The sequence below is a fragment of the Cyprinodon tularosa genome, unplaced genomic scaffold, assembly GCF_016077235.1.
Source record: "Cyprinodon tularosa strain WSP-4 unplaced genomic scaffold, ASM1607723v1 ctg296, whole genome shotgun sequence".
Lineage (NCBI taxonomy): Eukaryota > Metazoa > Chordata > Actinopteri > Cyprinodontiformes > Cyprinodontidae > Cyprinodon > Cyprinodon tularosa.
Window position 1 is genome coordinate 453,415 of NW_024039003.1, and position 72,089 is coordinate 525,503.

The window sequence follows — 72,089 nt, forward strand, 5'->3', positions numbered from 1 at the left end:
ATTCATATCATATGATGCACTTAAAATGTTAGTATATATGATGAACTGTACAAATCTACTTTAGGAAGTCTGTACTAATCATTCTAACATATTATTTTCTATTCATGTGTATTGTACAGCATGGCTATGATCCTATGCAATTATTATCCATATCAGTATATTGAAAGTCAAAGTCATTGCAGCTTCTGATTCTTCTGTGACAAAGCTTTAAACTAGTAGGATCACCGTAGAGCGTCGACAGCGTACTCACACAGCTGCATGAGTTCTCATCCGCTGGCATGGGAGGGGGTGTGAAAGAGCCCCATGTCAGAGCCCACACGTCAAATTCTAGGACTCATTTTTAACAATAAATATATTAAGACAAAAAAAAAAATCCTCTCCTGTATTGTTTTGTCCTTTTTTTTTTTTTTTTTTTTTGTTGAGAATAGCTCATTCATGCAGCTTTTTTCCTAAAAACATGTGGAGAAGAGCGCCATCTAGTGACATTATAATGGATTTAATCGATCAGATTGGTCTTTACCATAAGAACCAATGTATTGTAGAAAGATATGTGTGCAAATAAAACAAAGTCCCCTCCACAGAGTTATCTAAAAAGTTTTGACTCTTCCACTTTATTGCTAAGTTTAAGTAATGAATTATAGAGAGAAAAAAATGGGTTTATATCAGATGTCAGATAAAATGTTTCTTCTGGTCAGGATTGCTGATAGGGATGGGTATCCTTTCAAATATTAAGAATCCTTTCAATTCTGGAAATTTAGGATAGATTTGATCTTTTTTGGTATGATCCCAAATTTGATTTTTTATTTTTTTTTTATTACATTTTTCAAATGGATATACAAAAGCTAAAATAAAAGATCAAATCCCCACCCTTCCCTTACCCACACAAAACACCACATCATAGAGCACTTACACAGTCAAGACAACATGATGAAAACACCATAAATTGATCCAAAGCATTCCACAAGCATGAAAAGAAAAAAAAAGGAGAGTTATACAGGGTATTACGGTAAGTTAGTCATAATCACTTTTTCATTGATGGAATTTTAGTACAGTCCCAGATTTTCTCAAACACATCGACCTTATCTTCGTTATAGTGGCTCAGTCTTTCCAGATGCAGAGTGTTTGCTAGTTCTCCTAAACACAAATCAAATGTGGGCACCGAGTCCTTTTTACAAAATTTAAAAATCATTCTTTTAGCAATCACCGTAACAAACAAGACGCCATTTTCTCACTTTTATTGCCTGGTCGCAAAGCACTGGAGATCCAAATGATGGCAATAAGAGGATCTGGATCCCATTTTTCCCCAAAATTTTCTTCCAGAATGAGTGAAGCTGAACACATGACCAGAAGGAGTGCGTCAAGTTACCAATAGCAACCCGACAAATTGGAGAAACACTAGGAAAGAACGTGCTCAGTTTCTCCCTTGAATAATGGAGCCTATGTACCAAATTCCATTTTTTGTGTGTGTGTATTTTTTTGCTGTTACCTGAATTTTAAGACATGTGGAAGGAAGAGGATTAGGGCCACTGGAAAAAAAAAAAAAGTTAACTGATTTTTACATTTTATTTCAGTTTAGTATGGGGAAAAAAGTCAGAATTCTGACTTTAATCTCAGAATTCTGACTTTAATCTGAGAATTCTGACTTTAATCTGAGAATTCTGACTTCAATCTCAGAATTCTTACTTTAATCTGAGAATTCTGACTTTAATCTCAGAATTCTGACTTTTTTTCTCAGAATTCTGACTTTAATCTGAGAATTCTGACTTTTTTTCTCAGAATTCTGACTTTAATCTGAGAATTCTGACTTTTTTTCTCAGAATTCTGACTTTAATCTGAGAATTCTGACTTTTTTTCTCAGAATTCTGACTTTAATCTCAGAATTCTGACTTTTTTCTCAGAATTCTGACTTTAATCTGAGAATTCTGACTTTAATCTCAGAATTCTGACTTTTTTCTCAGAATTCTGACAGATAACAAACATGTTAGCATCAAGCCATAGCCATGTCTGTTTTAGAGACTAGCTCTCTTGTTTTAATGACCTTCTGCTCCTCCATTAATGAGGGGACCCCTCGGGAACGTAAAAAGTTGCCTAATTTTTCCACCAATGTGTCACTGGCCACCTCAAACAACTCACTTCTTTGTCAGTGAAGCTGAGCGCTCCACATCTCTGCCTTCATGGTGCCCATCTACATTAAGATCCAAAATTCTGAAATTAAAGTCAGAATTCTGACTTTTTTTCCCATGTTAAACTGAAATAAAATGTAAAAATCAGTTAACTTTTTTTTTTTCCAGTGGCCCTAATCCTCTTCCGTACACGTGCAAAATACAGTGGAAGCCATTAAAAATGGCCCTTCCCAGTCAAACTTCAGCCGAATGGCCACCCACTTCCCTGCAACTCCCGGCAAAATCCCCTCCAACTTCCAGCCCAGTGTTGTATAGTAAGAAAGTAAAAATACTTCACTACTGTACTTAAGTATAATTTAGAGTACTTTATACTTTCCAAGAGTATAAATTTTTTTGAGAACTTTCACTTTTACTTCACTACATTTACGAACTTAATTGTATACTTTCACTTCGACACATTTAAAATCTTTGGTTTAGTTACTAAGTAAAAAAAAAAAAAAACGAGCGAGAGAAACGCAAGTGTTTTGACCCCCCCCCCCCCTACTGACTACGAAGTCGGGTCTTGCCTGAGCTTGTTCATCAACACCAATAGATACGCCTGTTTGGCAAAGCCAGTCTAAATTTATCCTACTCTTGGTTGTTTTTATTATTTTAAGTGAATTTAACCTTCAAAGTTTACCAAAATGTAAAAAAAAAAAAAGTCATTCAAACTGCACTACTTTTTACTTATACTTTTCACTACATTACTTGAGTACATCTATTTTTACAGTAATTCTTATACTTAAGTACAAGCCATTTCAGATACTTTAAGACTTTTACTCCAGTAACATTTCATTCAGTGACTTGGACTTTTACCAAAGTCATATTTTGGAGAGGTACTTATACTTTTACTGGACTCCGAGATTTCAGTACTTTATACAACACTGGTCCAGCCACTGGCCTTCTCCTGGGCATGCATTTTTTTTTACTCTGACTCCACCCTTTCACTAAATTACAGGGTCTGACCAAGAGATGACGCTTCTCTTTACCTGTGTGAAGTTGGCCCCCCCACCTTCTTCAAATCAGACAAAATTGATGTCAAACATTTGTGCTACGTTTGTGCAGCAAAAATTTTCGTTTGTGCCGCTTTCATTTTAAAGATATAAAGAGATGTTTCTAGAGGTCATCAAAGGTCAACCAGCCCCCCCTCTTTCTTCAAATCTTCAAATCCAAAGCAGCACAAACGAAACTTTTTGCTGCACAAACGGAGCTGAGTTAATTGACACCTATTTCGCCTGATTTGAAGAAGGTGTGTGGGGGGGGGGGGGGGGGGAGGAGGGGGGGGGGGGTGCTGGTTGACCTCTAGAAATATTTCTTTATATCTTTAAAACGATAGCGGCACAAACAAACATTTTTGTTGCACAAACTAGCACAAACATTTGACACAAATTTTGTCTGATTTGAAGAAGGTGGGGGGGGCCAATTTCACTCAGATCTTCTCTTTAGATCTTAATTTCCACAAATCATGACAGAATTTAGTACAAAGATTGATGTTTAAAAAGGAATTGTAGGACCAGTCAAGAAAAGAAGTTTGAATTTTGAATGGCTACTAATGTATTGGTGCTGGTCTGAAATTAACATTCAGCAGTATTGTAGTTAATGGCAGCCATAAGGACAGTAGCGTCTCTCCTTATGGCTGCCTGTATTTTGGAAAATACAAACCCTATTGAAAGCATTTTTTATGTGGAATAACTGTAGGTCCCAACAGCCCCCATCCTTCGAGTGTCCCCACCAACTTTCATCACAAAGTTACACCGATGAGTCCAATGCTGTTCGCTTGCATCAAAGACGGATGAACCTGTGATTGGAGGAGGTAAGCAATACAGTTTTTTCTGTTGAATTCCCTCCTAGGTTTTATTAAAATATTTTTGTAACATATGAATATGCTTTTAACTAATGCATCAGCTACTAAATCATTACAACATGATTATATATAATATAATTTGATTGATTGATTGACGTTATGGATCTCACAGTGGAGAAATTTACTCGTTACATCAACTCAAAAAGTTAAAAGGGAAGAAAAATTTGCAAAAGAAAGAAAAAGGTGCATGGGATATATACAGTATATATAGTGCGTCCACATATGACAGCTTTTAATCTTTTTTTTATAGCAAGGTTATTGCACAGGGTGTTTAAATGGGTATTTAAATATATGGATATTTATAAAGTTACTGCACTGGATGTCAAATATAGAGAAACAGGTTATTGCACTGTGTAATCAGAATACTTGATATTTAAACAAAGATCCATAGAGCCAAACGCTCCATGACTCTTTCATGTAAATCTGTTTGAACTTAGACTTAGATGGACTTAGAGTGTATACAAAAAGAAATTTGTTCAATACAGCTCTCCAGACATTTTAATTTTTAAAGTGCAAATGTAAACATAATTATCTGTATTAATTGGCTTCTCTAAATTGTCCCTAGGTGTGAGTGATTGGTTGTTTGTCTCTGTGTTTCCCTGCGATGGACTGGAGACCTGTCCAGAAGGACCCCGCCTCTCACCCATAGACAGCTGGAGATAGCCACCAGCACCCCTCGTGACCCCACTTGGGATTAAGCGTGTAAAGAAAATGGATGTTTGGCATCCTCGTAAAGCAAATAATTGTGGTAACAAAGTACTTTAAAAAAGTACTTTATCTTTGTTCACTAAATATAGTGAGGGAGTGTTGGTCTGGTGGTAAGTGTAGTGCGCTTGTACTCTGAGAAGGTACCAGGTTGGATCCCCAAAGGCTGCATTCTGGGCTCCTGAGAAAAACCCTTAACCTCTTACACCCTAAGGGGGTATAAATAAATTTCTGCCTGACAAAAACACACAAAAGTAAATAACTTATAGCCTCACAGCTATTAGATTTAAGAAGAAACTTTTGGTACGTCTGTAAAGGTAAGATGTCATAGAATGGTTTTCTGGTGTCAGCACCATTGTAGCTTTGACCCTGCCTGAAATATTAGGGACAAAATACAAAATATTTTGCATTTTTTGAACCTCGCTAAAATTTTATTTGAAATAAACATTGCAAAACACTACCAAAATATTATTTATAGCACAAAAAAGTAGTACAGACTTTTAAATCTAAATGTTGTGTAAAAATATACCAAATTTGGACTCAATCAGATGAATCATATTTATTTTAGAATGGTATTAGTGAGAAATTTCTTAGGCGGAGAGGCCATTTTGGCACATTTATCCAAAAATGTCACCAAACTGTGCCAAATGTGTTTTTTACATCAATACTGGGGGTTTGGTAAAATTACGAGGTCACGTAGTAGCTGGACCCACCGGTGGGTCCGTAGGGTTCTAGGGGTTAACCCCAGGCTGCTCCCCGGGCGCCGCACAATGGCAGCCCAATGCTCCCCAAGGCGATGGGTTAAATCCAGAGAGTTAATAAAGGGATTAACTTTTTTTTTACATAAATAAACATTGTTCTCACAAACTATTTTAAGGAATTCTGCATTTTTATGTCTCATTCCCAGCAGTAGTGGGCAGCACAATCCACAGATGACTGCAGCACCATTTAGGGATCAGGTTAGGATGGGGGGTGATTTATATGTTGATAGGTTTTCTGCAGAATCTCTGTAAATCCCACAGGACAATCGGAAATGCTGTCATTTACAAGCTTTTGTTTTTCCTTTTTTCTGTTATTCTGCCTCTAATTCCCAGTACAGTTGAACAGTTTGTGGATTCCTTCATTTTTCAGGCCAAAGAAACGTCTGCGACTTTGTGAACTCTAAAATGAATAAACAGCTGGAGAAAGGGAACAACAAAATAACATGTTCTCTCTGTGAATCAGTCTCCCAGATGTCAGGTAGAGTTCAAACCAGGTCAGGGCGGCTTACACAAAATCGGACTGTTTAAAAATAATGTCAGCAGTTCTTGAGAAATTGATTAAAATCTCCAAACCTGTTGACTTGGATCGGCAGAACAAAGGCCATAAGAAAGTTATATAATTAAAGTTGTATCTTTTATTACAATAAAATATTTTATTGGACACTTAGACTTATCCTCATGTAACCATTTGAAATCCCACATAAAAAAGAAAGGTTTTAGTTTCAATCAGAATTGTGCAGAAATGTGGAATAACAGCGGACCTCTCATGTAGTTTAAAAGTTCTTTATTTTCCTGTTACTTTATGTCATAAGATGGTTTTCCATAAAGTAAGAAGGCCCAGTTTGGAAACTTCTTTTAAAAATGAAACTAGTTTTCTTGTATTTAGCAATAAAAAGAAGGTTTAAGATTGTAAAAAAAAAAAAAAACAAGATCTGAATATAAGTTTTAAGTGTTTTAATGCTGTTAAGGATTAGTTTCAAGAAAAGCAGACAAAAGAGATTTTTTTTATTTCAAAGCCGTAATTCAATTATTCTTGTTAGGAATCAGAAAATTTTTCAAATCTGTCTTCAGCCTGAGTGCAACTCCTTGAAAAAAACAAAGCAGACTAGATGGTGAAAAAAAACCCAAATATGTGAAGTATTTAAACTCTAATATTCTAAAATGTAACACTATTCCTAAAAGACAAATAAAAAAAGCAATTTGAATGAAACTCTAGAGTCTAAAGATTAAAAATGTTTTAAAAAGGTGAAGGCTGTTTACAGACCATTTGGAAACTGTCAGAGTCCTGGTCTGTTTGTTCCTCTTTTTCTTGGTTTTCCATTTGTTGTCCTCTGCTGCCCTCTTGTGTCCTCCCTTGCTCTGTTTCTCTGTTCTGCCTGCACCTGTTGTCAATTTCCTCGTCAGCTCTCTCTTTGTCTCTGTCCCCTTTAAAAGCCCTCCCTCTTCAGTTCCTGTTTGCTGGATCCTCGTCTTACTTCCTGTCTATCACCCGCCTGCCTTGTCTCGTCTCTCCCTGGCTTCTGGATTTGGTTAATCCCTGATGTCTCCTTGGTTCTGGTACGTTTGTAATTTTCAGTTGGACTCTGATTCCTGCTTCTGGACCTGTGAACCAAAATAAACAGACTTTAATTCACCTCTGCCTGCTGGTCTCTGCGTTTGGGTCCTCCATACAAACACCGCTTCATGACAGAAATATTAGTTTTGGGAATAGGAAAAGATAAATTACCAATCTAAAATAAGCAGCGACTGCTGCATTTTTCTATTCTAATTTAAATCCGTCCTCAAGATTAGGATGAGCTGCAACACTGAATCCAAGCTCAATCATTAGTTGAACCGTGTTATAAAATGCTGAGTTCAGTCGTTTTAAGAGAGAATAAAAAGCATGCCTATGAATAATAATTCAGCTGTCAAATGCAGGATGGAAGGACTGCCCAGGTTTTTTTAGCTGCAAAGGGAAAACCCTTTTTCCACAAAAAAAAAAAAATCCTTTTTTTTTTTTTTTTTGGGCTCTCTCGGCTCCCAAAGTCTAGCTACATTTCTAAGAAATTGTTCATTCAATTAAATTCAATTTATTTATTGCACCATTTCACAACAAATTTAATTTCAGGTCACTTTACAGTTCACATACATCACGCACAACCAGTCTACCTGGCTGTCTGTTTCCTGGACGGAGCTGCGTTTTATAGCTGCCTTTTGTATCTATGCTTCTTTTTCTATGTCTGCTTCTGTCTCCTTGAACCCCAGTGGGCCTCAGCAGATGGCCGCTCACACTGAGCCTGGTTCTACTGGAGGTTTCCTCCTGTTGAAAGGGAGTTTTTCCTCTCCACTGTCGCTACAAGCATGCTTAGTGTTGTAAATTGGAGCTTTACAGATAAACTGAATTGAATTGAAATTTTTACCTGAGATGAAGACGGTTAATAATAATAATAATAATAATCATCATATTAAAATAATGCAACTTAAACTAAATCAGATCATAGTGTACCAGTTGGTAAACCAATTTTCACTTTTTAAGTGAACCGTGAACTCCCAGGCACACCCTCTTCTCTGAATTATTTCCTCCAGTTGCTGACAGGGCGGGGTGGGAGCATCCCGTCTCCAATGGCAACCCGATAGATTACTTCCATCAATATTCACGCTGTCGGTGAGCATAGGCGGATCTACTGGGGTGGCATAGGGTGGCAAATGCCACCCTAAATGACAGCCTTGCCACCCCTGCTGCCACCCCAGTTGGCGGTAGGGGTAGCGAGGCTTATAAATTATGGATCATTTGAGAATTACGACCGCTAATTTCTAATGTCGGACTGCAGTGAATGCAGCACGAGATGACGCGAGAGCGACTGAGACTGATTGTTTTGAAAACCGAATGAGGCAAAGCGAGGGAGCCAGGGGTGATGGGGAGAGGAGACACAGGATGAAACTGGTAAAAACAGATCAACTATCTATCGGGAAATTAAACGATAATGAAAGCACAATGTTGCTAGCATAGCTGCAGTGCTGATTTTGAGATGATAAAAATCAGGTTGCAGAACGTTATTTCTCTATCTATGATGTTAGTTAGGCCTGACGTCTCAGGCTCATAAAGACATATTTGCAGTCAACTATGACAGAAAAGAGACGATCAAGTTTGGTTGAACTCAAATCAAAAAGCAAAAAGGGATTGGATCTAAATAAAGTTGTGAAGCGTTTTGCTGAGCAACATGGAAATCGCTGCATTCAGCTGTTATAGTCATGTTAACTTTATGTTATGATCTCCGGTGAGCCTTTACAGAGCTGTTACATTTTGTTTTGGCACCTGAGAAAATCTGATTTTTCCTTTAATAAAACCAAAAGTGTTAAAAGTTAAAAATGTGATACTGGTGTAAATCCTGCTTAATATGAAGCAGTGTTGTTGTTTCTTTTTTGTATATATAATATGAAACTATCCAGAAATGACCCGTATGAACCTACTCACAAGCAAAATGTATTTTTTATGTTGCTTCTTTTCAGATTTGTGGAGATTTTGATGTAACATACAGAACCCGCCTTTTTGTTGATTTGTTGATACAGCAGTATGGAGGACCAACTCTACCATATTTAAAAATAAATAAACAGTCATAAAGGTATATAACTGTTTTTATTTCTTTGCCTCTTTAATATTTACCTTATTTATTTTTTTGTCATTTATTATCTTCAACTTCATTTTTTTATTACTTATATTTAAGTATTTATTTATGTGCATGTTATCATATTTTTGTCTGTTTTATTCTTCCTTTGTATTTTTTTACCCTAGTTATTTCTTCGCTGCTATTTCTTTCTGCCTGCCATTATAATATAATTTCTAATTACATTTATTTGTTGATTGTATTTTTGGTGGCAATTATTTGTATGCTTATTTATTTATTGAGCATTTATTTATTTCTGTATTTATTTTTAAATATGGCAGAGTTGGTCCTCCATATACAGCTCTATCTACAGCATATCTACATGCATAAAATGTCCCTTTCATGTTGCCTTAACTGCTGTATGTCAAGTTACTGAGGAACAAATGGGGTAAATGTGTGTTCAGAGTAAACATTACATGGATGTCTGGTACCTTGTTCGGGTGCCTTGACCCATTTATTTCTACTGTGTAGTTCTGCTCACTTTATTCCAGCTCAGTCCATAGATCTCTGATGGGAAACTTTTTCCTTCTATAGTTTCTTCTTGTGCAAATGCTGCAAAGCTGCCTCTCTGACAGTCAATCTCACACATCTGCGACTCAGCACCTGTGTCTTACCTTAATACCTTTCCTGTCATAAGGCCCCTCTAGAAGTAGTGTTATCATTCTTCTATCTCCTATTAAGTGAGATCACATTATACGATGTATTATTAATATGAACTGTTTCACATGAAACACTAGTACTGTACATACTATTCTCACCAAACTGTGATAACTGTGATTAAATTCAGTGTAAACAAATGCCATATGTTGCCACCCCTAAAAAAATCCTGCCCCCCTCTTGCCACCCCATAAATATTTTTCTAGATCCGCCCCTGTCGGTGAGCAAGACGATCAGCGGTGTGAGCGCACTGTGGATGTATGCACCAGTTAAGTGCGTGTGCGTGTTCACCTTGCGCGGGTGTTTCGGGGAGGTGGAGATGCTGCTTTGTCATTGAGGAGCTCAGCAGCAGCAGCATTCTCCCACTCCGGCACGTCCGACTCCCAGCATGCTGCATCCTGATGCGCTCCCCAGCGCGCCCTGTCAGCTCACATGGATTTACGTGTTTCTCGTATTTTTCCACTTCGGTCTGTGCGTGTTGACTAAAGCGGCTGCAGACCATTGACTCATGTCAATGTTTAAAGCGGAGCAAAGCGGCGCGTCCCAAGAGTCAGAGAAGATAGGAGCCATCCTGAGGATGCGCCGTCGCTGCTTTGCCTCCAGCGGGAGCCCAACTCTGTCACATCCATGATTTATCCCTCTGTTTTCACGCTCCCTCCTTAGAGAGCATCCTGTCATCTGTTTGATCAACATGGAAAGGTTCCAGTCTTCCATGCGCAAACGGCTCTACAGCTTGCCGCAAAACATTGCGCAAAGAGCAACTGTGACTGAAGGCGAAGGCGACAGCGGCGACAAGGACACTAAAAGGAAAAGTATTCGGCTAAAACATTTGTCCTCTCTGTCTCCGGCAAGCAGCTGCAGGAGCATCGAGGAGGCCAGGAGCGAGGAATTGGAGAGGGACGCGTCCGCGCTGAAATCCAACTTGAACGGGGACTGCCGCTTCTCCCGGAGCAGCATCTCGTCCATCACCGGGAGGCATCCTCCGGACTCGGATCCCGCGGAGCAGCGGCGCCTCCTGCCCGAAACGGAAGCCGGGGCGAGTGAGAGTTCACCTGGGGAGCCTGGCCCCGGGGCCCCGGAGCGGGCACCGAGTCAGCCGCCCGTCTTCGACCCGTCAGCTTTCATCAAGTTGGAGGGATCGGATCAGATAATACCCGAAGATGAGCGACTGTATCAGGCCGGCTTCATGCACCGACAGTTCGGGGCAATGCTCCAGCCCGGAGTCAACAAGTTCTCCCTGCGGATGCTGGGCAGTGAGAGGGCCGTGGAGCACGAGAGGGAGCGCGTGAAGTCTGCAGGTTTCTGGATAATCCACCCATACAGTGATTTTAGGTAAATCATTACTGCAAAAACTGGATTAATAAGCTGCATTAAATCTATCAAACAGTTCTAAAACATTTGGCCTTAATTGATCCTTAGAAAATAAAAATATAGAAACACTGTTGCTGTTTTAATTATAGAACCTGATCAGAAGCATGGAGAATAAAACCCAAACGTGTTTTGCATTTGAACTGAATTTTGGGAACATGACTTTTTTTTCCAAGCTTCAAACACATGCAAAATAAACCCTTACAAGTAAACATTTGATGTTAGAAAAGGACTTCAATTGCAAACAAAATCCTCTTACATCCTGGTGGTCATTGTGCTGCTCTTAGAGCACATAAGCAGGGTGTTTAAGCTCTTCTTGCTGTCCGGCCTGGAGATGTGTGGGCGTGAATGTCCATGTTTTTATTCACACATGAACAGTAGGACCTACCCAACCCCACTATGTCCTTATCAGTTTTTAATGCATCTATCTATCCCATATTTAACCGCCTCATAATTTCCCCAGCCTTGCTGCACACTCCCCCTGCTCTCTGCATGCACGGACCGGATGTGTATCACCACCATCCAGGGATTTTCATGACATATAACCTTGAGGCTCACTGTCATCATATTGTATGCTGATGTGTGTCACTGCAGGGTTTTTTTTTTTTCTTCCCCACTCATCTGAATTGCATTTTTTCCATGTTTTCAAGCTAAAGTAGAGGATTACAGAGAGAGGAGCAGCGGCTTGGAAATGGGGTAATCAAAATAGGGTAACATGACCATTCAAGATATTAGAAGCAAACATCAGTGGAGATTATTACAGCACAATTAGTCTAATGGAGCAGAATCGGTGTGGACAGGGAGGGGATACGCCACACAGCATGGACAGACAGAGAGGGAGTGTAGAATAAAAAGAGAGAGAGATTGAAATGAAAATGATGTGAGGAATCAGGGCGTCCAGCTGTTAACTGTGAACTTGTTTTATGCTGTGTTGGTACCTCGTGGTCTGCTGGGTCATGTTTAGTGTTAGGATGAGGTATGGCCTCTTAAGGATCTAAGATGTTTGCAGCTCTAAAGATTAATGCAGGATTTTGTTTTTGTCTTTCATCAGTAAGGCTATGCTGCAGACACTCATCCTCATTTGCAGAAATATCCTCCAGAAGGTGAACACGCAGTCAGTGGTGGTTCTAGACCAAATGAACCAGGGGGCCAGCGTGTTTTTCGTTGGGGCACAGAAAAGCATGAAACAGGGCGAGATTCAAATATATTAAGAGAGCTGCAGAAGGGAAATTTCTATTAAATTAGGTTTAATTAAAATTCTATGTCTTATTAAGTCAATATGCATTAAGAATTTGCAAAATTTTGCATATTTTTGACTTAAAATAAAGTTGTAAGTAAATAATTTTTAAATGTCAAATCATTCTGGCTTAAACATGTATATAAATGTGCTCTTTATCAGACCATATTTTCCCATTTTTAAAAAAATCCTGTCTTAAAATCTGTGCTTTTTTCTACGTTATCTTCTGCAGGCCAGTTAGTTCTACGTCAGCCTGAACACCCAAATTCAGCCAATCATAAATCAACGGTCATCTGTCAATCAAATTTTTTCAGTCATAGCATCTTGATTCATGTGTCTCAGCTAATATACGCAACGGTTGAAATCAGAATCCTTTCCTTTCCCATTGAGTTGCGTCCCAGTGTTCACGGGGATGGACGTCTGTGTCTTCGGCAGGCGTAGAGCTAACAGAACTGGCAGCGTTGCGAGGCAAGGGCTCAAACATGGACGGCTGGAAGCCTTCTACACCAAACCAAGCTTCTGCCGCCTTGGCTCGTTACTTTAGTTTTGAATCTTTTCAATGGAGTTACCGTTATTATTTTTCACGTCATCAATACCAAATTCAATCTAATTGGATGGGAATCTACGTTGCATATGACGCACCACTACAAGATGAATCGACAGATTCGGCGGTATTCATTGGCGGCAAATCATTGCAGCTTGGTGGCGGTGGCGTTAGCATAGTAGCATGGACGACGAGATGATTGAAAATGAACACAACGGAGATCCAGTCCTATTGGCAGACATCCATTTAAAATGTAGGCAACGGCATGAAAAAAGTGGTTTCTACTTTTACTTTTATACTTTAAGTAAATTTACAAGCCTGTACTTTGTTACTTTTACTTGAGTAAAGAAGTTTAATCAGTACTTCCACTTTTACCAGAGTATTTTTTAACACAAGTATCTGTACTTTTACTCAAGTACGGAAAGTGAGTACTTTTGCCATCTCTGCCGCTTCCCTACGACTTTAAGTTAAAATAACCGTTTTGTATAAAATCTGAATTAGAACTCAAGAAAAACTAAAACATTCAGCTGTAAAAAAATTGATTATTTGTTTAATTTGTTTTGAAAACAACATTTAGCAGATGGAAACTGGGCTCCTATCTCAATACCACTGAAGCTATTACCCTATTTTTTTTTTTTAATAATTAGTAAAACAGAATTTCTTTAAAGAAAAAATAATGAATTAGATCCAAAAGACCTATCAGTAACCATGTCTCTTCCAGTGCAGATCATCATTAGAATTTCTTTGAGTAATACACTATATTGCCAAAAGTATTTGCTCACCCATCCAAATTATTGGAATCAGGTGTTCCAATCACTTCCATGGCCACAGGTGTATAAATTCAAGCACCTAGGCATGCAGACTGTTTTTACAAACATTTGTGAAAGAATGGGTCGCTCTCAGGAGCTCAGTGAATTCCAGCGTGGAACTGTGATAGGATGCCACCTGTGCAACAAATCCAGTCGTGAAATTTCCTCGCTCCTAAATATTCCACAGTCAACTGTCAGCTGTATTATAAGAAAATGGAAGTGTTTGGGAACGACAGCAACTCAGCCACGAAGTGGTAGGCCACGTAAACTGACGGAGCAGGGTCAGCGGATGCTGACGCGCATAGTGCGAAGAGGTCGCCAACTTTCTGCAGAGTCAATCACTACAGACCTCCAAACTTCATGTGGCCTTCAGATTAGCTCAAGAACAGTGCGCAGAGAGCTTCATGGAATGGGTTTCCATGGTCGAGCAGCTGCATCCAAGCCATACATCACCAAGTGCAATGCAAAGCGTCGGATGCGGTGGTGTAAAGCACGCCGCCACTGGACTCTAGAGCAGTGGAGACGCGTTCTCTGGAGTGACGAATCGCGCTTCTCCATCTGGCAATCTGATGGACGGGTCTGGGTTTGGCGGTTGCCAGGAGAACGGTACTTGTCTGACTGCATTGTGCCAAGTGTAAAGTTTGGTGGAGGGGGGATTATGGTGTGGGGTTGTTTTTCAGGAGCTGGGCTTGGCCCCTTAGTTCCAGTGAAAGGAACTCTGAATGCTTCAGCATACCAAGACATTTTGGACAATTCCATGCTCCCAACTTTGTGGGAACAGTTTGGAGCTGGCCCCTTCCTCTTCCAACATGACTGTGCACCAGTGCACAAAGCAAGGTCCATAAAGACATGGATGACAGAGTCTGGTGTGGATGAACTTGACTGGCCTGCACAGAGTCCTGACCTCAACCCGATAGAACACCTTTGGGATGAATTAGAGCGGAGACTGAGAGCCAGGCCTTCTCGTCCAACATCAGTGTGCGACCTCACAAATGCGCTTCTGGAAGAATGGTCAAAAATTCCCATAAACACACTCCTAAACCTTGTGGACAGCCTTCCCAGAAGAGTTGAAGCTGTTCTAGCTGCAAAGGGTGGACCGACGTCATATTGAACCCTATGGATTAGGAACGGGATGTCACTTAAGCTCATATGTGAGTCAAGGCAGGTGAGCAAATACTTTTGGCAATATAGTGTATGTCTTCAGTTCAGGGGCCAGGACATGATCTACAGGGGCACCAGCCCCTGTTGGCCCCTGTCTGGAACCGCCCATGCACACAGTGAGTCAGCTAAATACAGTGGAACAAATACAGTGACAAGAAAACATATATTCTCCCTTTACAGGCCTATTCCTTTTTTCCCCCCATTTTTGTTATACTCAATAATTAAAAAATCACATATTGATGATAATGAAAATTCAAAAAGTGCTTTTTGGATTATAATTGAGAAAGAAAATATTCACAGCTGCCAAGTTAAAAAGCAACTCCTCTCTAAACCCATGTAGCTCATTGTTTCAGTCGTTGCAGCAACAATTTCCCCCAAAATAACTTGCAATGATTATTTGCGATCAGTGTGGAAGAATTGTTGGTCTACTCTTCTTTACAGAAGTGCTGTGGCTCAGCATCTTTTTTTTTTATTTCAGAGCCTCTTTAGGGTCTTATTCCAATTTTTTTTGTTTGTTTGTTTCAGTGAGCTGCTCAGAGGACTTTCTGTTATGCTTTCAGTTATCATCTGCTGCAAAGCTCCGCCATGTTCAGGTAAACTGATGACTGGACATTATCTTTCGGGATTTTCTGTGGCAAAGCAGAATTAATCATCCAGATGTTTCAGCTTTCCATCCAGGCAGCAAAGCAGCTTCAGACATGGGCGGATCTAGACAGGGGTCAACGGGGGCCTGTGCTTCTGTATTTCTTTACAAATTCTGTTTTACTAATTATTTAAAAACAATAAGGTGATATTGAGATAGGATCCCAGTTTTCATCTGCTAAAAGTTTTTTTCAAAACAAATTTTAAAAATTACTTAAAAAAAAAAATTACTTAAAAAAAATTACTTTTAAAGATTAATTTTTAAAGCTGAATTTTTTCTTGAACTCCAATTCAGATTTTTTTTAGAAAAAGGTTATTTTAACTTAAATTAAATAAAATATGCAAAATTCCTAAATTCTGAATATATATTGAACTAATAAGACTGCATTTAAATTTAACCTAATTTAATAGAAATTTCACTTCATGCAGCTCTCATTACTGTATATTTGAATCCCTTGCCCTGTTTTTTTTATTTCATGCTTTTCTTTGCCCCCATTAAAAGACGCTGGCCCCCTCCTGGCCCTCTGGTACATTTGGTCTAGAACCGCCACTGGCTTCAGATCATTACACTTCCACCACTGTGTTTGGTTGTTGATATATTTCTTTTTATATACATATTGGTACTCTGCCAGTCAACACACTGAAAAAGGACTTGCGTTACGTTTTGTCTATTTTCAAAAGTCGACGGAATATTTTCCCCAATGTTTCAAAATAATCGTCAAAACACAAGACATTTTTTTTATAATGTAATGAGAGCCTTTATATATATTTTTTTCCAATATTTTAGAGCTCTCCACTCATTGTCATTTTGTTCAGGCTCTTTTTTTTTTATTTGCTGAATCATGAAGATCAACCTCATCAGAGGGATGTCAGACCTGCAGTGCTTAAGATGCTTTCCTCGGTTCTTTGTGAGCGCCGTGGTGAGTTGCTGATGCAGCCTAGAAGTAATTGTCCTCGGAAGGTTCAGCATCGTTTCTTCTTTATTTAAATTCAGGCTGATGGCTGTCATTCTCGCCCAAAGCCTTAGAAACTGGTTTGTAATCATTTTTAGGCTAAAACATTCCCTATTTCATAGTTTCTTTGGATTGGGTCGTCCGGTAGTGATTTCTGGGATTCATTTAGTCCACATAAAGTTGAGCTTTAAGCTGGTTGAGATTAATTTTATATTCACTGTATACTTCGTTGGACACAAAAAGCAACATATTAAGGTACCTGTAAAGGGGAAATACTTTTCACAGCAATGTTTGCCGTGTTCTTGTATCTTTTTGTATTGTTCACCAGAGTAGTAACTGCTGTTAATAAAAGCTTTCAGTGCACGGTGTAGCAGACAAACTGAACTGGCACGATGTGCAAATATGGTTAATATGATTGCTGGTGGGCCTGAGCCACAGTACAGGTGTGTGTTAAGCCACTGAGCTGCATGCAGGCTGTTCTGCTTCAGCTGTGAGCTGGCAGAGAGAGATAAGTATCTCTGGTACAAATGTGATCCCTTTTTTTTCAGCTGTCCTGATTGATCTAAGCTCCTTTCACATTTTTAAGCCTTGTTGTGTTCACTTTGCTTGTGACTCCCCCGACTTTTTGCTGTCTTAGCGTGTTTGCACGCCAACTCAGATCATTCCTCCAAGGATCCCTGATTGTCAGGGTCTGTTTTAATGGAAACTGTTCCTTACAATGGTAAATTCTTCTCCATGCCAGCGCACTGCTTCCTGGGAACTCACTCAGCTGATGAGCCAATAAGTCGGTCTGTAGAGGATGGCGGTAATGCACGGTCCCCTTCAGGACCTTTGTTTTTTTTACCCAGCTGTTCCAGTGTTCTGCAGCTCTGTGACGTGGACAGAGCTGTAATGCTAACTACTTAACATCTGGCTGATGGGAGCTGACTTCTGGAGATGACATGGATTCCCAGGAGATAACGGTGGATTTAGCCAGAGTGGGGACGTGCAATTAGGACCAGTGTGTCAGCGCAGAGACAACAGGGCAGATGTGGAGAGGAATGCAAATGCTTTGTTTGGCAGAGAACAACAGAAAGCTGATTAGGACAAATGGTCTCCATCCCCTTGTTGTTTCTAATTCCGACTTTTAGTGCAGGTTCTATATAATTAATTTCAAGATAAAGAAGCATCCAATAAGCAGTGTCCCATCTGAACTCTTCAATGCTCGTAGTGGAGGCTTAATGACTGAAGCTCTTTGTGACTGAGCAGTAAGTCGGGGATTCAAGTTCAACAGTTGCTAAGCTGCCGCTGCGGGACCCTTGAGTAAAGGCCATAACCCTGTGAACTTTGCATTATTGCTGACCCTCTGTTCCAACTCTAAAACGGATATATGGAACATTTATATGCACAGTAAAACAAAGAAAGATGTTTCTATAATATTAAAATTACAATTTTTATTTATGATTGTGGACACTTTTTAATTCATCAGGTCTTGTTTTGGTAAGAGGCAAAAATGTTTCTTTACTGCAAAGCCTTTAATTCAATTCAGTTCAGTTTATTTCTATAGCTCCAATTCACATCATGTCATCTCAGGTCACTTTCCAGTTCACCAGATCATCCAGTCAGATTGATTCAAAGTTTTCTATCGAAGGAAAACCAGCTGATTGCATTGAATCATTGACTCTTCAGCAATCCCTCACACTAAGCATGCTTGTAGCGACAGTGGAGAGGAAAAACTCCCTTTTAACAGGAAGAAACCTCCAGCAGAACCAGACTCAGTCTGAGCGGCCATCTGCTGAGGCCGACTGGGGTTCAAGGAGACAGAAGCAGACATACTTTAGTTCTTTCTAGCATATAAGTGCAGAATTTTTCCAAAATATACAGATAGATTTATTAGCAATCTTCTTTAAGATGTTCAAAAGTCATTTAATGGAGGATAAAAAAAGGTAACCTTTCATTCAGTGGAGAGAAAAAGAAGCATGTTTATGTAAAATAGAGTCAATAATGACTAGTAGGCTTGTCCCGATCCGATCCACGTATCGGATCGGGACGCCGATATTGGCAAAAAAATGCGTATCGGCAAAGCATGTAAAATGCCGATCCGGTTTAAAAAAAAAATCCGGTCCGTATTTTCCAGTTTCGCCGATTGAAACGATCCATTCCACTTTTTTGCGACAGTGTTCCCCTGTTTTGCATTTTTATTAAAGCTTACAGTAATACTTGCACCTTTAACTGTTTACGGTTTTACTGTTCACTGTGCAATTTCAGATTGCTATTCGTAATTTTGTCCAGTTTGTGTGTATCTCTTAATAAACAGGTAATTTTGTTGTTACCAAGCAGTGTGTTTTATTCAATCTCACCTAATTTAGCTGGCTAGATGTTATCAAGAGTACTAAAACCCTTTTCAACATGAGTCTTACAACTAAGGCTAAATACTTTAACTTAAACTTAAATACATGCTCGGATAGGCTGGTATCGGCCAGTATCGGTATCGGATCGGAAGTCCAAAAACAATATCGGTATCGGATCGGAAGTGCAAAAACAATATCTGTATCAGATCGGAAGTGCAAAAACCTGGATCGGGACATCTCTAATGACTAGTGGCAAAGGTAGTTGGATCCTTATCAAACCTTTCACCCCATACAGGTTTAACGTGTAGTACAAAATGACTATTTAGGTTGATGGGGTCTTTATATAATCTGACACAGAGGCTAATTTCTTGTATAATTGGCCACAAGGCTGCACCACAACTTAAGTGTAATATTTATGGTTGTTTTTATTATAAATTTTGTGACACTAGTCACTTTTTTTCTGTTCCCAGGCTTAAACGGCATCCTGTGATTTCCACATCTTAACAACAGATTTGACAATATGTACATATTTCATGAAATATAATATAACAGATAGAGTAATTAAAAATTCAAATCAAATTACAAAATTACTTAAACCCAAAGGGAAATAAAAGGTTGCAGTACAGTAACTCCTATGTTGTTTTTTTAAACAGGTGTTGTACAGTAGGTGTTGATAGCTCTAGGAAGGAAGGATCTTCTGTAGAGGTCTGTCCTGCACTGGATCTGGAGATCATGATTTTCTTAAGGGATTTGACCTGCATGCAGTAAACCACTCAGACAAACCAGGGTAAAAGTTTAACAGGTTTATTGAGGAGATGAACGGGGTTGGATTCAGGAAACTCATGGTACTGGTGAACCGGAACTGGAAGAGGGAAGGGAAGTATCAGAGGTTAGTTCAGGGTCCGTGGGAACTTTGAATAATGACTTTGGAGAAACAGAGAAAATGGGACTCATGTTAGTGGAGAAAACCTTCTTCCCAGAATCCAGTCTTGTGTGGGTTAACCAGCGGGAGGAACTCGTTGGAGGGCAGACAGGTTTTAATTTGGTTGGTTCCTGAGGCACTATGGAGGGGACTGTCACTTGGAATCCAGGAGGTTTTGAACGGAACTTGTGGAGGTTAATCCCCTGCTCAGTGTGAGACTCAAACAATCCTTCCAGGGGAAGAAGGCCAAAAACATCCAGCTTGCAGGATGGCTTCCTGCAGGAAGTGCTAAATGAGGAAGTTATGTCCCCTAAAAAAGCCGTTGCGCCTCAGGGGCTTCCTCACGGTTCTTTTCCTGGGAGCAAGATATTTACTACTCTTAACTCAAACTGGGTAAAAACATATAAAAGGGACTATAAAAAGAGGAGTAAAAAGTAACAGAGTTTATTTGAGATCAGGTCGTTACAGGACAGAGAAAATGCTTGGAGCTTGCACAGCTGTGGGCTCAAAAATCACGTCCACGAGCGTCCGGCAAAGATTGAGCCCCGAACAAGGCCATCTTCTCCTTCTCATAGCTCATGAGTCTATGTGTTGTATCATGTGGATGCTTAGTTGTCCGTATCAGAAACTGACAAGGATTACAGATAGCTCTCCTCTATCTGTCCGGCTCCAAGATGCGCCCATATCCTGTGTATTTTTAAAGACACGAAGGCTGTCCTGATTAGATTACCTCCGTACACACAGTGACATCCACAATGTGAAGGAAGGCCTTCTACTCTCTCTAACCCGGCTAACAAAGTAACAATGCACATGATGTATAAAGCATAAACCTTACAGAAGGCAAAGACAAAAACACAGTTAGAACTCAGAGAAACAAAAACTCAGTTAGACTCAGCTAATCTCAGCTTGGCTAGAGTACCCCAAACTGGCAAACACTCTGGCGTCGAGGTAGTGACAGTCCACCGCTTAAATAGTCCTCAGTGATGAGCCAACCAGCCGCAGGTGTGCGAGAGGACCATCGAGAACAGGGCACCACCTGGTGGTAGAGAAAGACACACAAAAAACAAGCTGGATTCCTAACAGGAGTATCTTCTGACTTAAGGTGACTCTGTTGTTGTTTCAAAAATCTTCTAAAGAGGATACTCACCGTTGTCCATAACCTTCTTGACTTTATGAAGAACCTTGACTTTGTTAAATAATCTCCAGAGGTTCTGGATGAGTTCCTAGAGCAGAATCTGCCATCTTAGTTAGCTTGTTGAGCTTTTTTAAGTCATTAGCTCTAACACTGTTACCCCAGCAGATTATGGAAGAGTAGATCACCCTCACAGACTCGCAAATATGTAGCATCTTGCGGCAAACGCCAAAGGACCTAAGCTTCCTTAGGAAGTCTGTCTCTCTCCCTTCCTCTAGACGGCTTCACCAGCTCTCTGTACTCAGCTTCCTGTCCACCTTCATGAATGTAAATGCTGAGCTTTATTTAGAGCAGGGGTCTTCAACGTTTTTCAGGCGAAGGACCCCCAAACTGATGACAAGATGGAGCGGGGACCCCTTAATTATATATATTGTATGAAATTGTGTTATATCAACCTGGTCCTATATTCACTCTATTACAGATGGAGTAATGTAACTAAAGTAATCCCTCCCTGGGATTATTAAAGTATTTCTGATTCTGATTCCTGGTTGATGGGACAGGTGTTGTGAATGAAACGGTGCCCAGCTTGAAAGAGCTCCTGTGTGTTGCTGAATGTGAGCATTGATGACTGAAAGACATCTTCTGCCTCCATTTATCTGTTTACTACAGTCTGTTCAATTCATGTTAATGTGGATTTAAAGACATTTCAATTCAGGAGGGAATATAAAAAAAAAAAAAAATGAATCAACCAAACGTTTCGCGACCCCCATGCAGTACCTCCGAGGACCCCCTAGGGGTCACGGACCCCCTGTTGAAGACCTCTGATTTAGAGATATATATTTTGAGCTGGTGTGTTTAACATTGAGCCTTTCTGCAGCATTGGGGTTTCTGGTGTTAAATGATGTATGCATGAACAAATACCCACTAGAAAGCATAGCTGAGGGTCTATGGTGCTGTGGGCCTGCTTCTCCTCAAAGGGCCAAGGTAACTTTATTGGAGTGTTTCCCTCTTTTCTAGTGAGCATTAAGGCTATGTTTCGCAGTTGGTGGGTAGCTCGTGATGCGTCCATGCGTCTGTCTCTTTCTACCAAATTTTGTGTTGACCATGTAGGTGTGCCTGGCCTCTTGCTGAATTGCTGAGAGGTTAATAAGGGCTCTGAGTCTCATCAAACATGCAGTCTGATACATGCATGCATGAATAAAAAAAAAAGGCCAATAAACAAACATATATAAGCTGTATATTTAGTCTTTTTAATAATGTTTTGGAGGTGCTGGTGAAGATTCTCAGTCATCCAGATCATAGTCATTCCAAAAAAGTTAGAAAACAATCCACTGGACTTTGTTTCCAAGTTTGAAGACGTTTCTCTTCCATCTAGGAAGTTTTTTCAATTCAAAATGTCAGAAATAGCGTTGAGTTCCAGGCTTTATACAGTAGCCCAACAAAGGCTTGTTTATGCTCAGAAAACATGCAAATTGGAACAGACAAATAGTTCCACCCCTTTGGAATGGGGGTCGTTTGGCTTCTTTGTTAGCCTGCAATGCCCCATACCTGTCTATGTCTCTGAAGGAGGGGTGTTGTTCAAACACTCTTCATATAAAAATCAATTATAGCTCATTAATAACTCTTATTTTTAAGATGAAAAAGTAGCTGCCATTTTTAATCCCCTTGTAAGAACATCAGCTTTGAGTTGGTATATTTGTTTTTATTATCTCAGCTTATTTGGACAATATTCTGTTGGTTTTCACTTTCAGAAGGAGCCTTCTGGCTTCAAAGAAGTTAATTTGTTTTTTTGAGTTATAACAAGCCTGGAATCATTTTAGAAACAATAATAAAGGTACTGGACTAATTCAAACCCTACTTCTGTTGTTCCTCATGCCGACTTTAAAAGCACCAAATTCAAAACATAAAAAATAAGTTTTCCTAAAAACGATGCGCATATTTTGATTACTGAAAAAAAATGGAAAATTTTAATTGAAAATCTCCAGAATTTGCAAAAAGAAAAAGAGAAGTCAGTCAAGGGACTCATGTAGTCTCTAACACACAGAAGACCTTTAAAAAGATTGGAAAAGCATTATTTTCTAAGTTATTCTTACTGCAAAATGCTGTATATAGAATGTTTTCCTTAATTATAAAGCATCTTGCATGGTTTGGTTTGTGGTTTTCAGGGAAATTTCTTCTTGCATTTATATCTTCTTTATATATTTTAATCCCCAGCATAACAAATACTAATATTAGCAAATAAATCTTGACTATTCTTTACACTGTTTTACTTGTGCATTAAAAAAAGTATCGAAAAACAAAAGAAAAAACATTAGCTGTTCATCTAGCGGCCCTCCAGAGGAGGATTATCAATGTAATTTTCTGGGACTTTTTTTTTTGGCACCATGTTTTTTCCCCCACATTGTTTACATTTGATCACTGCTGCACTTTATGGAATGGAAATGTTCATTTACTGTCTGAAAAGCTGTTATAGGAGCCATTTGTAGTTCTGGTTTCGGGCATTGCTGTGGGTGAAATCTATTTGTGTCACCGTAAGGACAGTGAGTGAAGGGTGTGGGGAGGTCACACGTTTTTTTAAATTCTTTCTATTCATATACTGGTTTGTTTTAATTATATCCACCTAATGATCAGTACTAACATTTTCTTTGCATGCTGCCATAGACGGCCAGCCAGGAATCTGGATGGCATTCTGTGTGTGTGCTTAATAAATGGAAGTGTCTCCCAGGCTGGACTTTCCCCTTTAAGCTTGTTAGGACCTGGATTTCCCGCACCCAGAAGTGACCACAATTAGAGGCAATTTGATAGTTGCTACAGCTGTACTAAATAAAATTCTGTTTCATATACACTCTGTGTATTCAAATTGACAATAAAAGTTGTCCAAGTCTAATTTTGTCTAACACAGAGGTCTTCAACAGGGGGTCCGCAGAGGTACTGCATGGGGGTCGCAAAGTTTTGGTTAATTAGACTTATATTCCCCCCCTGCAATATTTTCCACTAATTGAAATGTTTTTAAATCCAAATTAACATGAATTCAACACACTATAGTAAACAGATAAATGGAGACAGAGGTCTTTCAGCCATCAATACAGATCTGCATTTCTGAGTAAAAATAAGTCAAATATCTGACAAAAGAGTGGAAATTAGAAGATTATATAAAAAATGTTTTGTTATTGTTGTTCCAATAAGTTTAATAGTAACAGAAACATAGACTCTAGATTTGTTTAGTTCTTCAAAAAGTCAGAGAAAGAATATCAAGATTTGTTGCATAAAATATCTAAAAAACATAACTTATATTTTTACATAATCTTCAACATAAATGACAAATGAACCAGAGAAAAGAGGTCAAACAGGTATAGGATAGCTGTAACCTAAACCTTTTTTTTTTATATTCCCTCCTGCATTTTTTTCCACTAATTGAAATGTCTTTAAATCCACATTAACATGAATTAAACACGCTGTAGTAAACAGATAAATGGAGGCAGAAGATGTCTTTCAGTCATCAATGCAAACATTCAGAGACACACAGGAGCTCTTTCAAGCTGGGCACCGTTTCATTCACAACACCTGTCCCATCAACCAGGAATCAGAAATACTTTAATAATCCCAGGGAGGGATTACTTTAGTTACATTACTCCATCTGTAATAGAGTGACTATTGGACCAGTTTGATAGAACACTATTTCATACAATATATAAAATTAGGGGGTCCCCGCTCCATCTCGCCATCAGTTTGGGGTCCTTAGAAAACGTTGAAGACCTCTGATCTATCATATTCTTTATATTAGTAATATTTCCTCCTATTCAAAACAGAAAGGTAACAGTTGTTTATACTTGTACTAAAATAATAATGATAGTTTAGTAGTTATAATGACTTTTTTTATTACAACAATATCATGTTTTGATTTTGGTACTTTGAGTTAAGCATAAATCTATGATAAATACCTATTTAATCTAATGATAGTTTTCAAGACCTTATTCTAGAGAAATAAATCTAATTTCTCTACTCCTTAAAGGGAAAGACGAGGATAGTGGCGGCCTAGTGGTCAGGGCATAGAGCTTGGAATCTTGAGGTTCTGAGTTTGAGTCCCACTCCCACAGACTGCCACTCTGGCTCTCTGAGCAAAGACCCTTAACCCCTCAGTGCTCCCCGGCGCCGCATGATGGCAGCCCACTGCTCCCCAAGGGAATGGGTTAAATACAGGGGGGAAATTTCTCCAATGTGAGATCAATAAAGTTCAGTTATTATAAAATGTTATAAGCAGATACAGGCTAACTGATTAGCTGCTCTGATAGCCAGCCTACATCCAGCTGCTTAACAGACATGCCAATAGTTCCTTTAGATTCCACATTATTAGTGTCCTTATTTTTTTAAAAAGCATTTTTTTTCCCTCCAACAGCTGCTTAAATAGTGTTTGGCAAGCTAAATAAATAGATATCTTAATTTGATCGAGTTTAAATTTGTGAACTGATGTTTGGGTTTTTCCTCTTAAACATTCTAAAATGACTTGTCTACCTTTTAAAATAACTATTTTTTTTAGTTAATTAGAATTTGTCGGACATAGATTTAAAGTTTTCAGGTTTTGTTGTCATTACTATACTCAGCAGTTAATATTTAAATTATGTTTTCTTGTTTTTAGCTTTCTGTAGTATCCTCTATGGATTCTCATTCTTTGTTTCTCTTTGTTTAATTTAGGTCTGTCTATCATATTTGTATTTTTAACCAGAATTTTATCATGGTTACATAATGACTGTCCTCTTCTTTTTGCGCCATTAACTTTTTCATTAGTGTAGAATCCTAAAAACAGCTTCACTAATTCATATATTTTGATGCTTCATTGCTTCTTTTTTTTTTTTTTCTTTTCTTTAAACAGTGTCCTGTCTGGCAATGTGGCAATACGAATAATTGTCCTGCTGACAAAAAGAGCCCAACAGATTTTACTTTCACAAGTGTAGCAGTATGGCAATTGCCTTAATGGTCCACTTGTTTCATGCATATAAATTGCTTTATTATAATTATGCAGGGAGTTTTACAGTTTATATGGAAACTGCAATGTAAATAGAGCAGAAAAACAGAAGAAGAAAAGGAAAGAAAAAAAAGAAATTTTTATTTTTTCTTATTTTGCCCTCTTGCCGTTACAATAACTGACTGAATCTATTTAAATAGGGGTTTATTCAGTTCAAATCAGTTTATTTATAGAGCGCCAAGTCACAACATATGTCATCTTAGGGCACTTTACAGAGTATATTCAATCCAATCATACTAAATCATACGTTCCCTTGGGCCCTTCCGCCATAACATCCAGGGGAGGTAAGATAAGGGGGAGGCTGAATCCAAAATAACACTTAGAGCATGCTGCACAGGAATTTTCCATCAGCTTTGAGGCTTTTCTTGCTGGCTCTACATGGGGAATACAACAATTCAAATTTGTTGGGCTTTTCTGCCTTGAAGCAAGCCTGCACATGGAAGATATTATCCTATCTCACCTTTAAGTTCAACCACTACAGCCAGCCTGCATAGGGCTCATTTCACGGTCCTGCTCGTTTACAGCCTTTGTGAGCTCGTCAACCGCTGCCGGCAGCCTGATCAATGCCCAAATTGCCCCCAACATCCTCTGTGATCGCAGATACATCAGGTATTCTCCAAATCCAAAGAAATCCAAGTATCATAAATCCGAAAATCCATACATCTTCAATATCCTCCACTGACAACATTGTAAAACACACCATCCTCCAAGCCTTCCAGGAGTCCATGGTGTTTCCCACGAAGTATGTCCCGGTAGGACAGGAAGGGTAGCCTCGTGAGACCATCCTGATCTCGCGAGCTTTCAAGGTTTCACTCGCAGATCAGTCTGGAGACTCTCCGTTAAAGAAAATTTGGAGCCGTTCACCAAACGAACGTCCAATCAGCGTTGGCTTTGAGGCGGGTTGAGGTGTGACGCAACGAGAAGCGCGACAGTTCAGTCTAAAGAACATGGCGGCTTCAGCCGATGAAACTAGCGTTAGCGTGGCTATCGAGCAAGTTTTATCGGAATTACAGAGTATTTCTTCACTGAAAGAAGAGCAAAACACTGCTCTGGAGGCTTTTCTCAGAGGAAAAGATGTTTTTGCTCTTCTCCCGACTGGTTTCGGCAAGAGTAGCCTGGCTTGTGGTTGTGTTTTCGTCGTCGCTCTGTTAGTACGTCATATGCTCCGTTGATCTGATTGGTTTATTTGGCCCGTCTATCACCAACATAGGCCAATCAGCTAACCAGTATTTTCGCCCCTTCCCAAAATTACTTCAACGGAAGGTTTCCAGATGGATATGCGGAGCAAATCCATCTGGCGGAGTCAGGTTACAGGAAGGGCCCCTTTTCCCTGTCTTCCAGTTGAGAACATTTGATCAATTGCATTGAGAGACCAGCTGACCAGATCCAATGTTTGAATTCAGGTGATATGAAGAGAGAACTCAATAAAGACAAGACACAGCAAAGCAGGGACAGATCAGGAAGTTGCAGAGCAGCAGAAAAATGCAACCGCCTCCTTTAAGAGTCAGAACTGAACACTTGGTGTAAAGCTTTCAATCTTTTCCGTTGAGGAAATGTCTTATTAACTTTTGTGTTTCAGGTTTTACTGGGACCTGACCATGCTGCTGCTGATGGTGGGAAACCTCATCATCATCCCTGTGGGCATCACCTTTTTCAAGGATGAGCACACACCACCCTGGATTGTCTTCAATGTTGTGTCGGACACCTTCTTTCTCATAGACCTGGTCCTCAACTTTCGCACTGGCATCGTCAAGGAGGACAACACAGAGATAATCCTGGATCCACAGCAGATCAAGATCAAGTACCTGAAGAGTTGGTTTGTGGTGGACTTTGTCTCCTCTATACCCGTGGACTACATCTTTCTCATTGTGGAAACTCGCATCGACTCAGACTTCTACAAGACGGCCCGGGCCCTTAGGATCGTCCGGTTCACCAAGATCCTCAGTCTGCTGCGGCTGCTGCGCCTCTCCAGACTCATTCGCTACATCCACCAGTGGGAAGAGGTAGATTGTTGAATCTTTTTTATTAATTACCCTTGTTTTAAGAACTCATAATAGTCTGTTAAACTGTTACAAGGAGTCTAGATAATTTAAAGCCTTTAAACAATTTATAAGTGGATATTTTTGTCCACTTTGTTGGGAAAGTTTCTGTCTGTATTTTAGGGTTGCCATGTTATAATCTTAGTTGTTAACAGTGTTCTTTTTCTGTTAAACTTGTACATAGTGGGATTTCTCTTTTACTTTTTGGATCTTGCATAATAACAATACTTTTGTTAATGTCAGAAGTTGGCCGTTAATTTATGTTTTTTGTGAAAGTTTTTATATTACCATACTGAAATTGGCAGATTTCTCTTAAACTTTAACATTAGAACAGCATTAAAAAACGTTTTTCTATTAACAATATGCATTGGCTGAATTACTGAAGCAAAGAATACTATAGTATAAAAAGTAGAGAATTTAACATAACAGAAATTTTTCATCACAGAGATTTTATTCCGGTAAGAAACTGTATCTGGAAGGAGTTGCTGAATACCTGCTTGTCCATGAGCTGCAGGGTGGGGATGGTCTTGGGTGGAAAGTAGAGAACCTTAAAGGTACACTATGCAACCGGTGTTGATTTTCCAGCGAGACTCCCCCCAGAGGGCGAAAGTAAAAGTGCACTGTCGTAAATATGCACAGCTGTTCTCCTGGTTTCTCCGTCAAGCCAGGCGCGGTTGTTTTGAGCTTAGCAGACAGGCGAACGCAACGAATGACTAATGCTGCGTTCACACCGCAGCTGGCGCGACAGAAGCAGCGAGTTTACATGCAAAGTCAATGGTTGACGCGCGTCAAGGCGCAGCAAAGGAGCAGCAGGCCCAGCGCGTCTGAGCAGCTGAAGCAGGGAGAGAGACACAGCGCTGATGATCAGAGGCTATGATCTCTCTCCTCTTAAACAGTTTATTGACGCCTAAATTAACTTAAAATGCAGAAATCTGCCGGCAGAATATGCAGTTTGGATTATTTAGATGAAAAACACCTACCAGCCGCCGCGGTGAACCGCGAGGACGTGACCTGGCCAGAGGCTGCTGATGAAGGGGTTCCTTCTGTCGGCGCACCGCTGGTATGTGGGGGTCTGAGCGGCTCCGACAGAAAAAATATTGAAGGCAGGATAATAATCTGAATGAACTGACGGCACTGATTACGTTTTCAGGTGTATTTTCTCATTTAAACACATATTAAAACTACTTTATTCCAAATGATCACAGCAAATATAGCTGCAAGGCAGAGAAAGGATAGTGAAGCTCCGCCCAACGCGCGTCAGACACACTTTTGCACCGCACAGCCAGAGCGTCAGAACTAACTGGTTCAAGCAGCAAAAATGAAGCAGCAGACACGATTTTGCTGCTTTTGCTGCGTGAACGTAGCATAACTGCACAAGGATCGTCACTGTGCTAGCAACGAGAATGCTTTTAACTGGGGGGTGTAGCAGTTCTCGGCCGTAAAGCAAGACTGACTCTCACGAGACTTCTGAGCCTGTGGGTGCGGGTCGGTGCTCCTGCAATTGCAAGTGCGGTATTTCCCCCACAGACCACCAGGGCGGCCGAGAATACCTTTGTTCAACCTGAAATGACTCATTTAATCATCCAAAACGTTATGGAACACATTAATTAACTGAAAAATGTTGCATAGTGTGCCTTTAATAAACTTTAATGCTTTTAAGATATCATCTTCAATGTTGGAAGGTTGAGCAGCTGAATAGTCCAGGATGGAAAAGGTTTATCAGGGTATGTTATTTTCCTAGAGATATTTTTTTAAATCCTAATCAAGGATAAAATGTAACCCCGCCACAAAACAAAAAAAAAACAAAAACAGCCAGTTGACCCTCAGGTTTTATGTGACTTAAAGGCTGTGGGGTTTTCTGAATGATGGTTGAACGGTAGCTTCTTCTGGCAGCACCCACTCACACTGATGCACAGTGTGAGGATTAGTCTATTTGTTTTTGTCCTGCCATCCTTATTTCCACTGTCGTCTAAACCCTCCACTTTGTTTTCTTCCACATAAATTCTGTCTTGTTGAAGAATAGCTTGGCGTTGTATCTTTTGGTTTATATATTTCTCTTTTTTTTTTTTTTTCAAACAAGTTTTGACTGTTCCTAAATGTCCATTGCATCTGCTCCACCAAATTGACCAAAACAGACTTCTTATAGAATGAAACCTCTGTCATGATATGTAGTGCAATCTGCAACGGCATGAGCAATTCCTGCATTTTTATGGATAGATTGTCCCTGTTTGGACATCGTCATAGCTGACTTTTGTTGTGCCTTTGTGGTCCATCTTGTTCTAATGTTATACACTTTCACTGCATCGCCAAGTCGACATGCAAACCATCCATCCATTTTCCGTCAGCCTTATCCCAAGCGGGGCTGCGAGGGGGCCTGGTGTCTATCTCCAGCTCTCTACGGGCGTGAGACGGGATCCGCCCTGGACAGGTCGCCAGTCCATCGCAGGGCAACACTGAGACGAACTACCATTCACACACTCATAATGATTTAGAGAAGCCAATTAACCTAAAACTCATGTTTGTGGACTGTGGGAGGGAGCCAGAGTACCCGGAGAGAGCCTATGCATGCATAGGGAGAACATGCAAACTCCATGCAAAAAGACCCAGGGCCGGGAATCGAACCCGGAACCTTCTTGCTGCAAGGCAGCAGTGCTACCCACTTCTAACATGCAAACCATCGTCATATTTTTAGATAATTTCTCTCTTTGATATATAATGCACACAATCAACTTTTTCTTTCTCACTACTGTGAGAAAAATTAAGGTTTAAAAAATAAATTCAACCACAAAACTAATGCTTTAACTGTAAGCTAACTGCTTAAATCAATAAATCGGACAGAGAATCCTGAGCCTCTGTTGCTGCACTGACTATTCTACCCTGCACCTACAGTACTAGTGTCAGCATAGTTTTAGGTCTTAACTCAAACTCCAAATAAACAGAAAAGTGGTTTGTTTCTAAGAAAAAAAAAACTTGCTACTTGGGACAGATGTTTAAGAAACCTCTGTACCAATTTTTCTTTGAATAGGTCTCCTTCTGACATCATTTCTAATCTGTTCATCGACACGACAAACTGTTTGTCACACTTTAAAGGAAAAGTCTGGTCAGCAAGGAATAATTAATGGATCATTATTTTTACCTAAAACTAATACGTTCGCAGTGATTTAATGAATCTAGCGTTAATCGGTAAAAAAAGTAATAATTTCCGTCACCATCACGCTGCTACATTAGTCATACTTCATCCATCCTGTATATTCCTATTAATATACATTTTATTCTCTACTTCTTGTTTTTATATATCTGTAAATATTTTTTTCTATTTATATAATTTGATCTTGTAGCTAGTTTTTATAATTTATTTTTTTTATATTCGGATGTAACTGGGGCCGTCACTCTCAATTTCGTTCTACCTCATGTAACACGTGATGTGAATGACAATAAAGTCTCTTGAATCTTGAGTCTGGGAGCGGCCATTTTTGCCCAAATATAGTAACCCCTCCCTCCTGCCATCTTCCAGCAGTTACGTCACGGTGCGGTAAGCCTAGCGCCATTCTCCCCGCTTTCCAAGCTAAATCAATGGGAACTACTAGACACATCTGCAATCAACAACAATTATTGAAGATTTCCAGAGGACTTCACCATTGAAATTCACCAGAGCTATAGTGAAACTGACAATGCCCACGTGCATGGCAGCTGGATGCTGGAATACATCGGGTAAAAGTGAAAAAAAAGAGTTATTTCACCTTTCTGATTCCTGATCCTCCACGGACGGGTTGGTCGTTGGATCGCCAACTTGAAGAGGGAGGATTTGCCATCGAACTTCTGGCCAGAGAAAAAACCCGTAATATGTAGCCAACATTTGGAAGAAGAATGTTTTCAAGATGACTTGGATAATAGCGCGTTGTGACAAACACCAGATACAGCACTGGGACTTGATCAACAGCCGATACCGCACCGTGACGTCATTAACCAGTAGGTGGCAGTAGTGTTCTTTGACAAACATGGATGCCTCCAGTAAAACACATTCACATGAAAATTACTCTGAATTAAAAACACTTATGATTTAGTGAAAAGTATGGAATAATTTCACAATTAGAGTACTTTCAGAAGTTTGTATTCTGAATGTGACCGGATTTTTGCTTTAATGACAGAGGGTTGTTGTCAACATGATCTAGCAGCTCTTAATGTGGGGCTTTTACTTCCGGGGAGTCGTCAGTCGGGGTGTCAGGTTTGGTTTGAGGTTTTGAGGACCCAAATGCAGAGATGAGGAGGCAGAGGTGAGTTCTTGAAGATTTAATGAAATAACTGAGGCAAAAATTCAGGGGAAAACTCAAGTGGGGAGCCAGGAAAAGACGAGGAAACAGCACTGAGTAACTGCACAGGGAGAGCATATATAGGGGACACAACAAAGACAGGAGTCAGGACCGATAAGCTGATTGGGAGCAGGTGTGAACAGAGGATTCTAGAAGGGAGCTAGGGAAAAGGAGACCAACACAAGAGGGCAGCAGAGGGAAAACAAGAAATACCTAAGAACTCAAATACATCCAGAAAACACCACAAAATAGGAATTAAACCTATAAAACTAGAAAACAAAGAAAAACATGGATCAAAGTGAAGCTGAAAACTCAAAAGAAAACTTAAACACAAGTTAGTGCATCTGTACTTTTTAGACTGCTTCTTTGACACAAACAGTCTATAGATCCTCAGTATGCTAACTGATTAAAAAACTAAAACATTCTTTGCTGTTCTGAAAACTTTTAGGACTAGTGTGTTACTTCTTGAATATTTCAACACTCCAAATGGCTGGGAAAATTGTTCAATATTGCTTTTTAAAGAATGTCTTTTATCATTTCACATTATGCTGCCATTAATCTCTTTTGCAGGTGTTTCACATGACGTATGATCTGGCCAGTGCTATGGTACGTATCATGAACCTGATTGGCATGATGCTGCTGCTCTGCCACTGGGATGGATGTCTCCAGTTTCTGGTGCCGATGCTGCAGGACTTTCCTCCGGACTGCTGGGTCACTCGGAATAAGATGGTGGTAAGTGGATCAGGAGCAGTTTAGGTTGCCTTAAAATTAAAGTATATGTTGTATTTTTACCTGCAGACTTAACATTAAGAGCTGACTAAATATTTAGTTCTTTGGGTTTTTTTAGGCTTTATTAGGTCTTAATAATAATATTTGGAAAATGCTGGTGAAGTTTCTCAGTCATCCAGGTCATAGTCCTTCACAGGAACTTTTCCAATTAAAAACGTCAGAAATAGCGTTGAGTTTAAGGCTTTATACCGTAGCCCAACAAAGCCTTATTTTTGTTTAGAAAACATGCAAACTGAAACGGAAGAATGGGTCCCCCCCTTTGGAACGGGGGTCGTTTGGCTTCTTTGTTAGCCTGCAATCCCCCATACCTGTCTATGTCTCTGAAAGGGGGGTTGTTAAAGGGAATTGTTGGCCTGGCTGAACAGGTGAGGTTTTCTGTTCCCCTGTAAAGGGATTGGGGCTGCGATAATAGCGGGAAGGGATCCCTTCAGATCATTTCAGAGACAGACAGGTATGGGGTATTGCAGGCTAATAAAAGAAGCCAAGCGGTGGACCGGTTCTTCTGGTTCAATTTGTATGTTTTCTAAACAAAAACAAGGCTTTGTTGGGGTACTGTATCAAGCCTGGAACTCAACGCTATTTCTGACATTTCCAATTGAAAAAGCTTCCTGGATGGGAAGAGAAACGTCTTCAAATTTAGAAACAAAATCCAGTGGATTTTTATTTTTTTTTTACTTTTTTGGAATATTTGGAAGACATCATGCAAATAGTATGTCCTCTTTGCCATGTTTATGTGTGACCAACTGATAGGATAATCAGAGAATTGATTGGTAAAACAGAAGCTAAAGTAGGTGCTGTGGTGATATTAGGAACACTAAATGAATGCAGTGATGATTTAGCAGGATAAAATGGCCACCACCTGCACTCAGTTTCTAAAACTCTCAACAAAGCTCCTACAGGCGATGCTGCAGCAGCACTGCCGCATTCTTACTGATGAACTTTTTCTTTCCGCCCCCACGTCTCCACCAGAACGACACCTGGGGTCAGCAGTATTCCTATGCCTTGTTCAAAGCCATGAGTCACATGCTTTGCATTGGGTACGGCCTGTACCCACCCATCGGTATGGGAGACGTCTGGCTCACCATCCTCAGCATGATCGTGGGCGCTACCTGCTTTGCCATGTTTGTGGGGCATGCCACAGCTCTCATTCAGTCCTTGGACTCCTCAAGGAGACAGTACCAAGAAAAGGTGAGATTCTTTTCTTGTATAAGTTGAAGAGAAATGCACTGATCAAAGAGAACAATGAAAGGATATTATATCATCCCCATTTATATATCCAAACAGATGTCACTAGCCTTAAAATGGATGAAAATCAAAATAAATATAAAAACAAATGCTTTTTGATTCATTCTCTAGTGACATTTAAATCGCAGGAAAAACGTTTCTCTGTAAATCTTTTTGTTCATCATCTTTTTATATTTTTTGTTGTATTTTTATCTTTAATGGCATCTTGCTTTAACTCTTTGTACTCTATATAAGCTACTGGAACCAGAATTTCCCTGAAGGAGTAATTCCAAGGGAGAATATAACAGTTTCCTTCCCCTGATCGACTGACTGATATAAAACGTACCTAAAACTTATATACTTAAAAGCACTTTTGCAGTTCTCCTAAAATTATTTGCAAAAAAGGTTGAAAATCATGTATCATTTCCCACCAAGGCAGAAAAATGCAAATATTTACGTTGATATATTTAATAAAATCCCAATAAAATACACTTCATTTTGATTGCAAGGCTTAAACATAAGGGAAAATGAACTAATAGGAACAGTTTTCATTCATTATATTAAGATAAAATATGACCATTTAAAAAATATGGGATGCTGTTTTAAAAGTTAAGCGGTCAAAAATTAGGAGCAATATTTACGGTTGTTTAGCTTGTTTTATAACAAAATGAAGTTCCAATATTTAGCTGAAAACTAAATATTTTGTTTGTTAAATAAATATTTAGCTTCAAATTAAATATTTATTCAGCAAACTAAGTATTCAGCTTGCTAGGCTGGTGCTAGATGCTAGCTAAATATTTAGTTTGTTAAATAAATATTAAATTTTGAGCTAAATATTTAGTTTGCAAATGAAATACATTAAATTTTTTTTAAATAAATATCTAGTTCCAAACTGAATATTTAGTTTTAGTTTGTTAAATAAATATTTAGCTCCAAACTAAATATTTATCTAACAACCTAAATAGTTAGTGTGTTGAATAAATAATTAACTCCAAATGAAATATTTATTTAGCAAACTAAATATTTGGCTAGCTTGCTAGCTTGATGCTAGCTAAATATTTAGCTTGTTAAATAAATATTTAATTTGGAGCTAAACATTTAGTTAGAAAATTAAATGTAAATAAATATTTAGCTCCAAACAAAATATTTAGTTTGTTATCTCCAAATTAAGTATTTATTTAGCAAACTAAGTATTCAGCTAGCTTGCTAGCTTGGTGCTAGCAAAATATTTAGTTTTGTTCAATAAATGTTTAATTTGGAGCTAATTATTTGCTGAACAAAGAAAATATTTAGTTTGGAGCTAAATATCTATAAAAAATACAACTAAATATTTAATTTGCAAACTAAATATTTAGCTCCAAACTAAATATTTATTTAACAAAGTAAGATTATTATTAATGAATGAATGACATACTGAAAAAATTACTTGGAAAAAAAATAAGTCCCTTATTTTTAAAACACTCTAAATAACCATAAATATTGCTCCTAAATTTTTTGACTGCATAAATTACAAACGGCAACCCATATAAAAAGGAGTCAAAATCTGCATTGTTATTAGTTGATAGAATTAAAACACACACACATGCCTCAAATCTATTCATATTGGGCCTCAAGAGCTGTTAGGGTTTTTTTTTCTGGTGTGGAAAAGAAGACAAAAACGTCCAGAGAACCAGCAGAGGAAGAGCTCATTGACTGATGTACACATCCGCTGATGTGACAGATAAAAAGAGACAGATATGGCACAGATTAAAATCAGAGGAGCAGAGGCTTATGGCAGGAAGCGCCATACGTCGACTGGCTGCTGTGATGGTCGGCGCTGCTCCGCTGGTGGAGAACACTGCTGAAGGACACGCTGGTTAATGTCATTAGCTGCAGGCTGCAGAGCACAACTGTAATTGTCAGATGGGGCAGAGCCACAACAGCTCGCTGTGAGCAGGTTTCACAGATGGCCTGACAGTCGACTGTTAACATAATGAGATACATTATAGTCCACCTCTGAGCCGGCACATTAATCAGGTTAATATATTCCTTCTAACATGACTTTGCATTTCGTCTTTGCAGGAGAAGCATTTGCTTAAAACCTGCACTGGAAAAATGATCTAGAAATATGTAAACATTTCTTAAATTAAGTGTATTTACCCTTAATTTCAGTAGGTAAATGAGATAGTTTGCTAATTGAACGAGTATTTTTACTCTTAAAATAAGACAATTAGATAACATGCACTTATTTTTTCTTATTTTATGTGTAAATTGTCTTGTTCCATTGGAAAAATGTCTCTTTTACCTCCTTAATCCAAGAACAAAGGCACTTATTTTAAGAAAAAATGCCTTATCTAGATGTTGATTATTTTCCAGTGTGTCTGATTCTTGGTTATAAACAGCTTTGACTAGTTAAAATGTGGTTGTTTTGTTCCAGTATAAACAAGTGGAGCAGTACATGTCCTTCCACAAACTCCCCGCTGATATGAGGCAGAGGATCCATGATTATTACGAGCACCGTTATCAGGGGAAGATGTTCGATGAGGAGAGCATCCTGGAGGAGCTGAACGAGCCGCTGCGAGAGGTCAGCTTTCATCTGAACACAGCTGGTTCCACGTTTAATGGCAGTCCAGCTGAATTTGATTTATATAAGTTGTACCACGTCAGCATAAATTAAAGCATGTCGCTCTAAATGAGACTGAGATAATTATTGATTTAATCCAATATGCCTGCCACACTTTCCATGATAATGTTAATAGTCTTGTAATCTGATTAGTAACGGTCGTATGAGAGCCGAGAACCTTATTAACGGAGCGCTAAGCTGCTTTTATAATGATTGAAATGTACGCATGTGATACAGGCGCTCTGAATGCATCAGCTCTGCATTAAATAAATAGATTAACAAGCGTTTTTCAACTGTTTCCTCAGGAGATCATCAACTTCAACTGTCGCAAACTGGTGGCGTCCATGCCTCTGTTCGCCCACGCCGACCCCAACTTTGTCACCTCCATGCTCACCAAGCTGCGTTTCGAGGTCTTCCAGCCGGGCGACTACATCATCAGGGAGGGGACCATCGGGAAGAAAATGTACTTCATCCAGCACGGCGTGGTCAGCGTCATTACAAAAAGCAGCTCAGACACAAAGCTGACCGACGGCTCTTACTTTGGAGGTGAAGTCCACCTTGCTGGATGCTCCACAGAGGGGGAGGGAGGAGAGAAGGGGAGGGGGGGTGAGGCTCTTTTAATGTGTGAGGAGGAATGGTGACTGTAAGATTTATTTTGATTTAGTTTGCACAGGCTCTCAACAGATTAACTTCCCCCGACCATTACATCTGGTTAAAGTCGTCATCTCCTTAAAAGGCCTCGGGACTAAGAGCAGCAAAGCTCTGTGATCTTTGAGTCCATTTGGAGTTTTGTCCCTTGTTTAAAGCTTAAAACGCTGAACTTTCTGGCTGTTTTTATCGGCATCACCTCGACTTTTAAAGGTTTGCTGCAAAGCCACGCACTGCCTAAAGTTACTGTCAATATTTCATAAGATTTCTTTCTGATTTTTCAAAGATTTCTATGTGTAAAGTTAAAGAAAATGTACGAAACAGATCTAAGCATGAAAAATTAGATCATAAGGTAGACCATGTGAGTGCGTTTTGGTATTGTCCACATGCCTGAAAAAAAAAAAGGCAAGCGGTTTATGTGAAATGGTTCATTTTTCCCCCCCTTTTTTTAATGGGGCATTATTTTCTTTTCTGATCTGGCATGACAGATGAGGTCAGGACAAACTGTAAGCTGCAGAAATTGCATTAAGAGCTCCATCTGTGGGGGTTCGGAGGCATCAGGCGGTCCAGTTTTTATCGCGTCACTCTAATATGACTGTTTCTCACTTTGCTTTTAGAAATGGATCTAAATCGACATGAACTCTTTAGCTGTGCAAAACAGATCTTGCATAAGGAATGAGCAGGGGCGGATTTAGGTAATTTGGGGCCCTAGGCAAAGACAGGCAGGGGGCCCTCTGAATTGAGAAGACAACACATCAAACAAACCCAGATAGAGAAATGTTAATAGAATAGACATCCATTATCTGTTCTAAGTTGTGTCCCTCTCTTCTTGTCCCTTTTCTTCTTGTTTTCCTCTCTATGTTTTGTACTCAGCTGACTTTTCATGCTGTCTCTAAAGGAATGAAAGATTTTTTCCAAGCACTAAGCTCACTTAGCTGATTGCTCCTTCCTGTGTTTCCAAAAAGGCCAAAGTAAATAACCCAGTCCTTCTTTTCACTGTAGACAAGCCATGATCTGCTTATCTGTTCTCCATTTTTCATTTGGATGAAATAATAGCTGCATGAATCATGACAGCAGACAAGATAGAGGAGAGCAGGAGGCGGGGTTACCAATCTACTCGCTCTGGAGAGCAGAGTTCGCTGCTTTTAGATGTTGTCTCCAAAGTCTCCAGTAGCAGATAAATGTCGCTAGATTTGGCGCTTTTTTGAAATCAAAGTTCTAGAGGGATCTGAAAAGTCACTAAATATAGCGACTAAAGCGCTAAGTTGGCAACAGACATGTTCACAAGTCATTTTTTGCTAGTCCAAGTCACATTTCAAGCCTTGAGAGCTCAAGTCCAAGTAAAGTCTCAATTCTAGAGTACAGAAGGCCTGTTGCAATATTAAATTAATCGCACAATAAATTCTAATCACATGATTAATAAAAATAAGTTCAATAATTTGCGTGCTTGCTTGTTTCTCCTTGTGTTTTCATCTCCTTCACTGAGATGGTATAGCTTAAAGGTCGCTATTATATCTATGGAATTATCGTTATCTTGAACTAGTAAGTAAAAAATACATGCTAATATGTCACGTAGCGTTGCGTCAGTGACGTCAGCGCTACGTGACAGTTTGACAGCCCCTCTGCTGTGTGCGGGTAAGGCGAGCGGCGATCAGTCAAGTTAGTAAAACAAAAAACACTTAAAAAATAAAATATTGTTCACAAGTCGGAAATCGCGAGTCTTGGTCGAGTCTGAAGTCCTTCAAATGCAAGTCTAAGTCGAGTCTGAAGTCATTAAATATGCGACTTAAGTGCGACTCGTGTACGAGTCACAAACTGGAGTCCCCACCTCTGGTTGGCAACACTGCTCTTTGCATGGTTTGTTTTCAAATGGTTTGCTGCTGTCTGTTTGGACCTTTCTGAACATGTGCAGCAAATGGACTGATCCAATATGGTGGACACTGAAGGGGGGGGCTGAGACACACTTAATATTATCAGCGTTCTGATGGCATTTTAGCCAAAGGATTTTAATCAAAAATATAATTAATGTGCACAAATAAGGAATAGTTGTGTTAACTATATATGTAAACATAGTTTTATGAGGCCTCCAGGAAATTGGGGCCCTAGGCAACTGCCTATTATTGTCTAATGGTGAATCCCCCCCCGGGGGTGGAAAAGTGTAATATAACACTTACTGTTAATGATCCGTGCTTTAAAAAAAAACTCTTCTTTTAATACAGATCTTAGATGCTGCTAAAAGAACAACTGATGAACTTTTACTTTCCTCTGTCTTTGTAGAGATCTGCTTGTTGACTCGAGGCAGAAGGACCGCCAGCGTGAGAGCAGATAACTACTGCCGGCTGTACTCTCTGTCCGTAGACAACTTCAATGAGGTGCTGGAGGAGTATCCCATGATGAGGAGGGCCTTTGAGGCAGTTGCCCTTGACCGCCTGGACCGTATCGGTGAGGATCCGTCCATCACCGGCTTTATATCAGAGTTACAACAGAATTCTCAGATAGATCTAATTTACTCAGAAAATAAAGCCAGATTTAGGGGAGCACAGCTTTTTATCTCCACCATCACATGAGATGAGAGGAGGTGTCAAAAGTATTTATGTTTATTACTCCAGTAGAAGATATAAATTCTGCTGTTTAAAAACCAGCTTGTATGAGTTAGAGCAGGCATCCCCAAACTCTGTCCTTTAGGGCCACTGTCCTGCAGGTTTTAGAGGTTTCCCTGCTTTAGCACAGCTGATTATGATGATTGCAGTAGAGCAAAAGCCTACTTTTGCTATCAATTAAAATCAGCTGTGCTGGAGCAGAGAAACATCTAAAACCTGCAGGACAGCGGCCCTCAAGGACCGAGTTTGGGGATGCCTGAGTTAGAGGATCAACTTAAGATTTTTACTCCAGTAAAAGTGTAAAACTACCATTTTTCAATTCAATTCAATTCAGTTTATTTCTATAGCACCAATTTCACAACACATGTCATCTCAAGGCACTTTCCAGTTCACCAGATCATCCAGTCAAATTGATACAAAGTTTTCTATCTAATGAAAACCAGCTGATTGCATCGACTCATTGACTCTTCAGCAATCCCTCACACTAAGCATGCTTGTAGCGACAGTGGAGAGGAAAAACTCCCTTTGAACAGGAAGAAATCTCCAGCAGAACCAGGCTCAGTGTGAGCGGCCATCTGCTGAGGCCCACTGGGGTTCAAGGAGACAGAAGCAAACATAGAAAAAGAAGCATAGATACAAAAGGCAACTGTCAACCAGCTCCACAGGCGGCCCTGTCCAGGAAACACACAGCCAGGCAGACGAGCTCCGAGCCAGCTCCCATGCCAGAGGACGAAGAGAGCACATCCACCCATTCACGGTCAGAGAAACAGGACCACACTGGAAAACAGGCCGATCTCCAGCATCTATAAACAAGGGTGTTGATGGAAGCAGTTGAGCTGATGTTTCTTTCCAGGATGGAGTCACAGCCAAACAGGAATGGACGAGGCAAAGCTACTCTGAGGAAAAGCAGAGAGAGCAGAACGTTAGAGATTGAACTACTTAAAGTATAAAAGTAAACGTAATGCGGGACAAATGTTAAGGACAGAACTTTACTGCTCTACCCTATTAAAGGAACATTTTTCTACATTTCTGGATGATAACTTCTTTAGACTTAATTTTCCTGATTTTATAACTGATGGTAACAGTGTCACATTTAACTTGTCATCATCTTAAAAAGCTATTTATTTTGGTCAGTGGTGAACAACAAGTCGAGGCAGCCAGGGGCGGATTCAGAAAATTAGGGTCCTATGCAAAGACAGGCAGGGGGCCCTCTGAATTGAGAAAACAAACACATAAAACAGACCCAGATAGAGAAATGTTAATAGAATAGACATCCATTATCTGTTCTAGGTTGTGTCCCTCTCTTCTTGTCCCTTTTCTTCTTGTTTTCCTCTCTATGTTTTGTACTCAGCTGACTTTTCATGCTGTCTCTAAAGGAATGAAAGATTTTTTCCAAGCACTAAGCTCACTTAGCTGATTGCTCCTTCCTGTGTTTCCAAAAAGGCCAAAGTAAATAACCCAGTCCTTCTTTTCACTGTAGACAAGCCATGATCTGCTTATCTGTTCTCCATTTTTCATTTGGATGAAATAATAGCTGCATGAATCATGACAGCAGACAAGATAGAGGAGAGCAGGAGGCGGGGTTACCAATCTACTGGCTCTGGAGAGCAGAGTTCGCTGCTTTTAGATGTTGTCTCCAAAGTCTCCAGTAGCAGAAAAAAGTCTCTAGGTTTGGCGCTAGGAGCTTTTTAGAAATCAAAGTGCTAGAGGGGTCTGAAAAGTGGCTAAATATAGCGACTAAAGCGCTAAGTTGGCAACGCTGCTCTTTGCATGGTTTGTTTTCAAATGGTTTGCTGCTGTCTGTTTGGACCTTTCTGAACATGTGCAGCAAATGGACTGATCCAATATGGTGAAAGGGGGGGCTGAGACACAGAGTTATATGGGGCCCCCAGGAACTTGGGGCCCTAGGCAACTGTCTAGTATTACCTAAAGATAATACTCCGGCAGGAGTAGGACTACTCTGGTGCATTAGACACTATCCAGCCCTACCTGCTCAGGGACAAACTGAATAACATGGGAGCGGAGACGTGCCTGGTGGCATGGATCTCCAGCTACCTCACAGACATGCCACACTATGTTAGGCTAAAAGACACCTTCTCTGAAACTGTGGTCAGCAGCACTGGAGTCCCCCAGGGTACAGTGCTGGCCCCTGTCCTCTTCACCTTATATACCTCGGACTTCTGTTACAGCTCTGAGCTGTGACATACAGAAGTACGCAGATGATACAGCCATTGTCGGGGACTTTGCCACCTGGAGCTCAACATCTCCAAGACGAATGAGCAGCTCATAGACTTTGGGAGGAATGGACCAAAGACTAAACCGGCACTACTGGAAGGGGCTGAGGTGGAGGAGGAGGATTCATATAAATACCTTAGGTTGTGGCTGGATAATAAACTGGACCGGTCAACACACACCCACAACCTGCAATTTAATTCAGTTTGTTTCTATAGCGCCAATTAACAAGACATGTCATCTCAAGGCACTTTACAGTTCACTAGGTCATCCAGTCAGATTGACTCAAAGTTTTCTATCTAAGGAAAACCAGTTGATTGCATCGACTCATTGATTCTTCAGCAATCCCTCACACTAAGCATGCTTGTAGCGACAGTGGAGAGGAAAAACTCCCTTTTAACAGGAAGAAACCTCCAGCAGAACCAGGCTCATGAAGGTCGGCTGTCAGCCATCTGCTGATCCTCCAGAATAATAAGCCTATAGCAGCAACTATAGAGATAGCTCAGCTTTTAGTAAAACTTGTATTTTAGATTTGATATCGTATTTATTTTCTGTGGGATTAAAAGTATATTTATGTCAGGTCTAAGCACCTAAAACATCATACATACATACAGGGAAAGAAAGAAGGCACAGAGACAATTAATTTAGTTTTAGTTGCGAGGAAGGTAGTAGGAAGAGACTGCAGAGTTTACAATCTCCACCCCACTCTGCAGTCCCAGCGTTCTGCTCGCTATTTATTAGAAATCAGGGGTCCCTTGTTACAACAGCTGAGACTGCTCCAGAGATGAGAAACAACATGAAAAATTCAGAGTTGCAGTCTCAGTAAACATCATATAAATTTCAGGGTTCAGTCAAAGTTTAAGCTGTTGAAGCTGTTCACCAAAGTTCAGCAGGTCGAGTGCTGCACGTAAATCAACCACAACCTCCCCAAAAGCAAATCTACAAATCACAGTATACTTCAGAAAAGATGGCTACAAACACATGCATATAGCACACAGCTTTATGCATGATAACACTACACAGATACATTTATATTAGGGCTGCAACAACAAATTGATAAAATCGATAAAAATCGACTTTTAAAAGCGTTGGCAACGAATTTCATCATCTATTAGTTGTGTCGCGCGATGAATGCGTCATCCGCCGCCGTCGTCATCACTGCCGCTCGATTGAAACGGGGGAAGAAAAAAAATACGGCAGAGCGAGCCAGCGCCGCAGGTGAGCAAAGGCTGTTTTCAAAAGGCAGAAACGTCAACTGTTCTAATAACCGATACCGCAAACGCAAGCTGCGTCTCAATTCGCAGACAGCCTGCGCTTTGTAAAGCGAAAAAAGTCGTAACATGCAACTTTTGTAAAAACAAATGAACATGGCACGGAAGCACCACTGTTATGATGCAGCACCTGAAAAGAAAACACGATGGAGCCTTCGATGGCAGTGAAGAGAGCTGATCAGCAGGGTGAGCGGCCATGTTTGTTTCATTTTAAAGAGGGGAAACGTAACGTTAGTTTCTCAGGTAGCTCATCTGATGCTTTCCTTACCGTGTTAGTAGGTTACAGACAGGGATAAGGTTGGCTACTTATTTTACTTTTAATTTCATTTGAATTAGCTTAAGCAGCGTTTATATTTTCTTTATAAATAAATTAACTTGCAAATTATGAGGGCAAGGCTTTTAAAGTTTAAATCTTCTGGCAAAGATAAAGTAAAGAAGATCCTGCAATTTATGGACGTAAAGCAGAATAAAATCCAGCAAGATCAGTAATATGTCAATTAATTATCTGCCACATTCCCATGTAAATATCTGTCTTTGGAGGATGTGTTTTTTAGCACCCCTAGTTCTCTAATTTTTATTCCAAATACAATTTATAATTTGAATCACAGGGCTATTTTTATCTCTATGGTTCAGTATTTTCTCAAGCAGCAACTTTAACTGCTATACTTTCCTGTCTTAAAAGGCAGAACTCTTCTAGTCTAAAAAAACTCATTTGTTGAAATGGGGGGGCCTATTGTTTGAACCCCTTAGGGGCTTTAAAAACAAAAATGTCTCTTTTTGCGCTTTATGAAACAAAGTAGCCTATATTTTGTGGATGTACAGCTACATTTCTCATGTAAGTTTGCGTAGTTTTAACACAAACATTTATTTTTCATATTGCACCAGTACAGTTAATGAGCAACCTGTACTTGTGTGCTTGTTTGTTCTGTCTAAAATGTTTATTTTGGAATAAAGAGGTTAATATAAAAAAATTTTTTTGTCCGATTCATCGATTAATCGAAAAAATAATCGGCCGATTCATCGTTTTTAAAAATAATCGTTAGTTGCAGCCCTAATTTATATACAATTATTCTAACAATTTATTTGAATGAGAATAATTGAATTTATTTTTATTTTCAACCACATTGTTCTCAGCCAGTAAGGAGTCCGACTTGTGTTAGATGTTTTAATGTTTTTTTCTTCCTCTGTCTTTATAGGAAAGAGGAACTCCATTTTACAGCATAAAGTCCAGCATCACCAGAGTTCCGGCACATTAAACCTTCATGAAACAGAAATTATCCAAAGAATCGTCCAGCATGACCGCGACATGGCCCACTGTACACAGTTGATCCAAAGCAGCACTGGTCACAGTTTAAACCCCCCTGCTGCACCCCCATCACCCACGCCTCTCATCTGGACCCCACTGCTTCAGGCGCCGTTGCAGGCTGCAGCTGCCACCACACCCCTGGCTCTGGCCTTGGCCCACCACCCCCAACTCCTGTTCCACAGTCCTCTGGTTCCTGGGTCTGGCTCCATGAAGGGCCAGAGCCATTCAAGGAGAGTGCAGATGGCAGGAAACACCTCAAGTAGCTATGGTTCAGTTCCTAGTTCCCCCGTCTGCGCTGCTACATCTAGATCTGTGGTTGAGACTCCCTCGTTGGGGTTCTCTTTGCCCCAGCATCACTCTACTGGAGTTTTTCCCCCCACAATGATGTCGCAGCCCATCTTCACAAGCAGCCTGCAGCCAGTGACCCCACTGCCCGCTCCTCAGCCTATGTATCAGCCTCCTCACTGCGGCATGACCCCAGTTTTCCCCTTCAATCAGGCCACTGTCTCCTACACCTGCTCTGCACAGCTCCACCCTCAGCCCTTTCTTGGTGCTATGACCAATCCACCTCAGCCTTTAGGTTTACTTAAACAGGGGGCACCAAGTAAGCTGGCGGGAAGATTTCCAGCCCCGACCATCGGTCCTCTGATCTGCAGCTCACTCAACCCCATTCTGAGCCAGCTGCAGCAGACCTGTCACCCCTCCAGCCTCAACAAAGAGACCAGCACTCCCAGCAACATCAACCTCCCACGTTTTCCCATCATAACCAGCAGGCAAGTCCCCATGGGAATAAGTGCGCCATCATCAGCAGGTGGAACGGGGACCGCCGCCTCTCTAGCGCAGCACACCCTGGCAGGGCTACAGTCAGTTTTCCTCCCACAGGTTCTCACCGAGCACTCGGCCCTTGCCTCCCTGGCCCAGTACGGGTCGGCAGAGGCCTCGCCTTGCTACACCCCCCCTCTCACGCAGAGCCCTGTGATGGCACGGACGGTTCACCACAGTGAGCTGCCCATCACCTCCAGCTTTCACAGCTCCCTGCCACTTCAGAGCTCACGTCCATCCAGGGGGGGCTCCCCTCAGAAAGAGAGAACAGAGTCACCTGTGGATCTCTTCGCCCAGGAAATAAAGACAATCTCAGGCTCTCAAAGCTATTTACACCAGGAAAGGCCTTCGGTCATGAGTGGCTCCTCAGATGGGGCAGCAAGGAGCCACCATTCTCCCTTGGCTGTCAATAAACCCTACACCCCCATCCCAGGTCAGGGCATTCCTGCCAGTCGGACGCCATCAGGGCCTGAGCCGCGGAAGCTGTCGGCCGCTGATCAGTCTCCCTCTCAAGAGTCAGACAGTAAACAGAAACAGTCCAAACTTCCCTCCAACTTGTGAGTGCCAGAAACACCCTCCTTCACCTGCTTAGCAAAGAGGAACTCCTCTATGTTTATGGAAGCGAATCGTTACCATATTTCAAATGAAAAAGCATTTTCAGATATGCTTTTTCATTTTAAGAATGTGGCTGCGTTGTTTGACTCATAGATCAAGTAATCAATCATCCTATTTGCATTTTCATTTTTTCAACACTGCTCATCCTTTCACTTAATTAAAATGAAAAAGACATTTGAGATTTATTTTTCAAAATGTACCCCAGCAAATACATACCAGAATTCAATTTGAAATGTAAAATTAGAAAATAAAAAAGCATTTCCAGAAATGCTTGAAAACGAGAAAGCAATGTCTGTTGTGTTTTCTCTTTGATTATGGCATAAAATGTGCAGTCTTAAAGAAGAAAATGCAAACAGGATGATTGATTACTAATTTCATTTATGAGTCAAGTAATGCAGCCACTTTCTTAAAATAAAAAAAACATTTCTGGAAATGCTTTTTCATTTTCAAATTTTGCGTTTCAAATCGCATTTTGGTAAGTATTTGCTGGGGTACATTTTGAAAAATAAATCTCAAACGTCTTTTTCTTTTTCAGTTTAATTAAGTAAAAGGCTGAGCGGTGTTAAAGAAGCAAATGCAAATAGGATGATTGATTACTAATTTCATTTATGAGTCAAATAATTCAGCCACATTCTTAAAATAAAAAAACATTTCTGGAAATGCTTTTGCATTTTAAATATGGTAGCGATTCGCTTCCATATATGTTGGCATGTTTTAATGTTCAATTCAGCGCTGAGGAGATGGGGGGTGTTTAAGGGAGATAATTTTTAGTTTTTAATCAGAGCGAATGACAGACAAAATCATATTTTTTCTACAGAACATTTTCAATACGTCAATAAAACCCAAAAGTACTATTGGGTGTATATTTAACACCTGATAAAAAAAAAAAAAATCTCTTCTTATATATACTATATTATATTCTAACCTTTCTCTGTGATTTGTTATTATTATTTATTTCAAACCTTACTGTTCAGACAATTTATTGGTTCCCTTCTTAGCTGCAACTCTAATTATCCCCGACTTTATATTTGGTTTATGACTGAAACCAAAAGTTGCTTCCCTCTGTTAACATACTTTCCAGAGAGCAAAGGGAGGCCGTGTGAGGACGGGGTCACCCCCTCGTCCTCCGTCATGGAGATGCAACAGACGGTGCACTTTGCTCGTTTCAGAGATCACTGCGGCGCAAAGGATTTGGTATCGACGAGTCTTCCAAGAAAGAAAGCTTTCTCAGCAATATTGCACACCCAGATGGGTCACACTGATCAGACTGCATTAAAATAACGGAGCAATGAATGTAACAATGTCAGTCTGCGGGGGAGGACAAAAGACAAATCAACCCGAGGTTGAGGTTTGTGTGCCATGAGCATAGTATGCAATATTTTTTTATTTTATGTGCAAAGGTACTGTGAAGTGAGTCAGCAGGTAATATATTTGTCATGATCGCAGCCCGGGTAGCTGATCTAATTACCAACTTTATTCACCTGCCGTTCCCTCCCCGTTCTCTAATTATCATTACTTCTATCCACCTGCTCCCTCTGCTACTTAACTCTCATGAAACAAACATAAATCACTACACTAAATTCATAAGAATAAACTAAGAATGCTAGCCTCGTGAGACCATCCTGATCTCGCGAGCTTTCAAGGTTTCACTCGCAGATCAGTCTGGAGACTCTCCGTTAAAGAAAATTTGGAGCCGTTCACCAAACGAACGTCCAATCAGCGTTGGCTTTGAGGCGGGTTGAGGTGTGACGCAACGAGAAGCGCGACAGTTCAGTCTAAAAAATATGGCGGCTTCAGCCGATTAAACTAGCGTTAGCGTGGCTATCGAGCAAGTTTTCTCGGAATTACAGAGTATTTCTTCACTGAAAGAAGAGCAAAACACTGCTCTGGAGGCTTTTCTCAGAGGAAAAGATGTTTTTGCTCTTCTCCCGACTGGTTTCGGCAAGAGTTTGATCTATCAATTGGCTCCTCTTCGTCGTCGCTCTCTTAGTACGTCATATGCTTCGTTGATCTGATTGGTTTATTTGGCCCGTCTATCACCAACATAGGCCAATCAGCTAACCAGTATTTTCACCCCTTCCCAAAATTACTTCAACGGAAGGTTTCCAGATGGATATGCGGAGTAAATCCATTTGGCGGAGTCAGGTTATAAGAATGCATGAATGCACTACAAATACAACCGAATAGTGATCTGGCCCCGATAGCTAGGCTGAACCATATATATAACATAGGGAGCAGGTGAATAGGATTAATAATAATTAGAGAACGGGGAGGGTACGGCAGGTGAATGAAGTGGGTAATTAGATTAGCTACCGGGGGTTTCAGTTAGAATTCAACACAAAAGTTGGTTTCAGGAGTGTAGCAAAAAAGGTAAAACTATATAGATTCATACATAACACAGAGTATTACATTTCAAGTTTATATTTGAATACATTTTGATTATGGCATACAGTGGGGCAGCTGTACGTAATACTGTGTCGGGGCTCTGTTCATGTGTGCTACTGCATTATAAAGCATAGAAGCGATCAGTCTGTAGCTGACATGACTTTATGGTAATTATTACAATAATGATAAAAGTGATGATAAAATTGGATAAAAAATCCGTGGTAAAGCCTGAACTGCACAACTCTGCAACCATAGCCCCCAAAACACTAATACAGCAGTTTAAAGGAAAAGTCCGCTCAGCAAGGAATGATCCATGGATCATTATTTATACCTAAAACTAATACGTTCGCAGTCATTTAACGATTTTAGCTCTAAATAGTTAAATAGTTTTCGTCGCAATCACTCAGTCTGGGAGCGGCCATTTTTCCCCAAATATAGTAGCCCCTCCCTCCTGCCATCTTCCAGCAGTGACGTCACGGTGCGGTAAGCCTAGCGCCATTCTCCCCGCTTTACAAGCTAAATCAATGGGAACTACTAGACACATCTGCAATCAACAACAATTATTGAAGATTTCCAGAGGACTTCACCATTGAAATTCACCAGAGCTATAGTGAAACTGACAATGCCCACGTGCATGGCAGCTGGATGCTGGAATACATCGGGTAAAAGTGAAAAAAAAGTTAGTTATTTCACCTTTCTGATTCCTGATCCTCCACGGACGGGTTGGTCGTTGGATCGCCAACTTGAAGAGGGAGGATTTGCCATCAAACTTCTGGCCAGAGAAAAAACACGTAATATGTAGCCAACATTTGGAAGAAGAATGTTTTCAAGATGACTTGGATAATAGCGCGTTGTGACAAACACCAGATACAGCACTGGCACTTGATCAACAGCCGATACCGCACCGTGACGTCACAAACCTGGATGTCTCCAGTAAAGCACGTTCAAATGAAAATTACTCTTAATTAAATATAAACTTATCATTTATTGAACAGTATGTAATAATTTCATAGTGAAAGTACTTTCAGAAGTTTTAATTCTGAATATGAGCGGACTTCTCCTTTAAAATGATCTTAACCAATTGATAAATGCTGGACTCAAGTTACATCATTAAAGCAACTGTTCTGCTAAACGGCACAAAACAACTATATTACTGCATAACCTCGGTTTTTAAAGATATTTATATTTATCGTTGCTGTTAAAACCTTTGGTTTTTGAAAAGCTTCTGCAAACATTGTGGAGTATGGAAGCCGAGAGCGGTCGTACTCAACTTTTTTTCTTTTTCCTTTCCCTTCTCAAGATAATAACATAATTATCTCGTTACCACTAGAAAATAGTTATTGATTTTTGAGATAGCGACATGACTAACCTGTATGAGTAATGAATTAGGTTGGCCAACATAACTGGATTCCCAGTCCATCCATGCCTGTGCAGCCGCAGTACAGCGTGTACGCAAAAAAAAATCACTTTTTTAGTTTCCTTTTTCTTTTCACTCATTGTCAGGTGGTGCTGGATGATTGGATTGCATGGAATACAGTAGAAACTAATCTGTTTTTTAATTAAAATCTTTAATCTGGACTCATTTTGGGGGTTAATGCATCTTATAGCTGTTACAGGCGTAACACCGGGGCTGCTCAGAAAACACCAGGAGACATAGGTCTAATTGTTTATGAATCAGAAGTGGAAGCAAATCATCAAACCAACAACGTCGTCTCGTTACCTAAAGATTAAACACGGGATTATTTACAGAATCACACATAGGCTGTCATTAACCTGACTTTGCTCCGCATATCCATCTGGAAACCTTCCGTTGAAGTAATTTTGGGAAGGGGCGAAAATACTGGTTAGCTGATTGGCCTATGTTGGTGATAGATGGGCCAAAAAAAACAATCAAATCAAAGAAAGCATATGACGTACTAACAGAGCGATGACAAAAACACAACCACAAGCCAGGCGACTCTTGCCGAAACCAGTCGGGAGAAGAGCAAAAACATCTTTTCCTCTGAGAAAAGCCTCCAGAGCAGTGTTTCGCTCTTCTTTCAGTGAAGAAATACTCTGTAATTCCGATAAAACTTGCTCGATAGCCACGCTAACGCTAGTTTCATCGGCTGAAGCCGCCACGTTCTTTAGACTGAACTGTTGCGCTTCTCGTTGCGTCACACCTCAACCCGCCTCAAAGCCAACGCTGATTGGACGTTCGTTTGGTGAACGGCTCCAAATTTTCTTCAACGGAGAGTCTCCAGACTGATCTGCGAGTGAAACCTTGAAAGCTCGCGAGATCAGGATGGTCTTCTACTTTCTATGACTTCTACTTATAAATCCTCTCCAGCTGCTGTGGTATTGAAGGATGTAATCAGTTCTAACACAAAAACAATCATCTCATTATCACGACAAAAACGGCTTTCGTTATCTTTATATAGTGAGAAAATTAACTTGTTTTCTCGAGAAAACCACAGTATCTGAGTGACACGACCGCTCTGGGCTTCCATTGTAGAGTTTATTTTCATGATAAATAAAAAAATTCCACATTTGCTCACAATAACATTAAACAGTCTGATCATTCCCAGCCAAAATCTAACCCCCCACAATTGACACAATGTTTATAGATCGATAGGCATACAAGCACAATTGAGTCAAACAAACAAAAAAAAAAGGTTCACAAATTTAGGCTTTTATTTTAATCATTATTATGACTCTCCTTCCCCAAAAACAGAGTCACCCAGTTCTTTCTTTTTTCATTGACAGGATTACATTTCAAGACTTATATTCTTTACAAATTTTATTCAAAAATCTGTGCTAAAAGCAAATCTGTGACCCACTGAACTTTTAACGCCGTTGGGTCTACAACAGGTCAACAATGGTTGATTCATTATAAATGATCAACCTGCTAACCTTATTGGAATGAGGATATTCTATATAAGATATGAAAAACATTGTCTAGTATGGTAAATATTTTGCACTTATATATTTATTTGAATTAATTCAACCATTAACACTGTGTTGACACTATTTTTCACTTTTACTTCATTAATAAATAATAGTTTTGACAGTGCTCCTTATTCTGTCACACTTTTTCCTTCCACTCAACTTTCCATTATTATACTTGGTTAAAACGCAATTAAAACATATTTTCTTTAGCAATCATCTTGTGAGGATTGTTTGATTGGCCGTTGGATAAATGTCCAAGTCAGAAATCTTCTTCCTACGGAGCCCCTCTGATGACATGGTCAAAAAAAATGTTTAATTGTGGCCACGAAGTAGTATTTCGTGGCCACGCAATAAGTATAACGTGCGCACGAAATACTACTTCGTGGCCACACAATAAGTTTAACGTGCGCACGAAATACTACTTCGTGGCCACGCAATAAGTATAACGTGCGCACGAAATACTATTTCGTGGCCACGCAATAAGTATAACGTGCGCACGAAATACTACTTCGTGGCCACGCAATAAGTATAACGTGTGCACGAAATACTATTTCGTGGCCACGCAATAAGTATAACGTGCGCACGAAATACTACTTCGTGGCCACACAATAAGTTTAACGTGCGCACGAAATACTACTTCGTGGCCACGCAATAAGTATAACGTGCGCACGAAATACTATTTCGTGGCCACGCAATAAGTATAACGTGCGCACGAAATACTACTTCGTGGCCACGCAATAAGTTTAACGTGTGCACGAAATACTATTTCGTGGCCACGCAATAAGTATAACGTGCGCACAAAATACTATTTCGTGGCCACGCAATAAGTTTAACGTGAGCACGAAATACTATTTCGTGGCCACGCAATAAGTTTAACGTGCGCACGAAATACTACTTCGTGGCCACGCAATAAGTATAACGTGCGCACGAAATACTATTTCGTGGCCACGCAATAAGTATAACGTGCGCACGAAATACTACTTCGTGGCCACGCAATAAGTATAACGTGTGCACGAAATACTATTTCGTGGCCACGCAATAAGTATAACGTGCGCACGAAATACTACTTCGTGGCCACGCAATAAGTATAACGTGCGCACGAAATACTATTTCGTGGCCACGCAATAAGTATAACGTGCGCACGAAATACTACTTCGTGGCCACGCAATAAGTTTAACGTGCGCACGAAATACTATTTCGTGGCCACGCAATAAGTATAACGTGCGCACAAAATACTATTTCGTGGCCACGCAATAAGTTTAACGTGAGCACGAAATACTATTTCGTGGCCACGCAATAAGTTTAACGTGCGCACGAAATACTTATTAATAATATTAATATCATTCCTGGACAACTGGGTAAGCAAATCGAGCGCGCCTTCTAAGGTCTAAGGCGCGCTCGATTTGCTTACCCAGTCACGTGACATTTGTTGCTAAGATGCCATTTTAGGTGGAAAAGGCGTAGTGTAAACAACCGCAGCATAGCTAAACGAAGGACTAAAGGCCCGTTTACATAGCAGCCTGTCCAAGATAAGTCATTACAGTTAACATAAGCCTGAAAACAGGGGCGGATTTATTGATATTATTATTAAGTATTTCGTGCGCACGTTATACTTATTGCGTGGCCGCGAAATACTACTTCGTGCGCAAGAAATACTACTTCGTGGCCACAATTAAACATTTTTTTTGACCATGTCATCAGAGGGGCTCCGTATCTTCCCGACTCTGAGAACCATAATATTAAATTAGCAGAAGGAACTTTTTTAATAGCTGTAAGCCATAATCATAAAACTTAATAGAAACAACAGCAATAAATGCATCATTGTGTATGTAATGAATTTATATGTTTTTTATGATCAAATCAGAACAAGAAAAGGACATTTTGATAATATTTTAATTTATAGAGATCCACTCGTATACTTCTGACTTTAAAGTAATCATAATAAGGGAACTGAATAAAAGCAGAAAGCAGTTGTGGATAATCGAACATTTTGAAACAAGCGATGCAATTATGTTGATGTGAATGTTTGTTGCACCAGTCAAAGGGCTAAAACGAGTCACCTGAGCACGTGATCAACACCAAAACCCTGACGGGTCTTATTGCTGCATAATTACCTCTTTCATTGTATAATGTTTGATTGTAAAATCTGACATCAATCTGCTGTTGAACCGACGCTGCTTTGTGAAACTATGCTGAATGAAAAAGACTGCTTTATGAAACCACTAATGCATCCTTTTAATTTATTTTAGTCAATGTGTTTAGGTGACATGTTTTTTTCTTTCTAAACTGTGAGCGTCGGCTGGATTCTAGGTCCAACCGTCAGAGGGTTTCCTTTCCAGCGGCTTCAGGTACCTGAATCTGGATCATCCTCCTTTTCTCCTTCATCCACCTGCCAGCAGTTTCCTCTGGCTTTCACTTGAGGTTTATTTTAAAAACATCCAATGTTCAGATATCAAGGTATAAGTTATTGATCTATTTATTAGTCTGTTTCTCATTTTGTTGCCTTTTTATTCACCAAATCTGATAATTTAATCTCCTGTACGTTAGACACATTTTATTTTAGCTTCTGAATTTAATGCAATAAAAAGGACATATGGTGAAATTATCTTCGGCCGTGCTGTGGGTTTCTTTTTGAAGAGCAGAGTGATGAAGCATGAGGAAAATCTGATGAAAATGATGGAGGGGGGAGTCTCAGACTTTAAGCCGGATTATAAATCGAGAACAGCGCGGGGTTGTTCGGTGCCAAAATTTAAAATAGCCAGGATTATAATCTGCCAGATACTCAACACAAAGAAAATTATTTGCCAGGTTTATAGAGTTAGAAGTGGTGGATTAGCAAGTAAATAGGTATTTAATTTGATGTTTCAGAGGTGGATTAGAATAAAATGCTTTTTATTCCTGCTTCTGAGATGAACTAAGTGAGGCAGATCAGACTCAAGAGGAGTCCTGGAAAAATCAATAGGTCCTCTAATAACTACTAATCCATTTTATTATAAAAACTGATTTTAATATCATTTTTTCTTTTATTTTTATAAACTTTAATTTATATTAATTATTTGCAAATGTATCAAAATGAATAGATAATTCCACATAGTGGGAAAATATAGCATATTACATTATTTTTTAATGAAAGCACAAATCACCTTCTACCTCCAAGTATTTCTTGGAAATAATTTTTGTGTTAATTCCACAATTTGAAGACAGACACAAATATGACATTTTTAGAACTTATTTCAATGAAGAATTGCTGTATGTATTAATGTAGGTCAATTCAAATCTAAAAATTAACTTGTAATTTAAAAAAATTGCACTCTTAAATCCACTGATTGCATCGTATTTTCACTGCTAAACTGCTGCTCATTCACTGTCTGAAAGCTGTACGAAATAAAATGTCGTTTTGTTTACACTGTGTGTACAAAACGACAACAAAAGTTGTCTAAGTCTAAGTATATCCAAAGTGCAGCTCAAACATTGATGAGGACATGAACAATTGCATATATCATCCAAATCATAAACTTCAAATCATAAACTAAAAAAAACAAGTTTTTTTATTTGTCTTCTTCTCATTCCCCTTTAGTTTGCGTTCCTATTGAAAGGTATTTGTACCTTAAATTCAGAAAACTAGCAAAGACAGTTGAGTTTCTGCCTGTGTTTTTTTTCAGATATAAAACTGAGGGTAACAAAAAAAATGCAGAAATACTGTAATTTATTAACTAGCAATTAACTTTGTTTTAAAAAATGTTATATATTACAACAATAAACATTAATAGATTTTATTTGAATTCTGGTCAAAATACCCACAGAAGGAAGTTTGTCTCTTGATGCTGAGGTTATAAGGTGATATCCTCAACGTCTCACTTAGCAATATGGAGCCTCGGTGGAAGTTCAACTGAAGAAACTGATCATTCTCCTTCATCCGCCTGCGACAGCCAATCAGCTTTGAACCACACCTCCATGAAAGCCACTCGGCATCCAAAGTTCATCTTAAAAGGTCTCCGAGCCGCAACTTGTCTGCTCCTGTGTGCAGGCGGTGGATGCCCTGTGACTTCAATCAGGTGACCCCATTTTAAACCTAGCCCCTCCTCCACCCTTGTAGCTAAAGCTTCATCAAGGCGTCATTCCTTCTGAACTCTTACTGCGTTCCGCATCTCATTTCAACCAAAAAACCGCTATGTTAAACCTGGTTCTGCCAGAGGTTTCTTCCAAACGGGGAGTTTTTCCTCCCCACTGTCGCTTCATGCTTGCTCATCATGGACAGGTTCTCCCAACCTGTGTTATCCAAGCTGGACTTCCATCTTCCAGGTCCCTGAGTGAAGCTCTAGTATCAGCTCACGCAGTCCACTGGATCTCCCCATAAAGCTCAGCAGTCTCCAACCAGCAGTCTACAGACTGACCAACTCCATCTATCTCCATCACCACCAGTTTCAGGTCTGGTGGGAAACAGCCCTGTTCTTTACTCCTGTTCATGCATATCTATCAAAATTCAGCGCTATGTTTCCTGCCGAGGTCTGAGCATCAATAAATTTCTTTTGTCGTTTCTCTTTGTGTGAGTTTTTCAGATTGAAGTTAGAACCATCGTCTGAAAATGCAAAGACACAGCTGTGAAGCTTTTAAAACATGGATATTCATCCAAGGAGAACTAAAATGTCAACAGGACTACTATGCACCCTCTAAATCTCATTTTAATGCAAGAGTAGCAAGAGGAAAGCGAATGCTGAATTCCAATCACAAGACCTCATGTTTGCAGCTAACATAGAAAAAAGTAATCTGGTCAGATTGAAGTGGAAAACTAGCACTGAGCATCGCCCTCAATGCTAGCCTCATGAGACCATCCTGATCTCGCGAGCTTTCAAGGTTTCACTCGCTAATCAGTCTGGAGACTCTCCGTTAAAGAAAATTTGGAGCCGTTCACCAAACGAACGTCCAATCAGCGTTGGCTTTGAGGCGGGTTGAGGTGTGACGCAACGAGAAGCGCGACAGTTCAGTCTAAAGAACATGGCAGCTTCAGCCGATGAAACTAGCGTTAGCGTGGCTATCGAGCAAGTTTTATCGGAATTACAGAGTATTTCTTCACTGAAAGAAGAGCAAAACACTGCTCTGGAGGCTTTTCTCAGAGGAAAAGATGTTTTTGCTCTTCTCCCGACTGGTTTCGGAAGAGTAGCCTGGCTTGTGGTTGTGTTTTCGTCGTCGCTCTGTCAGTACGTCATATGCTTCGTTGATCTGATTGGTTTATTTGGCCCGTCTATCACCAACATAGGCCAATCAGCTAACCAGTATTTTCGCCCCTTTCCAAAATTACTTCAACGGAAGGTTTCCAGATGGATATGCGGAGCAAATCCATCTGGCGGAGTCAGGTTACCTCAATACACCTGCAGATAGTTAAATAAACGCTGTAAGAGTGACTAGTTTGGCCCCTTATTTGACTTTTTGTTTTGCGTGGTAGCAACATGAAACATCAGGGAAAGTTGATGGAAAGATGGAAACCAGCTAAATGCAGTCAAATCTTTGAAGAAATCTCCCAGAAGATGTCAGAAATCTCAGGATCATCTTTCGGTTGCATACAATAGTGTAAATTGAAGAATCTCAATGTGTTAGAATGTCCTACTCAAAGTCCAGACTTAAATGTTTTTTTTTTCTTTCGTATTTTACTTGCAATATAAAAGATTAAAAACCATGAAACATTTATCCTTTGATTTCACAACCATTTTGTGTTGATCTATCAGGCAAAATTCAGATATGTTGAAGATGAAGGTTATAATGCTGCAAAGAATCTAAAAGGACCAATGAGATTAGCTTATAAAGCAAATTTTCATTGCTGTCCGACGTGAAACTATTCCATCATTTTATTGAAATTCTAAGATTTTATAACTTTTTTAACTTTAAACTTTATATTCCAGTGCAATGGTTTTTATTTGTTATTGCCAAGATCTCATCCAATTAAACTTAGCGGTCATAAAAGAGGAAGTAAAACAAAGACGTCCAACAGTTTCCTTTTATTCATGTCAATTAATCTGACATATTGTATGAACTTAAAATTCTACATATAACATGGGAGCGAACAAAACAGGATTTAGACGATAAAACTAAACATATGGAAGGAAGGAATCATGGAGCTGCTGTCAGGTGTGCTTTGAAGGAGCCCTCTGGTTGGGATTATCTGTCCGAATCTAGTCGTAGGTGAAGGAAAGGAAGGTCAAAAGGGAAGGAAAGGGTTTATTCAGCTCAAGGCACCAGCACCACCCTCATGGTGTTGGTGTAACCAGAACCTGGGCGCCAGCCGCTCACAACAATGGCAACGTCACCTGACTTGAAGAATTTACGGTGTTTGCCTGCAAATAGTAAAAAAAGAAAACACAAACAAAAAACTGGTGTTAAATGGTTTAAGATACAAACAGGTTCAATTAACTTTGAAATGAACTTTCTGGAACTAAGTTTAAAGGAAAGGTCCGCTCATATTCAGAATTCAAACTTCTGAAATTACTTTAAATCTGAAATGATTCCATCCTGTTCAATAAATGATCAGTGTTTTTAATTCAGAGTAATTTTCATGTGAATGTACTGGAGGCATCCATGTTTGTCAAAGAACACTACTGCCACCTACTGGTTTGTGACGTCACGGTGCGGTATCGGCTGTTGATCAAGTCCCAGTGCTGTATCTGGTGTTTGTCACAACTAGGGGTGTAAGTCACTAGGCTGGGTGCCATTCAGAACTTAGTCCCGCCCACAACGTTTGAGGTCGGGAAGTTCGGTCTGGCATTGCTTAATAGTAGCGCGAGTATGCTAGCACAATATCTGGCGGGCCAATCAAATTGTCAGGGCGGGCTTTATACGATGATGGACAGAAGATCAACGGTAACGTAATCAACCACGTCACCAAAGCGCGCTTGGGTGACAACAACAATGGCTGCCGCTGGAGAGTTGAGGTGAGTAGATTCTGCTATTAGGTCTGTTCTAGAAGATATCGACAGCAAATTAATTTTAAAAGAGGAACAGAGAAACGCGACTCCGTTGCTCTTATTGGTTGTAGGTCTATCCAATTGAGTGCAGAGGCATTTTTTTTCTGCTTCGTTCAAAACACGCCCCATAATCACAGTTCTATGGAGCAGTAACAGATTCATATTCTGACTAGAATTGAGTAGGACTACGTCAGGCTAGTAAGTCATACCCATCATGGCGATTCGATTCAGTATCAATTTCCTGACCCAACCATTCGATTATTTTCGAAACTCAAGAATAAACTACGATACAATACGATTCGATTGTTTTTTTTTTTTGTTTTTTCCTTACAGGCTAGACAATGTTTCAAATTTGAAATAAATCAATGAAATCTGTAATATCAATATGCATTTTATTTGAGAAACAACAGCAAATAACAGAAGTAGCGAAGTTGTACTCCACCTAGGCCTATGAAAACCTCATTCAATGAAAAATAATAATGCCTTTGTGTTATAGATGCTGAAAGGCCTTGCATCAAAAAATACTGCAAGCGGAAAAAAGGTAGTGGCTGAAGGAAGCGAGGTAGGAAGGCAAAGTAGGTTTAGCGCCACCGCAGCACAGGAGTCAGAATTACATCCAGGAGCAAATGGAAAAAAATAAACATGAATCGATTCTCTTGCGGACGTGTCGATGCATCTATACAAAACGATTATTATTTACACCCCTAGTCACAACGCGCTATTATCCAAGTCATCTTGAAAACATTCTTCTTCCAAATGTTGGCTACATATTACGGGTTTTTTCTCTGGCCAGAAGTTCGATGGCAAATCCTCCCTCTTCAAGTTGGCGATCCAACGACCAACCCGTCCGTGGAGGATCAGGAATCAGAAAGGTGGAATAACTCTTTTTTTATTCACTTTAACCCGATGTATTCCAGCATCCAGCTGCCATGCACGTGGGCATTGTCAGTTTCACTATAGCTCTGGTGAATTTCAATGGTGAAGTCCTCTGGAAATCTTCAATAATTGTTGTTGATTGCAGATGTGTCTAGTAGTTCCCATTGATTTAGCTTGGAAAGCGGGGAGAATGGCGCTAGGCTTACCGCACCGTGACGTCACTGCTGGAAGATGGCAGGAGGGAGGGGTTACTATATTTGGGCAAAAATGGCCGCTCCAAGGCTCAGTGATCGTGATGAAAATTATAGTTTTTATTTTTTTATTGATTAACGCTAAATTCCTTAAATCACTGCGAACCTATTAGTTTTAGGTATAGATAATGATCCCTTGATTATTCCTTGCTTACCAGACTTTTCCTTTAAAAGAACATTTCCCGCTTACCAACTTCCATGGCAAAGTTCACACGCAGATCAACATCCTCGGCCCAGACGTCGTTGGCAGGCTTGGTGTAGAGCACAGGGTAGACGCCGCGGTACAGGTGAGACTGGCGGGCAGTCATACCACAGCGGGTCACAGCAATAATGGGGGCACGGGGTCTGTACCTTGACAGCAAATAAGCAGATCTGCAGGCAATGGGGAGAAGTTATTAGAAAAGTGTTTTAATATTATATTTACAAAACAATATCCCAAGCTTTAAACATCTCACCAAGAAGCGATTTGTTCCTCATTTATATAAAGTTACTGTTTTTCTTGTTTTTAGTCCAGTTTAAAGAAGCATTATGCAGTTTGCTAACAATATTGCCAACTTCGTACTTAACAAGAATTTTTTTGTTTTTACTTAATTCATTTTATTTAGAGTCATCATCTGAGTATCCATAAAACTCATCTTGGATATAAAACTTTAGTTGTTAGTTAAGTCTGACCCATTTAACATGGAAATGTTTGACGTCACATCCGCCAAACAGCGCGGTGAACTTTCGACGTTAAGTTAATTCAGGAAAATAATATATACGATATAATCTATGAGATTATAAATGCATCGGTGTTGAACTACTGAGGTGTCAGTCTGCTCATCAAATAATGTTTTATTCGTAAAAGGTCAAATAAAAAAGATATTTATCAGTAAAAACTGACAGGATGTGTCTTTAAGGTTTTTCTAGATGCTAAAAGGACACAGCAAACAGCAGAGGAAGGTGCTCTGTGGAGACCAAAAACAAGCACACCACCCCCACAGTGAAGCATGGTGGTGGTGGAATCATGTTATGGGAATGCTTTTTAGCAAGAGCAGGGAAGCCGGTGAGAGTTGATGGAAAGTTTTTGAAGGTTGCAAAAACCTTCAGACTGAGTTTTAGTTTTACCTTCCAGCAGGGCAACCACTATTATTATTATTTTTTTTATTATTATTGTTATATACATTATTTACAGTTTACCCAGGGATCCAATGGAAGGTTGAGACTTAAATCCAGTTGGGGATACTTGTCCAGAATTAATACTTATATACAGGTGCTGGTCATAAAATTAGAATATCATGAAAAAATAGATTGATTTCAGTAATTCCATTTAAAAAGTGAAACTTGTATATTATATTCATACATTACATACAAACTCATATATTTCAGATGTTTATTTTGTTTAATTTTGATGATTACAAATGACAACAAATGAAAATCTCAAATTCATCATATCAGAAAATTAGAATATTACTGAAGACCAATAAAAACAAAGGATTTATAGAAATGTTGGCCAACTGAAAAGTATGAACATGAAAAGTATGAGCATGTACAGCACTCAGTATTTAGTTGGGCCTCCTTTGGCCTGTATTACTGCAGCAATGCGGCATGGCATGGAGTCGATCAGTCTGTGGCACTGCTCAGGTGTTATGATAGCCCAGGTTGCTCTAATAGTGGCTTTTAGCTCTTCTGAATTGTTGGGTCTGGTGTATTGCATCTTCTTCTTCACAATACCCCATAGATTTTCTATGGGGTTAAGGTCAGGAGAGTTTGCTGGCCAATTAAGAACAGGGATACCATGGTCCTTCAACCAGGTACTGGTAGCTTTGGCACTGTGTGCAGGTGCCAAGTCCTGTTGGAAAATGAAATCTGCATCTCCAAAAAGTTGGTCAGCTGCAGGAAGCATGAAGTGCTCTAAAACTTCCTGGTATGTGGCTGCGTTGACCCTGGACCTCAGAAAACACAATGGACCAACACCAGCAGATGACATGGCACCCCAAACCATCACTGACTGTGGAAACTTTACACTGGACTTCAAGCAACGTGGATGAAGTGCCTCTCTTCTTTTCCTCCAGACTCTGGGACCTTGATTTCCAAAGGAAATGCAAAATTTACTTTCATCAGAGAACATGACTTTGGACCACTCACCAGCAGTCCAGTCCTGTTTCTCTTTAGCCCAGGCAAGACGCTTCTGACGCTGTCTGTGGTTCAAGAGTGGCTTGACACAAGGAATGCGACAGCAGAAACCCATGTCTTTCATACGTCTGTGTGTGGTGGTTCTTGAAGCACTCACTCCAGCTGCAGTCCACTCTTTGTGAATCTCCCCCACATTTTTGAAGGGGTTTTGTTTCACAATCCTCTCCAGGGTGCGGTTATCTCTCTTGCTTGTACACTTTTTTCGACCACATCTTTTCCTTCCCTTCGCCTCTCTATTAATGTGCTTGGACACTGAGCTCTGTGAACAGCCAGCCTCTTTAGCGATGACCTTTTGTGTCTTGCCCTCCTTGTGCAAGGTGTCGATGGTCGTCTTTTGGACAACTGTCAAGTCAGCAGTCTTCCCCATGATTGTGTAGCCTATAGAACTAGACTGAAAGACCATTTAAAGGCTTTTGCAGGTGGTTTGAGTTAATTAGCTGATTAGAGTGTGGCACCAGGGGCCATCAATTTTGAACCTTTTCACAATATTCTAATTTTCTGATATGATGAATTTGAGATTTTCATTTGTTGTCATTTGTAATCATCAAAATTAAACAAAATAAACATCTGAAATATATGAGTTTGTATGTAATGTATGAATATAATATACAAGTTTCACTTTTTAAATGGAATTACTGAAATCAATCTACTTTTTCATGATATTCTAATTTTATGACCAGCACCTGTACACTGCAAAAACTATCTGGAAATAGGTAAAAAAGTTCTTAAATTAAGTATATTTAGCCTTAATTTGAGCAGGTAAATAAGATGATTTTCCAATGGAATGAGTATGTTTACTCCTAAAATAAGATAATTAGATCATATGCACTTCTAATAAGACAAAGCTATTTTTTAGGGATGCACGCTATTGGGATTTTGGCCGATATCCGATATGCCGATATTTTAAAACTCATGTAGCCGATAACCGATATCGATACTGATTTTAAAGCTGGACAAAAATAAGTAGTCATTGAAAATAGCAGTTTTGTTATCCATTTCTGACACTTTGAAAAATAATATACTCTAATATATTTTCATATGCTGATAACAAATAGATTTTTAAAAACGCGGTATCGATCTATTTTACTTTCAAAATCTCGTGAAATTTCATCGTTCTGTTATAAATTTTGCAAATTCTTGTGAGATTTTGTTAGTAAAATAGATCGATACCGCGTCAATATATCAACATATAAAAATATGGCAACATTTCGTGAATTTTCGGGGGATTTCGTAGCATAACGATGACATATAGCAATATTTCATTAGTAAAAGAGATTGATATGGTGTTTTTAAATGGCAATATATCAGCATATGAAGATATTGGGATATTTTAATGGATCAATATTTTTTCCCTCGTCTTTAGAAGTTTTTAAGTCTGTAAAAAAGAAGTTTTTGAGGAAGAAGAAGAAGTAGTATTTTTTTTTTTTTTAGACTTTAGAAACTCAGAAGCTGATCAAATATCGGGTTAAATATCGGTGGGGTGGCCGATGTCCGATATTCAGTTTTAGGGCCGATACCGATAGGGGGCCCATTATATCGTGCATCTCTACTATTTTTTCTTATTTTAAATGTAAATTGTCTTGTTTCATTGGCAAAATGTCTCACTTACCTCCTCAATACAAGAAAAAAATGCACCTAAGTGACTTATTTAGATAAAAAAAAATTTGTAGTGTATTTTACACATTCAATGCAATCTAAATATCTTGAGTATTTCTACAGCAAAAATTGGACAATTGCTGTGCTAAGATAGGCATAAAGCATAAAGTTTTCATCTGTAAATGCCTTCATCCCTTCTAAGGAATAATTTTTGATGTTTTAACCCTTTGCCTTCCTTCGCTTGTTTTAAACTGAGGGTACTTTTATCTGCCAAATAAGATCAACATCACAGCACCGAGATGGAAAAAGCCTACAAAGCAACACAAACTCCCTCTGTCACATTCAAGAAGCTATGAAATACTTTGTCAAAACAGAAATGTAAAGTACCTAAGTCACTATTATCATCAGATCTGTTCAGCTTACATGTGTTTTGTATCACGTGGTGCATGGAATGAACAGGGAGTTAAAATTAACTTGTAAAATGTCAGGGTTCAGATCTCGAAAGGTCACAACCAGAAAACAGATTGTGAGTGGACTGAAAGTTGGCACACTTCAGAGGAGCTGTGTTAGAGAAGGAGAGGAGGTGTCTGGATGGAGAAGGATCATAATGCAGCAGTTTGATGGCCTGGAGTGGGGGCAGCGGAGGGAGAACAATGACTCAGAGCTCCACAGAGCGTGCTCGTACCTGCCAGTCTTGGTGAGCACGATGATGGCGCTGGCGCAGCACTTGAAGGACGCCTCTACCGCGCCGATGGCGACAGACTCTGTAGGGTCACGGGTCAGGTGAGAGATGCGCCTCAGCTCCTCAAACATCTGCCTGTGGAACATGGCGGCCTCGGCTTCACGGGCGATCTGAGCATTGGAAACAAGCATTTAACGACCAGATTACAGTGGGCTGCAGCCCCACAGCTGGTTTATGTTAGTTAGCATTTAAAGACAAACAGTGAATCTTAATGAGGCGTTCTTCATAGCTGAAACTGATTATGCTTAGATGTTCTTAAAAATGAACTTCATGTCACATTTTCTGTAGCTACAGCAATCCCCTGGCATAAATCTAGCTTATATGTAAATGCTCTTTAGACACTGGTTGTTCTAAAGAGCCAAAAAGATCCAAACAATTCAAAGATGCCTAATTTCAGCCACTAATAGCGTTTTGCATGATAACAGCCAACAATTTTGAATTAGTTGTATTATAAGTAGGGTTGTCAAAAGTATCGAAACTCAAAAAAGTATCGATACTGAAACGTTGTATCCGGATACAATACTCATTTTCAAAAGTATCGAATAGTGCAGAATAGTGGAAAATGCACTTTCAGAACACTGTGTGATTGAATAATTCTGTGCATTTTTCAGTTCCAGACTTTTTTGGTAACAGGTGCAGCTGCTGAGAATCAGTTTTGTTAAACTGGTTTGGCCAGTGTCACTTAATTTCAATTTTTGTAAGTTTTTTGTCAAGCTTGCTTAATATTGTGCACAGCATACAACCTCAAATATTATTCTTATTCTTTTTTTATTTATTTCTTGTATTTTTTTAATGATGAAAATATTTCTGTTGAATTTTAGAGTCTTTGTTTTTATTCTTGTGGTATCGAAAAGGATATCGAGTATCGAATATTTTACTCAGTATCGGTATCGAGATGAAAAGTTTAGTATCGTGACAACCCTAATTATAAGAGATAACAGCAGTGATGGAAGTAACGGCGTTAAAAGTAGCAGCGTTACTAACGCCGCTACCTTTTTTAGTAACGAGTAATCAAAATTATTATTCTTACTGTAACTATAACGCAGTTACAATTGCCGACACCCCGTTACTGCACGTTACTCAGGTCGCACAATTAACCTTTTTTCATGATAGGACTCGTGCGCGCGTCATGAGAGAGGGGAGGATGGAGAGTGAGGAGGACTCCAGCAGCAAAACAGCGTTTTCCAGATGGAAATACTGGTGTTACTTCGAGCTGCGTTTCCCCATCAGGCGCGTAACAGTCTCCCTGTTCTCGCGCCACAGGGGAACTATGGAGAGCGTGAACGATCAATAGCCTATATGGAGAAGGATGGATGGATGGATGGATGGATGGATGGATGGATGGATGGATGGATGGATGGATGGATGGATGGATGGATGGATGGATGGATATAGCTACATGTTGCAGTATCTATAACAACCCAAACACAGGATTTCAGAATTAGACATCCCCAGTTATTAATTTCATACACTCGCAAAAGTAACGCAATAGTTACTTTTACTACTAACTAGTTACTTTTATTGTGGAGTAACTCAGTTACTAACTCAGTTACTTTTTGGGAGAAGTAACTAGTAACTATAACTAATTACTTTTTCAAAGTAACGTGCCCAACACTGGATAACAGTGGCGGTGTTCTTTTAGATGAGCATACCTGGTCAGACCAGCATACCCAAAACCCGTTTATCCCTTTAGTTTTGTAAGAAAAATAAACTTTAAACTACCTCAACGGGCGTGTATCCCTTTAGTCATGTACAAAAAAACATATTTAATTACTTACTTTTTGGTGTTTTTTGAAACGTATAGTGATCTGACCTCAAATAGTTTTTTTGTACATGACTAAAGGGATACACGCCCGTTGAGGTAGATTAAAGTGTACTTTTAACTAAAGGGATAAACGCAAATCTGACGTCTTGCGCATGCATATTGACTATGGGTGCGCTGGTCTGACGCATTATGTTCATCTGACACTGGCTGCTAACAAATGTTGAAACACATTAAACATGTTACTACCAGTATCTTAAAGTTGTAGGGAAGCGGCTGTTCCAATCGTTGCATTTCTGAATTCTCCCAAGTGGTGCACGACTTTACACGAGTGAATAAAGTGAATGTGATTGGTCAATTATCAAAGGGCGGGATTGTTGTGGCGGAAGGTTCGCAAGCAAGTTTGGTCATAGTCGGTTTATCGGAAGCATCTTGCTAACCAGTTAGCGTCTTAGTGCTAGCAGGTTCCCAATGGGAAATTCCATTGGGACCAAGTAGCACTAAATTGGTGACTTAGAAACGACACTGTCAAGGAACGCTATGAATTAAGATGCTATGACCGAAAGAATTTGACAGATGTCCATTGATAAATGATTGGCCGATTTAGGTGTACAGGGTGACGTATAACTAACTGGCCTGCAGAAGATAATTGGAAAAAAACACAGATTTTAAGACAGGATTCTTTTTTTAATAGAAATTTTCTAACTTTTTGTCATGATCTGGCCTGTTTGCTCCTGCTTAATTGGTAGTTTCTTTCACCTGCCATTTTTCCTCCCTGCCTCAATTATAATTTATTCCTCTCACCTGTTTCCTCTGGTTTAATTTCTGTCTATCTCTAGTCTGTCTTTTCAGTTTTAGTTTATGGTTCATGTCCTGGATCCTAGCAGCCAGTGGAAAGAGTGTTTTTGTGTTTGTCTCGTCTCCTGATCGTCTACTGTTCCTCCCCCGCGGAGTCCTCTGGGTTTTTGGCTCTATATGTGGGGAGGTTCAGTTTTTATCTCAGTAAGCCTGGCTCCAGGGAGGAGACCAGTTTAAAGTCCTGCTTCAAGTTCTGGTTCCACGTCCTGTCTCGGCTACCCTCTTCCACTGAGCCTGCCTGTCTGCACCTGATCCTGTCTGCTCCTGTGCGTGACCACCTGGTCATGCTTCCGGTCCCAGTCAGACTCTAAACCCTCCTGGGAGCTCTATGATGCCTGGAAGTCTGGATCCTGCCACCTGTTTCTGTTCCTGCCTGATCTGGATCCTGTTCCTGTTTGTTCTGGATCCCTGACCAGGATCGGCTTCCAGCATGACCTCTGGGACTGCAGCACTTGGGGACATTCTTGGTCTGGACTGTTAAACCAGGTAAGTGACCAACTCAGATAACCTCTGTCAGATGATCGTGTCACTTACCTGTGTTTCTCCCACTACAGAGTGTCTGAGATTGGGCGGTGCCCCGCCCCCCCGCCTGCAGTGTTTGCGAGCCACAGCTCCGCTTTTGTTTTGTTTTATTTAATAAACGTTTGAACTTTCCTACTGACTGTCTCGCCTTGAATACTGGGTCCATCTGTCCGCGTTTCTGGACACTTTTAGGACAATATGGTCTGATAAAGAGTACATTTATGTATGTTTAAGTATGAATGATTTGACATTTAAATATGATTTCCCAACGACTTTAAACAGGGTGTGAACGAGGAGAAATGGGCTCCTGCATGCTCTTGCACACGCATTTGTTTTTTGTTTTTAAAGTGGAGAGGGTGGGTCTTTTAAAAAATCCTCCACAATATCTTCAATGTTTGGTAAAGAAAAAAGCAAAACTGATTTAGTTAAGGTCCTAAATTTAAAAAGTTGCTGAAGTTTGTTGCCAACTTTTCTGTATTTTACAATGATAAACAACCCCTTATAAAATATATATAAACATAAATTGTGTGAGACTTGCCTTTCATACAATGCATATAAACACTAACTGTAACAAACAAAGAAATTAATAGTGTAATAAACCTATAATCTGTTTTATCTTAGAGTTATAAAACTTCAGTTCTACTGTTTTAATGCTGTAAAGTCGCTGTCCTCTCTCAGGCAATAAACATTTAGCATGTGTGACCCAGTCTTACCATGTGCTGCGTGCGCACAGCCTCCAGAGGGTAGTCTCCCTTGGCGGTCTCACCGCTCAGCATGATGCAGTCGTTGCCGTCCAGCACAGCGTTGGCTACATCACTGGCCTCGGCGCGGGTAGGTCGGGGTTTCTTGGTCATGCTCTCAAGCATCTTAATTAGAGCCAAAGCAAACTTTCTGTCATTCCACTTCTGTAAACAGATATTTGGCTTTAAGTTCTAGAGAATCATACCTGTGTGGCACAGACGATGGGCTTTCCGATCCTGTTGCACCTGCCAGTCATCATCTTCTGGGCAATGAAGACCTTTTCTGTAGGGATCTCAATGCCCAGGTCACCACGGGCCACCATGATGCCGTCGCTGGCCTCCAGGATCTCATCAAATCTGTCAAAAGGATGAGATAAAAATTTCCAAGATTTCCTTTTTGAATGCACCTGTAAAAGGACAGGGGTAAATTCCCTTACCTGCGCACCCCTTCATGGTTCTCCAGCTTGCTGATGATTTTGATGTCCTTTCCCTTCTCGCCCAGAACCTTCCTCACAGCGTGGACATCAGCAGCCTTACGAATGAAAGAGGCGAAGACCATGTCGATGTTCTGCTCCAGGCCAAACTGCAGGTCCTGAATGTCCTTCTCAGACAAAGCCGGTAGGTCGACTGCAGCTCCGGGCAGGTTGACACCCTTCTTGCTGCCCAGCGATCCACCGTTCTCGATCTCGCATGTCAGGTAGTTGTTACCTTAGAGCACATATGAAGACAAACAGTGGTTCTAAAAGGAAGGAAGAGGGATGAAGAATCATTTGGGAAACGCTGAACGTTTTCCAAATACAAACGCTGAATTCAGGGTGCTCAGATTTTATGTGATAGACCAATGCAAAATATATATATATATATATATTTATTGTAAAGTAAAAATAAATGTGTGGAAGAGGATAAGGGACACTGAAAAAATAACAGTTAACAAATGTTTCATTTCATTTGAGACTTTTTTCTCAGAATTTTGACTTTTTTTTCTCTGAATTCAGATTTTAATCTCTGAAGTCTGACTTTAATCTCTGAAGTCTGACTTTAATCTCTGAATTCAGACTTTTTTCTCAGAATTTTGACTTTTTTTCTCTGAATTCAGACTTTAATCTCTGAATTCAGACTTTTTTCTCAGAATTTTGACTTTTTTTCTCTGAATTCAGACTTTAATCTCTGAATTCAGACTTTTTTCTCAGAATTTTGACTTTTTTTTTCTCTGAATTCAGACTTTAATCTCTGAAGTCTGACTTTAATCTCTGAATTCAGACTTTTTTCTCAGAATTTTGACTTTTTTCTCAGAATTTTGACTTTTTTTCTCAGAATTCAGACTTTAATCTCTGAATTCTGACTTTAATCTCTGAATTCTGACTTTTTTCTAAGAATTTTGACTTTTTTTCTCTGAATTCTGACTTTTTCTCAGAATTCAGACTTTAATCTCTGAATTCAGACTTTAATCTCTGAATTCTGACTTTTTTATCTCTCAGAATTTTGCCTTTTTTTACTCAGAATTCAGACTTTAATCTCTGAATTCAGACTTTAATCTCTGAATTCTGACTTTTTTCTCAGAATTAAGACTTTAATCTCTCAATTAATCTTATATAAAATTAAAAAACATTTAACTTTTTAAATAATTCCCAGTGCCCCTAATCCCTGCAGTAGGAAATATATGGATTTTTTTCAGAATTTTATCCAAAGGAAGGCCTGTATTTGACACCAAGTCCCTGTTTCCTTGTTAAACCAACAACTTTTATCATCCAGAGATCATATTTTTCCCATTAATCTTTGGAAACTAGTGCAGACTTAGTCAGATTAGGAGGAAGCATCTTTTAGCAGAAGTTGTTTATTATTTAATTTTTTTATTGAATTTGAGTCTAGATCTGAATTAGACCTTTCACACAGAATGCTTTGATGCAAACTCTTTCTTTGTAACTAACTAACTGTATGTTTAGGTTCCTTCTCCTTGCATAACAGCATTTGGTCCAGCGCTGTTTAATATTGACCTTATTCTTATCTGCTTCCTTGTCTCTGCTGAAGAAGCATCCCAACAGCTCAGTGCTGCTACAAACATTCTTCACCATTGGCATGATGATATACTCAGGATGATGTGCAGTGTTACTTTTTTCATCTTTTTTGCTGGAGATCCTTGCAACTCGTTCAGAAATATCATGTCCTGTTGGCTGGGCTGGTTCTCAGTAATGCTTCATGTTGTGGTATGACACGTTTATGTTAAGGTATCCTACAGCAAGGGGTATCTGCCATACCTTTGAATTTTCAGTAATCGGATAATGAAGAGTGTTCAAATATGAATATGATATTGTAAAATCCGCATCTATAATCCGCATATATATCAGCACACATATAATTTGACAGAGAGAGACAAAAAATGGATAAAAATTTAAGTAAGACTTGTGTATATAACCAGCTTGCAGCAGAAGACATTTATTTCATCATTGATAAATAGTTTTGTACCGAAACGATGCAAATAGCAGTGCGCTTTTGCTCTGTGAAGGTTGCAAGTATCCGGTTTGATCCCCACAGCTTCCACTCTGGGTCCCTGAGCAAAACCCTTAACCCCACACGGCTCCTCTGGTGCCACACAATGGCAGCCCACTCCTCCCAAAGGAGATGGGTTAATTTCATTTATGGAGTTAATATCTGCATTGTGACATTAATAAAGTTCAATTGATATAATTATATCAGTTATTATAATTATTCTCTTGCAAGTTGAACAGTGTGCACGAGTCCTTTTTAAATCAACATCCATGTTAAATCTTGTGAAAATAACCCAGTATGTCTGGTTTGTTCCTTGCTCCATGTAACACTACTTTTACCTCACAGAAAAGCTTGATTTATATTGAGATGAATTATGGCTACGTTGGGTTTTATTTAAGTGTATCAGTGTAATAGAGCCTGGAGAGTAAAATCAAACTTAATTACATAAATCATAAGTCTCACATGCTATTCCTTGTACTTCGCAGTTATGCAGGACCTTGAGGCTGGTCTATGACAGAGGTCACGGATTAGCGGACCGCGGTCCGGATCCGGACCCACATGATTTAAAACATTTATATATTACAGCATATTGTCCGACGACACTGTCTAAATGTCACTTGCGCCGCTTCTCCTGTTAATACGGTAAAGCCCTGGGGAGCGTCCGGCTCCAGGCTGCACGTGATCCAAATGAGCCAATGAGCTGTCAGTCTGGGTTGCTGCTGCTGCTACTTTTAGACCCAGCAGGCAAACCTGTGGCAAGCCGGGCGATGGGAAAGAAGGAGAAGACCATGAGAAAAAGAGAGCAGAGAAAGTGTGGACTGCTGGAAGAACTGCGGTGAACTGGTGAAAGAAAAGTGAAATGGCGTGCTCAAAGATGACCCTGCACATTTAGAGGATGTTTGGCTCAACCTGCTGCTGTGAAGCAGGATTCTCCACCATGAACAGAATCAACAATAAATCTGGATCCAGGCTCAAAATGAGCTCCTTGATCTGTGCTTGAGAATGGCTTAGTCTCCGGTTAAACCCAGGTTTAAAGCCTTGCAGGGCAGCCTAAAGCCCACTGCCAACATTAAGACAGAAAAAAGAAAGAAAATAACAAACAATCAGTTCAGGTGTTTTATAAAATATGTAAATCAGGAAATTGTCTCTATAGCAAACCGAAAGATTGTTGTTCTCTACTTAAAAAAACACTTTAGATTTGGATGCATAAACACCTAATTTTATTTCAGTGTAAAACTCTGTTTAAAGTATTGGATTCTAATTAAAAATGTCTCTGGACCTTTACTGGTTGATGATTTTCTTTATTCGGATCCTGCTGATTTTTAATTAGTCACCCCTGGTCTATGACACAAAATCCACCCCGAAATAATAAGACAATTGTGGTTTTACGTAATATGATATAAGGACAATTGGAGGTTAAAACGTCTTTAAAACATTTT

The 72,089-nt window shown here is 39.8% G+C and overlaps 3 protein-coding genes across 4 annotated transcripts in view; 2 read left to right on the forward strand and 1 right to left on the reverse strand.

Moving 5' to 3' along the window:
* LOC119787369 (neuroplastin-like) overlaps positions 1-373 on the forward strand; it is a 42,686-nt gene extending 42,313 nt beyond the window's left edge. For both annotated transcript variants that reach the window (XM_038291193.1, XM_038291194.1), the window contains exon 9: positions 1-373. This exon is cut by the window's left edge and continues 623 nt beyond it. The gene's annotated coding sequence lies outside the window, so the exon portion shown is untranslated.
* Positions 374-10,484: 10,111 nt separating this feature from the next.
* Positions 10,485-46,404, forward strand: LOC119787363 (potassium/sodium hyperpolarization-activated cyclic nucleotide-gated channel 1-like). Its single transcript, XM_038291185.1, has 8 exons — positions 10,485-11,125; positions 27,494-27,917; positions 32,834-32,995; positions 34,022-34,240; positions 36,693-36,839; positions 37,184-37,424; positions 39,804-39,968; positions 44,826-46,404. Exons 1-8 carry the CDS (start codon positions 10,485-10,487, stop codon positions 46,316-46,318), a joined length of 3,492 nt encoding a protein of 1,163 aa, XP_038147113.1. The 3' UTR covers positions 46,319-46,404.
* Positions 46,405-57,678: 11,274 nt separating this feature from the next.
* LOC119787372 (pyruvate kinase PKM-like) overlaps positions 57,679-72,089 on the reverse strand; it is a 17,233-nt gene continuing 2,822 nt past the window's right edge. The window contains exons 6-11 of the mRNA XM_038291197.1: positions 68,601-68,871; positions 68,370-68,520; positions 68,137-68,289; positions 64,225-64,391; positions 59,959-60,140; positions 57,679-58,014 (exon numbers count right to left, since the gene is read on the reverse strand). Of these exons, the coding sequence (XP_038147125.1) occupies positions 57,908-58,014; positions 59,959-60,140; positions 64,225-64,391; positions 68,137-68,289; positions 68,370-68,520; positions 68,601-68,871 (1,031 nt within the window). The 3' untranslated portion in view covers positions 57,679-57,907. The remainder of the gene's footprint in view (positions 58,015-59,958; positions 60,141-64,224; positions 64,392-68,136; positions 68,290-68,369; positions 68,521-68,600; positions 68,872-72,089) is intronic.

What these genes read in the sequence shown, in the direction of transcription:
- LOC119787363 (XM_038291185.1), top strand. Translation starts at nt 10,485, where the DNA reads ATGGAAAGGTTCCAGTCTTCCATGCGCAAACGGCTCTACAGCTTGCCG. An exon ending in TCACTCGGAATAAGATGGTG is followed by an intron (nt 32,996 to 34,021) that starts GTAAGTGGATCA and finishes CGTCTCCACCAG; the next exon opens with AACGACACCTGGGGTCAGCA. An exon ending in TGAACGAGCCGCTGCGAGAG is followed by an intron (nt 36,840 to 37,183) that starts GTCAGCTTTCAT and finishes CTGTTTCCTCAG; the next exon opens with GAGATCATCAACTTCAACTG.